Source organism: Girardinichthys multiradiatus, chromosome 24, assembly GCF_021462225.1.
Source record: "Girardinichthys multiradiatus isolate DD_20200921_A chromosome 24, DD_fGirMul_XY1, whole genome shotgun sequence".
Classification (NCBI taxonomy): Eukaryota; Metazoa; Chordata; class Actinopteri; order Cyprinodontiformes; family Goodeidae; genus Girardinichthys; species Girardinichthys multiradiatus.
Window position 1 is genome coordinate 16,131,917 of NC_061816.1, and position 63,718 is coordinate 16,195,634.

Below are 63,718 nucleotides of genomic sequence, written 5' to 3' on the forward strand. Positions count from 1 at the left end.
TGTAACAGAGTGCCAAAAACTGAGATGTGAACATTATGGACAACAAAACAAAATAAATCTGAAGAAAGAACCAGGCTGATTTCTTCATTTGCTCTTGCAGGCGGGCGAAGCTCGGGTTTGTCTCTCGGGTTGCTCCTGCAGCATTTCTTGAAAAAATAAAAAAGAAACCGAGAGAGACAGAAGGAGAGAGGGGGGTGTCAAGGTCTCTCCCTATAATTACAAAGATACCACAGTTGCTCTCCCTCCCTAGCGGAGCCTCCGAGGCGTCACTCCCAGTCCCTTCATGCTGTACAAAGACTGTTCTATCAGCCCTGCAACGGCATCATCGCTTGTAAATTAATTTGGGGTTCCTGTCACCCGGGCCCCTCTCCTTCTCTTATCTGGTGGTGTAATATGGAAGGATGAGAGGCCCACGGAGATGCTGCTGAGAACACTTAAAAGAGCAGAGGTGAAGAAGGAGAGGATGTGGAGGGGGGCATTAAAGAGAAAACGGATAGATAGGAGGTAAGAGAATCACGTGAAAGAGGCGAATTGGGCCCTAACTGGATGTCGGAGAAGGACCTGACTCAGTGATAAGTGAATGTGGTCTGGCATCCTATTTTACACACTCACACACAGGCCATTCGTCATCCAGACTGGACTCCACTCCGAAAGGGGCCTTCACCTATCAGCACTATTTGTCGCCGTGTCACACGCTGCGGATAAATCTTCTCCCAAGGATCCTCGTTTAAATCCGCCCCCCATTACCAAAGGTCCGGCCCCGTCACGATCGCACGAGCTTCATACACACTCACACACCTCTGACCCCTTCAGTTGTTTGTAATTAACCCCTCACCCGCTGTATGTAACCTCAATTCCCTAATGGCAATAAATGAGCCTGAGTACAATCCCATTAGAGGACGGAGTCATGATGGGGAACTAGGATCTGATCTATGGGCAATGAGAGCATTTTGGTATTCTTTTAAGGTGCAGTCTTTGTTAATGCAATACAAGGAGCGCGTCTTCGGCTTATATGCTCACTTTACAGGCGGCTAAATAAGATTTAATAGCTGTGGTAATACTAGCATTAGAGACGAATCTATTTGGGATAAAGATATTTGAGAAGATTAACAATAAAAAAGCTACAAAATAATGGAGCCTTGTTTTTTTATACTGTATCCAATAAGGATAATAATTGATAGGAATTAGTTCTTTCACACTTTGTTTTATTAAGAATTAATTGTGTTTTTTTCTGATGCTAGTTGCCTCCAATAACAAATGAGCTTGAGTATGATCCTGTTAGAGGACACAGTCTTAATGGGGAACTAGGGACACAAAAACACTTGCATACTCCTCCATATAAGCTGGTTTTATACGTAGTACCATAAGAAAAGAGAACTGAGCATTTGAGACAAGTTGTTTGGGTTTAGATGAAGATATTTCATCGGTTTTCTAGGGGACAAGATGAACACAAATACACCTCAAAATTATTGCAGCTGTGTTATCCACCATGTCTTCATAAAAGTGCTTTAATTTGGCTAATTTCAGACTAAAAGACTGTATCCAATTTTGTGCTGCATCCAATAAGCATTATGCCTGATAGGAGTAAACACTCGCCTCAGTATCAGGATAAGAGACAAAGGCTAAACAATGGGTAGCTGCAGCAGCACATTTGACTGAAAAGCAGGTTTTGGCCTACAGCAAAGTGTCCAGAAAATTATTCAAAATATTGGATTCTGATGCTGTAGAAACCCTCACGTTGTTTCATTCAGGTTTTTTCTGCTGACAGTAATTACCTCCACTCTTCTTTCCAAATTGAAAAAAGAATATCTTCTTTTCCATGTGCACAAGCAGAGCTGTTGAAGCGATAAAAGCTTTTCCAAGTCTGTTGTTTCTAGCCTTGTACATCAAAAAACAATGAGAAAAAAGAAAAAAAAAAAAAACAAGCCAGGAATAAGGGGATGTATTCAGCTATATCTTGGCGGAGCTCCAAATGGCAGATAGAAGAAAACAACAGAGGCTATTTAGGCAAATGAACAATAAGACATGAATCATCTATTGTGGCCCATTCTGCAGGACTGGAAGATGAATCCACAAGAAAAACTGGTTTGTGTCCAGACATACGGGAATGTGGAGGTGGACGGGGCTGTAGGAACGATGGTCAAATTCCCGACAATTCGTTTGCACGAAGCACTCTATTTTTAAGGATATTGTGGCCAGTTTGTCATACATTTGTACAAAGGATAAACAGCTCTGAACATTACAGCCAAGAATACAAAACCTCAATACAAACTAAACGGTTTACACATGTAAACAACAATCTAACAAGGTAATTTCTTGTAAATGTTACCTTGTTCTAGCTTCCTTATTATTATTTACTTTTGAAAATACATACAGGTTTTTCTATTTCTGTAAAAATGTTTTATTGACAATCACCTTTTTGTTTTGTTTTGGGGTTTTTGCTTCTGCAGAGCCAGTGGGCTGCATAGCGCCAAAGCAATGCTTTTTTGTTTTTGTTTGTTTTTACTTCTAGGTATCTACTGCCATCTGGTGGCTTCAGATAGAAATACACAAAATGAATGGAAAGAAAGCTAAATCCTTAGGTTGTAGAAATATCAAGATTAAATCTAATTGTTTTTTTCTTAAATTTTAAATAAACGTGTCACTATTGAATTACAGTATATTTTTAGCTATTTGTCTCCTATGAAAGGTAAAACAAGTTGAGTGCACAGCAGATGAAACTAATTAGGGTGATTGGTCTTAATATGATATTTTCCAATCTGAACATAGCTTTCTGGGGTTCACTTGCTGGGTAATGGTGCAATACATACGCAATATTTGTTAGATAGTAATAAATGGTAATTGGAGTATATATATATATATATATATATATATATATATATATATATATATATATATAGCACTTTTCACCCCTAGCTATGTTGGTGAATGGACAATTCTCATAGATTCAGCCTCTTATTGACAATACTTTTATATCAACTTTTATGTTTATTTACCTAATTTTATTAGAAATATCACTAAAATAATTTCTGCAAACAGTCAGTCTAAGACAATAGTAGCAATCCAAGCTATTCCTCATTTAGAGTCGTCTGCAAACAACATGGATGACATCATCTCAGACTTGGGCCAACACACCATTATTTCCCTGATGAGTTCATCACAGAAATAAACTGATTCATCAACAACAACACAGCCGTCCACCATTCAAGTTTGTGATGCAAGGCACAGATTAATCTCCTTGCCTGCAACAGAGAATAAATCACTGGAACATAATTAAACGGGGCGAGGGTATAACTGACACTAGGTTCCATCTAAATTACACAGAGAAATTTGTTCCGTTCATTTTGATCATTTTACGCAGACACGTCTCAGCTTAATCACTCTTGTCACTCATGTGGTCAAAGCAGCTTGACAGACAGCTAATTATGGACACTATGATGCCAGGTTTGTGTGAAATTAGTGTAATTCTTAACAGGGCAACATGTATGTTACAACAGTTACAGTTCTGTGCAAAGATCTAGAACCACATCAGCCACAAACATCAGTGTAATTTATATGATGAACCATTATAAAGTAGTGCAAACTTGGAGAAAGGTGATACATGGTATTTCAATAAAGTAAAATATGCAGAGTGAGGCTTGCTGCAAGGCTATTAGTGGGATGTGTCTCAAACAACGTTTGCACATCTAGAGACTGAGATTTTTGTTCATTCCTCTTTGGGAAATAGCTCCAGCTAAGTCACATTGGATGGAGTATCTCTAAACATCAATTTTCAAGTGTTACCACAGATCTGATTCGGAATTAGGCATGGACTTTAGCATGGCAATTCTAACATATGAATGTGCTTTGTTCTCAAGTTTTTGGCAGCAGATCTTCTTCCAACGTTTCCCTGTGCTTAGCTCCACTCCTCATTCTTTAAATAGGACATTTATCTTCTTTTAAAAAATGCTGTTTTGTTCTTGCCACTCTTCCATAAAGGCCACGTTTCTGGAGTGCAGGCAGTCCTAACAGATGTCCTGTCAACAGATGCTACAACCTGTGTGAATCTCTGCAGCTCCTCCAAAGTTACCACAACCCTCTTAGCTGTTTCTCTGACCAATGCTTCTCCGTGCTCAGCGTTTCATTTTAGGTGGACAGCCATGTCTTAGTCGATTTGCAGTGGTGCCGTGCTCTTTCTGTTTTCAGATGATGGACTGAACAGAGATCTGTGAGAAGCTTGGAATATTGATTTATAACCCAACTTTGCTTTAAAGTTCTCTAAAGAACCTCAGAGGCTTCCACAGAACAGCTGGATTTGTTCTGAGAATCAAACCACATACAGGTGGACTGTATTTACTAATTAGGGGATATCTGAAGATCATTGGTATCCCTGGGGGGGGGGGTCTGAATATAAAAGCAAGCGAAACGTTTTCACATTTTGTTAGTAGAAGGCTGTGAAAAACCATGTAGTATTTTCTTTGAAATAAAAAATTAGGCACGAGGCTGTGCTGGTCTATTACATAAAATTTCAATAAAATTAAGTGAAGGTTGCAGCTGAAGTTCAGCAAAATTAGAAAAGAAAAACAGTTTCAGGTACAATTAAACAGATAAAACAGGTGACTCAAACTCACCATTTTGTGCCATTTCTTCCTCTCTTCACGTCGTCGACGTCCTGTAACATTTCCCTCCACTCGTCGACATGTCATTTTGTTGAAAGGTGGTGTGAGAGGACTCCCAGAGCTGCTAGCTTGTTGCTTACTTCATCGCTAACGCTTAAAAACGAGCTAGCTGAATAACGTTAATTCCTGATTTGTTAAAAATGCGCCCTGTTTTCACAAGTCCTTCTCGAGAAAGCATTTGTTGCAAAGTCCATCAAAATTTTAATAGGCGTCGTCAAAACTACAGTACCTATTTTAACCACAAGGTGTAGGTGTTACGTCTACCTGAAGGTCCAGGTGAGGGGACAGTGGTTCATCTAATTTACGCCGCTATGAAGGAGTTTTCGTTTTTTAATGTTCAGATCCGGACAGGCTCATATCTGGCTCCAATATTCAGACCAAAGTAGTGGTAACAAGACTAATTTATTTATTAATTTTTAAGACGCTTAAGAATCCCTTTAAAATCCAAACGAATTTGTCCAGTTTTCCACAAGCATTTCAATCTCTAAACTTAACTCTACTTGAGCATAACATTTAATTCAAGTATTAAATATATTTTTGTTACTTTTAACTATTTGAACTGAATAATGTTTAGTAAATGGCACAGTTTTTATCTACATAAAATAAATTTGCATTGGAAGAAGTAGTTGTTTACTAGGCCCTGAAATGGCCCAGTGATTTGCAGTAACATTGATTTTGATGCATGAATATATGAATAATGCCTTTGAGCTGGAGAAAAAAAATCATTACCTATTACCAAATAGGCTACTTCAGGACAGCAGTAGTGACATTTTCTCACTAAACCAGACATAAACTGCAGAGGAAAACCATAAACTTTAGTGCAGAAGAATAAACAATATTAGCTTGCTTGGTATTAGTTTCTCTTTTTATTGAATCAGCTCCTGCTTTGCGTTTTCAGTCTTTCCTTCTGTTTTTGCTTCTTTGCCTTTGTTGCTGCCATTTGAGAACTAGCTGTGTTGTGGTGCCGCCCAGTGGCCAAAGCCTCCTGCTGCAGTTTGAGCTGAAGGATATCTGAGAGCAGGGACGCCTCTTGACTCAGACTTCCCAGGATCTGGCCTTCTGCGGTTCTAATTGCAGATTGAACCAACTCCATAATGGTCTACATGAAGGAGCAGAAATAATGCAGAACATTTTATAGGAGGCATTTGCAAAATACTATCACAGTTATTTTCAGAGGATTCCAGTTCTTTTCAGTAAAATAGCACCTCTTTGTTCAGTTCCCCGTCTGATGGGACACTAATGTCCCTTAGAGTGACCCGTGGCCCGGCTCTGAGAGATCTCAGTTTTTCTTCAATCTGCTGCAGGGACGAAGCGAGTCTTGTTTGTTGCTGAGACTGTGCCTCCCACTCCTGGAGATCAGTACCCTGCGACATGTGTGTCTGAATTTATTACAGAGTTAGCATGCTTTACAAAGTATTCTTCTTTTTTACATTTTGTCACATTACCACAAAGGATTTTATTTGATAAACCAACACAAAGTAGAATATAACCAAAACCTGAAAAGTGTTGTTTAAATTTACACTCAGTCCCTCTAAATCGATACTTTTTAGAACTTCCTTTCATTGCAGTTACAACTTCTTTTGAGGCATTCTTCTACCAGCGTTGCACATCACGAGTATGAATTTTTTCCCCATTCTTCTTTGCAAAAAGCTCAAGCTTGGTCATTTTGGATGAAGAATGTCAGTCAACATCAACTTTGAAGTCTTGCCAGATCAGACCTTTTGTTGAATTTGGGTCTGAACGTTAACGGCCACTGCTTTGGCTGAATGTGTACGACCGTCGCCTTAATGGAAGGCGATCCAGGATTTCTTCTAGGATTGTCCTCCTCCCATCTTACCAGGGACACCGACCTCCTTCGCTGTCCATTTCTGTCCCCTCAGCATGATGCGGCCATCATCATGTTTCACAACTACTCTTCCTACTGTGGCTCAGTAGGAAGAGTAGTCGTCTTGCAATCAGAAGGTTGTGGGTTTGATTCCAGCTTCCTCCTGCCATATGTCGATGTGCCCCTGGGCAAGGCACTTAACCTCAAGTTGCCTACCGATCTGCGTATGGGTGTATGAATGTGTGAGTGCGATTGGGTGAATGTGGCTCTAGTGTAAAGCGATTTGAGCGGTCTGTATGACTGGAAAAATGCTATATAAGTTCAGTCCATTTACCATTTACTGTGGGCAGGATGTGTTCATGCTGATCTGCAGTGTTAGTTGCCGCAGTTTTTCGATTTTGTTTTGTTAAAAGTGTTTACCCCGGGTTTTATTAAATCAAAATAAAATGCTATTATGTTTGTGGGTGTAACATGAGAAAAAGGGAAAAAGTACAAGAATGAATACTCTAGATAGATTCTGAAGGAAATAAAATGCTGCCACTGAGTTTCCAATATTCATCTGAAGCCCATTAAACCTAAACTGACCTGTGACAACAGGCATCAGTGGTTATTATAACTACTTAATCAACATAAAAATGTTAAGTGATGATTTCAGTCCATTTTTAAGGTCTAAAATTGTATCAGAGAATCAGAAAATTGAATGAACGGGAAAGCTGTGACTCCATTTTCTCATGAGTGCTCAGTCATTTCCTCTTTAGTTATGACTTTTGACTGTACAACGAGTAGCAACAAGTGTGAAAATTCAGTCCACCTATGTAGCACTCAGATCAGTGACAGAGATGGGCCAAGAATGTTCAAAGGTTTTATTTTTCCATACCTGTGCTAAAGGGCAGGGGGTGGGCGGCAGCTGTACCTCCAGATGTTTCTGAGCTACAGACTCCTCAACCACTCCACCTACCACCACCTGGAACAACCTCCTTCTGGAGATGCAGGTGTCCATCAGGTACTGGGTTAATACATGTCGGTGTACAGGCGTCAGGTTTGGTAAATGCTCACACAGCACACATCTTAGCAGCGACCAGAACTTGGGTATGTCGAAATCTGGTGGATAGAAGAAAAAGACAACAAGAATAGAGGAGCTCAACTATTGAAAATGATTGATTTGAATATAAAAGCAACCCTGAAGCCAAACCAGCCCGAAATGCATATTTCAATGAGAATGACTCACTCTAATTTGAATGCACTGGTGGAAAACATGATCTCTGTTTGGTTATACGGGTCCTTCTCAAAATATTAGCATATTGTGATAAAGTTAATTATTTTCCATAATGTCATGATGAAAATTTAACATTCATATATTTTAGATTCATTGCACACTAACTGAAATATTTCAGGTCTTTTATTGTCTTAATACAGATGATTTTGGCATACAGCTCATGAAAACCCAAAATTCCTATCTCACAAAATTAGCATATCATTAAAAGGGTCTCTAAACGAGCTATGAACCTAATAATCTGAATCAACGAGTTAACTCTAAACACCTGCAAAAGATTCCTGAGGCCTTTAAAACTCCCAGCCTGGTTCATCACTCAAAACCCCAATCATGGGTAAGACTGCCGACCTGACTGCTGTCCAGAAGGCCACTATTGACACCCTCAAGCAAGAGGGTAAGACACAGAAAGAAATTTCTGAACAAATAGGCTGTTCCCAGAGTGCTGTATCAAGGCACCTCAGTGGGAAGTCTGTGGGAAGGAAAAAGTGTGGCAGAAAACGCTGCACAACGAGAAGAGGTGACCGGACCCTGAGGAAGATTGTGGAAAAGGGCCGATTCCAGACCTTGGGGGACCTGCGGAAGCAGTGGACTGAGTCTGGAGTAGAAACATCCAGAGCCACCGTGCACAGGCGTGTGCAGGAAATGGGCTACAGGTGCCGCATTCCCCAGGTCAAGCCACTTTTGAACCAGAAACAGCGGCAGAAGCGCCTGACCTGGGCTACAGAGAAGCAGCACTGGACTGATGCTCAGTGGTCCAAAGTACTTTTTTCGGATGAAAGCAAATTCTGCATGTCATTCGGAAATCAAGGTGCCAGAATCTGGAGGAAGACTGGGGAGAAGGAAATGCCAAAATGCCAGAAGTCCAGTGTCAAGTACCCACAGTCAGTGATGGTCTGGGGTGCCGTGTCAGCTGCTGGTGTTGGTCCACTGTGTTTTATCAAGGGCAGGGTCAATGCAGCTAGCTATCAGGAGATTTTGGAGCACTTCATGCTTTCATCTGCTGAAAAGCTTTATGGAGATGAAGATTTCATTTTTCAGCACGACCTGGTACCTGCTCACAGTGCCAAAACCACTGGTAAATGGTTTACTGACCATGGTATCACTGTGCTCAATTGGCCTGCCAACTCTCCTGACCTGAACCCCATAGAGAATCTGTGGGATATTGTGAAGAGAACGTTGAGAGACTCAAGACCCAACACTCTGGATGAGCTAAAGGCCGCTATCGAAGCATCCTGGGCCTCCATAAGACCTCAGCAGTGCCACAGGCTGATTGCCTCCATGCCACGCCGCATTGAAGCAGTCATTTCTGCAAAAGGATTCCCGACCAAGTATTGAGAGCATAACTGTACATGATTATTTGAAGGTTGACGTTTTTTGTATTAAAAACACGTTTCTTTTATTGGTCGGATGAAATATGCTAATTTTGTGAGATAGGAATTTTGGGTTTTCATGAGCTGTATGCCACAATCATCCGTATTAAGACAATAAAAGACCTGAAATATTTCAGTTAGTGTGCAATGAATCTAAAATATATGAATGTTAAATTTTCATCATGACATTATGGAAAATAATGAACTTTATCACAATATGCTAATTTTTTGAGAAGGACCTGTACACAACAACCTGCATTTGTTTAAGATTTGTACAGCAGACAGCATGATGTGTATTTTTGTAGAAAAGGAGTCACCTCTATGTTACACAGAGGTTTGTTCTTACCATGCAGCTGTGGGAAGATGTCTTTGGCAAGCACAGCTGAGCGGATCACATTGGCCCAGGAGAAGCCTCGCTCTGTGATGAACATAGCAACATCATATACAAACGCCTGATGGAAGGAGAGCCTGTCACCACTAAACTCGAACCACTGGAAGTGATGGCTGAGCCTTCGGATGCCAGCATCCCTCTGGAAACAGGTGATACACATCATCTAAATAAAATACAGTGCAACCAACTGTCGACCAAACAAGAGTCTACCTGTGTGTAATATTATCCAAGTACAAATCAGCTGTTCTGTGAAGGTCTCAGAGGTTTGTTAGAGAACGTTAGTGAACAAGCAGCACCATGAAGACAAAGGAACGCAACAGACAGGTCAGGGAGATAGATCTCGAGAAGCTTAAAGCAGGGTTATGTTAAAACACATTAAAAGAAAAAAATTTCTCCAAGCTTTGAACATCTCATAGAGCTCTGTTCAATCTATCTTCTGAAAATGGAAAGAGTATGGCAAGTCTTATCAAAACATAGCCATGCACCTAAACTGAGAGGTCAGGCAATAAGAGTTTTTTTTTAGAAAGCAGCCATGAGGCCCATGGTAACTTTGGAGAATCTGCAGAGATCCACAGCTCAGGTGGGAGACCCTGTCAACAGGACAACTATTAGCCATGCATTCCACAAATCTCTGCTTTGTGTAAGAGTAGCATAAATAATGCAATTACTGAAAGAAAGCAATGGAAGATCCTGTTTGCACATTAATACAAGCCATGTAGGGGAACATGCGGAAGGTACTCTGGTTGGATGAAACCAACACTGAACTGTTTGCCCTAAATGCAAAACAACCTCTGTGCATCACCCTGAACACAGCATGCCCACTGTGAAACATAGTGGTGGCGGCATCATGCCGTGGGGATGCTTTTCTTCAACAGTGAAGCTGGCCAGATTTAATAGGAATATGGATCGAGCTAAAATAGGGCAGTTCTGGAAGAAAACCTGTTAGAGACTGCAAAAAACTTAAGACGGGGACGGAGATTCACCTTCAAGGAGGACATCAACGCTTCACATACACCCAGAGCTACAATAGAAAGGTTTAGATCCAAGCATATTCATGGTTTATAAATGGTTTAGTCAAAGTCCAGAGCTAACTACAATTGAGAATCTATGAGCCTCTGATTAAGCCCTAACTACTTTGCAAAGAAAAATGCCCAAAGCAGTTAGAAATATACCCCAAAAGACACTGTAATTGCAGTGAAAGGTACTTCTACAAGTATTGACTCAGGGAATTAAATTCAAATTAAATACAAAAAAGACTTCTGATATTTGTGTTTAGACTTCAACTTTACAGTTATGCACTATACTTTGTGTTGATCTATCACATAAATCCCACTGAAATACATTAAATGACGTGGTTGTACTGTGATAAAATGTGGAAAAAGTTCAAGTGGTTTTGCAAAACCCTTAATATTGTGGCTAATTTCCAAATTCTCTGTCAAAATATTGGAAATGTCCCTTTAAAACAAACAGAACTGGAGCCCTTCAAGCTCGAATATTTGTATTTAACAATCACGTCTGAATGCAGCATTGGGATCACATGATTTAAATCAAAGCACCGGTTAATTTCCTCCAACTTCTTACCTGAAGCGTCGCTATCAGCGCGATTTCCCCCTCTGTAAGGGAGTCCATCCTTACAGGCTCGAGGTCACTCGGTTGCCATTAGAGACGAACGCGGAAGTGACGCTGGCGCTGCTGCCGACGTGTTGACGTATGTATATTCGGATACGTTATCAACCTGAATTTCATGCAGTGCGGTTTAATGTATCGAAACCTAGTGGGTAAACTGTGGATTTTATTTTACGGTTTTTAATGGTGGCTTTTTAAATCGATACTGGATGGAATAAATACTTAATCGAACGAGGTTTGTTTTTATCCAGGGCCACAGATTACGGCTCTAATCCTACTTAGCAAAAATACCCCTCCTCTTTCATTGTTTAACCCCCTCTTCTCTTCTATGCTCCTCCTGTACAAATTTAGGGGAGTGTGATATCAAGTTGATGTAAAGCAAATTATTTCCGGCCACTGTTTTCAAAACAAAAGCTTTATTACACGTTTTATTTTTATTTATACAAAATGGGAGGCAATATTCAGGATCAAAGGAGACACATTGGATATGATGTATGGTGTATTTTTAACATATATTGTTCAAATCTTTAACTTAGATAAATTGAACCATCCATATTTACTCTGACACCATCCCACCCAATAGAAAATTACTATTATTATTTTTTTTCTGTTTGTCCCAATCTTTCCCCAGTCTAGTATTTCTGGATATTAAAATCCCGATTAGGTTTCATTATTTGTTTGCCTACAGAACAAGATCACAGCTCGACATCCACCTCAACGGCGTTTGGCACCAAGCGGTAAAAATGTGAGAAAAACACTGAATATATATATGGAGTTGTGTAACTTATTTTCAGCAAATTTCTCTTCATATTCATTGTTGTAAATAATTTGAAAAACATTTTGATATGAATCAAAATTTTAAAAAGTTTATTAACTGTGGAAAAAAAGCCTGGTCTTTGCTTTGAAACTTACTCTTTAGATATGACTGGTCTACTAAAAATAACCTGATCCACTTCAGGATTTTTTAAAACCCCATCCCCCTGTAAGGAAATGTTTTTAAGTATTTATATACCAAAAAGTCTTCAGTACAAAACAATCATTTACAACTGTGTTAAATACACTTTTTACACTTTATACTTAGCTTATGGCTTCCAAGTTTAGACTTGCTAATTATTATTATATTATTTCTTAAATGTTCAGAACCTTTAGCATGCATTAAACAAAACTTGCTTCACAGTGCTATCTGATTTGCAAAAGACGCAGACTACTGTGCACAATTCTCTAGTCTTGCCTCTAAATCCTACTTACAAGCATTCTGATTTCTTATTACCTTTCACAGTTGGCTAGGTTGTTTACCATTGGAACATTCTGTTAAAATTTAATCAAGATGAATGTGATGAATGTTCGTTCGTTCGTTCGTCGTCTTCCGCTTTATCCGGGACCGGGTCACGGGGGCAGCAGACTCAGCAGAGACGCCCAGACGTCCCTCTCTTCAGACACCTCCTCCAGTTCCTCCAGGGGGAGCCCAAGGCGTTCCAAGGCCAGCCGAGAGACATAGTCCCTCCAGCGTGTCCTGGGCCGTCCCCTGGGCCTCCTCCCGGTGGGATGTGCCTGGAACACCTCCCGAGGAAGGCGTCCAGGAGGCATCCGGTATAGATGCCCGAGCCACCTCAACTGGCTCCTCTCGATGTGGAGGAGCAGCGGCTCTACTCCGAGCCCCTCCCGGATGGCCGAGCTCCTCACCCTATCTCTAAGGGAGTGCCCGGCCACCCTACGGAGGAAGCTCATTTCAGCCGCTTGTATCCGGGATCTCGTTCTTTCGGTCATGACCCAAAGTTCATGGCCATAGGTGAGGGTAGGAACGTAGACCGACCAGTAAATTGAGAGCTTTGCTTTTCGGCTCAGCTCTCTCTTCACCACAATGGACCGGCACAGCGCCCCCATTACTGTGGCAGCCGCACCGATCCGTCTGTCGATCTCCCGCTCCATTCTTCCCTCACTCGTGAACAAGACCCCGAGATACTTAAACTCCTCCACTTGAGACAGGAACTCCCCTCCAACCTGAAGAGGACAAGCCACCCTTTTCCGGTCGAGTACCATGGCCTCGGACTTGGAGGAGCTGATCCTCATCCCAGCCGCTTCACACTCGGCTGCGAACCGCCACAGCGCATGCTGTAGGTCTTGGCTAGAGGGGGCCAGCAGGACCACGTCATCCGCAAAAAGAAGAGACGAAATCCACTGGTCCCCAAACCAGACCCCCTCTGGCCCTTGGCTGCGTCTAGAAATCCTGTCCATAAAAGTTATGAACAGGACCGGTGACAAAGGGCAGCCCTGCCGGAGTCCAACATGCACTGGGAACAGGTCCGACTTAGTGCCGGCAATGCGGACCAAACTCCTGCTCCGCTCGTACAGGGACCGGATGGCCCCTAATAAAGGGCCCCCGATTCCATACTCCTGGAGCACCCCCCACAGGGCATCACGAGGGACACAGTCGAATGCCTTCTCCAGGTCCACAAAACACATGTGAACCAGTTGGGCAAACTCCCACGAACACTCGAGCACCCTGTAGAGGGTATAGAGCTGGTCCAGTGTTCCACGGCTGGGACGAAAACCACACTGCTCCTCCTGAAGCCGAGGTTCGACTATCGGTCGGACTCTCCTCTCCAATACCATGGCGTAGGCCTTACCAGGGAGGCTGAGGAGTGTGATCCCCCTGTAGTTGGAACACACCCTCCGGTCCCCCTTCTTATAAAGGGGGACCACCACCCCAGTCTGCCAGTCCAGAGGCACTGTCCCCGACCGCCACGCAATGTTGAAGAGGCGTGTCAACCATGACAGCCCTACAACATCCAGAGACTTGAGGTACTCAGGGCGGATCTCATCCACCCCCGAAGCCTTGCCACCGCGGAGCTTTTTAACCACCTCGGTGACTTCAGCCTGGGTGATGAAAGAGTCCAACCCCGAGTCCCCAGCCTCTGTTTCCACCACGGAATGCGTGATAGCAGGATTGAGGAGATCCTCGAAGTACTCCTTCCACCGCCCGATAATGTCCTCAGTCGAGGTCAGCAGTCTCCCGCCCCCACTATAAACAGTGTTGGCAAAGCACTGCTTCCCCCTCCTGAGGCGCCGGACGGTTTGCCAGAATCGCTTCGAGGATAACCGGTAGTCCTTCTCCATTGCCTCACCGAACTCTTCCCAGGCCCGAGTTTTTGCCTCTGCCACAGCCCGGGCCGCAGCACGCTTGGCCTCACGGTACCCGTCAGCCGCCTCAGGAGTCCCACAAGCCAACCACAGCCGATAGGACTCCTTCTTCAGCTTAACAGCATCCCTTACTGCCGGTGTCCACCACCGGGTTCTGGGATTGGCACCGCAGACCTTACGGCCGCAGCTATGGGCAGCAGCATCGACAATAGATGCGGAGAACATGGTCCACTCGGACTCTATGTCTCCAACATCCCCCGGGATCTGGTCGAAGCTCTCCCGGAGGTGGGAGTTGAATACATCCCTGGCCGAGGGCTCCGCCAGGCGTTCCCAGCAGACCCTCACTATGCGCTTGGGCCTGCCAAGTCTGTCTGGCTTTCTCCTCCTCCAGCGGATCCAACTCACCACCAGGTGATGCTCAGTGGACAGCTCAGCCCCTCTCTTCACCCGAGTGTCCAAAACATGCGGCCGAAGGTCTGATGATACAACAACAAAGTCGATCATCGACCTCCTGCCTAGGGTGTCCTGGTGCCAAGTGCACTGATGGACACCCTTATGTTTGAACATGGTGTTCGTTATGGACAATTCGTGACTAGCACAGAAGTCCAATAACAAAACACCACTCGGATTCAGATCGGGGAGGCCATTCCTCCCAATCACGCCTCTCCAGGTGTCACTGTCGTTCCCCACGTGGGCGTTGAAGTCCCCCAGCAGAATAATGGAGTCCCCAGGAGGGGCACTATCCAGCACCCCCGACAGGGATGCCAAGAAGACTGGGTACTCTGCACTACCATTCGGCCCGTAGGCCGAAATGATAGTCAGAGACCTCTCCCCAACCCGAAGGCGCAGGGATACGACCCTCTCATCCACTGGGGTAAACCCCAACACGAGACGGCTGAGCTGGGGGGCAACAAGCAAACCCACACCAGCCCGCCGCATCTCCCCGTGGGCCACTCCAGAGTAGAAGAGAGTCCAACCCCTCTCAAGGAGATGGGTTCCAGAGCCCACGCTGTGCGTGGAGGCGAGCCCGACTATTTCTAGTCGATATCTCTCGACCTCCCGCACAAGCTCAGGCTCCTCCCCCCCCCAGCGAGGTGACATTCCACATCCCTAGAGCCAGCCTAAGCATCCGGGGATCGGGCCGCCAAGGTCTCCACCTTCGTCCGCCTCCCAATCCTCTTTGCACCGGTCCCTCACGGTTCCCCCTGCAGGTGGTGGGCCCACTGGGGGATGGCCTCGGGTCCCTCGTTCGGGCTTGGCCCGGCCGGGTCCCGCGAGGAGCAACCCGGCCACCAGGCGCTCTCCGACGAGTCCCGACCCCAGGCCTGGCTCCAGGGTGGGACCCCGGCTCCGCCGTACTGGGCGACGTCACGGGCCTCGATATTTTGTTCTTCATGAGCGGTTCTTGAACCATTCTTTGTCTGACCCATCACCTAGAGCCTGTTTGCCATGGGAGACCCTACCAGGGGCATTTAGGCCCCAGACAACATAGCCTCTAGGGTCATTTGAGCACTCAAACCCCTCCACCACGTTAAGGTGATGGTTCAAGGAGGGGTGTGATGAATGTGTGTAAATGAAAGTATAGTTGGTTCATTTGAAAGTATGTGAGAATGCGAAAATGTATGTGTGTATGAACAAATAGGTATGTTTATTGCATAGGTGCAAGCGTGTGATAGAGAAAAGATAAATCCCTGGAAGTCTTTAATAACTGGTGTAACTGAGGGGTGAGGTCTGTTACAATTGTATTGTATTAGTTTATGTTCACTGGTTCTCTTCTCTCATACATTTCCATTAAAAAAAACAAAACAAAAAAAACAGTTAGTTTTGTTTAATATCAACCTGTCAAGGAACTACAGGTGGAAATTAGCATATTTTGCTATAACCTGGCACCATGCATATTTTCTGTTTTTAGGTCAATGTATTGCTGTGCACTGTCTCTGTACAAATAAAGGAAATCATCATCATCATCAAGAATTTCAAGTCCTGGGAAAATGGGTGTGGAGACATCCCTAGTAATAGCCCATCACCACTGGGTAAGACATGTTTGTTGTTTGCTTCTTTTTCCATTTTCCTCTCCTTTTTTCACAATAGTGAAACTGAATCACAACGTCACGCCTTATTTTGAAAGTCAGATTCGCCCCGCTTCCTGTTAGAGGTTGGATTTGAACATGCGCCCCTCCGAGGGAAGCAGAAAGCGGAGCCGCTTCTCCGGCTGTAGGAGCGCGTCACACCTCGGCTCATAGACGCACATAATACTAAAATAGTTTTAGATTTGTTTTATTTGGTCTGATCTGGGATTGTCATCTATAATCATTCCGGCTGTCATAAATCTATTCTGGTGAGATTTTTATTCTTATCACACTTGTTGCTTTCATACTGAGCTTCATGTCTAGTCCAGCAGAAAGTGTGTTTTTTTGTGTTTTGGGGAATCTAATTAAGAGTGATAAGTGTATTACTGAATCCAAAATATTTTCCTTTTGAGATCCAGTTGTGGTGTTGAAGTGAGTCTCTTACCTGCTTATAGGATAAGCGAAGGAGGGAGGAACCTGCCAAACTAGGCCACATATCATATAATCTCTCCGCTGCTTTCTGCTTGTCCTACTGACTAAACTGATTAAGTATCAGCACTTTCAAACCTCCTAAAGAGACCATTTAAAACAAGAATCATGAGCTCCATCATTTAGTATTGTGTATATATTTCTACTTCAATAAAAACTAATGTAACAGTGTTGAATTCCCTGATTTATCCTCCAGGAATACTTTGAAAAGCATCAACACTCTTTTAAAGACAATCTGCCTTAGTCTTGTCATCTCAGGCGCTTCTCATCCCTGACTTCCTGTCTACCCTGAGGTCTCTGAGGCCCACCTACTCTGCCTCTCTTTCATTAAACCTGTGAAGCAGATACAGATTGATAAAATAAAAAAAATAACATTAAAATAGTTACATAAGGCAAGACTTGCACAACAAAAATGTCAGTTCTTACTTCAAGGATTTTTAGAACGTGTGAAAATAAATAACTGCCCTTGGTTTTCACTCGAAAAGATGCAAAAAGATACTGTTTTCTATTAGCTTTGCGTTTTAAAGGCCTTGGGGTATTGTGCTGTTACAGAACTGGAGCTCTTGAGGCATTTCTAATGAAAACCCTCGGAGATGCAAAGATTAAAAACATTTTTTTTTTACTCTGACAACCAATTTATTCCTGAACCCGACTTGAAGAAAAATATTTCCTAAGATTACCTGGATATTTGTTTTAATTGTACATGGACATAATATTTTATTTCATAGCAACTGCCAACAGACTTTGGGTTGTATACAGGTATCAGGACCCGTACTCGTACTCGTCGTCTTCCGCTTTATCCAGGACCGGGTCGCGGGGGCAGCAGACTCAGCAGAGACGCCCAGACGTCCCTCTCTCCAGAAACCTCCTCTAGCTCCGCAGGGGGAGCCCAAGGCGTTCCCAGGCCAACCGAGAGACATAGTCCCTCCAGCGTGTCCTGGGCCGTCCCCTGGGCCTCCAACTGGTGAGATGTGCAGCAAACACCTCCCAAGGAGGCATCCGGTATAGATGCCCGAGCCACCTCAACTGGCTCCTCTCGATGTGGAGGAGCAGCGGCTCTACTCCGAGCCCCTCCCGGATGGCCGAGCTCCTCACCCTATCTCTAAGAGAGTGCCCGGCCACTGAGGAAACTCATTTCAGCCGCTTGTGTCCGGGATCTTGTTCTTTCAGTCATGACCCAAAGTTCATGGGCATAGGTGAGGGTAGGAACGTAGACCAACCGGTAAATCGAGAGCTTCGCTTTTCGGCTCAGCTCTCTCTTCACCACAACGGACCGGCACAGCGCCCCCATTACTGTGGCAGCTGCACTTCTCCGTCTGTCGATCTCCCGCTCCATTCTTCCCTCACTCGTGAACAAGACCCTGAGAACTTAAACTCCTCCACTTGAGGCAGGAACTCCCCTCCAACCTGAAGAGGACAAGCCACCCTTTTCCGGTCGAGAACCATGGCCTCGGACTTGGAGGAGCTGATCTTCATCCCAGCCACTTCACACTCGGCTGCAAACCGCCCCAGCGGTTTTCATGAATTAAGTGAATTATATTATTTTCTTAAACCTTGTTTCCACTAACTGTGGTTCTGCTAATAGCTTGGGGCCAGCAGACTCTTATAAACTGTAACAGATTATGAACCCTTATAAAAACAAAAACCTCATTTTTTTAGAGTCATAAACAAACATTTTTGGTTTGAAATGTCCTGTGGTAGATAGATTCACCAAAAGCACAAAGGTAGGAAATGGTGACAGGGTGAAATGACCAGCACCTCCTTAAAATAAACTATGAGCAGATTATAGAAAATTACTTTAAATCGTTGGTTGTCAAAGCAAGTACGAAACATCTTACCTACCATAAGCAGGTAAGAATTAATGCATGGTCAGCGCTAAATGACCCCTATCAGACAAATCCTTTTGGTACCTAAAACAATCAGGTGAAAAAATCCCAAAACTTCAAAATTACGAAGGAGCGAAGTGGCAAACCCAGCATACCCTGACATTAAATTAGGAGTCAAATAGTGAGGAAAATGACTTTAAATTATGATTTCTCCTGGTTAGCATTAAACATCCTGTTGAAGACAGATCCATCAAAACTACAAAAGTACAAAATTTTAAAGGCGTGAAATTACCGCCACCCCTTTACAGAATACTATTTGTAGATTCCTGAAAACTCTGGTAAATCTTTGGCTGTGAAAGTCCCCTTTTGGATTTTTATTTAGAATACAGTTTTTAAGAGCTTCACCACTGGTCTCACCATTCTTGCTACATTTTCTGAAGTCCCTTTCCCCTTCTGTGGCAAATGCAGTCATCCTTATATAGCACTTTTATACTTCAAATTACTCTACATTTGCTAATATGACTCAAATGTATTTATTTATTTATATATCAGCAAGTTTTAGTTTATGGGCTGTCATGTGACTCCTCACAATTATGACTGCTTATTACCACCCTGTGCTTACTAGCAGCGGCTCTCTTCTACATACACGCACACTCCAACACACAAAGAGATTATTACGCAGGATTTGCTTTCTATCCTTAGCCTCGCTCCTCCTCTCTTCTCCTCATCTTCCCTTCCTTTCCATCCCTACCCCCCTACCCCCGTTACGCCCAGCTGCCATTTTACCTCGAGCCTTCCTTCCTACAGACTGTTGCACGTCTTGGTTTTCGATTCGAGCTGCAGGGAAAACTACAGAACTTGAGAAAAAAAATAACAATTGAAGTGGTACCAGCTTTCTGGTCTGAGCTGACCGGTCAGGCTTCTCATCAATATTCACAAATTTCAGCTGAGTTTATCCACATCTCTTTGGACCATGTTTCCTGATTATGTGAGTAACTTGTTTGGATGTAATCTGTTACAGGATGCTTTTAAGTTTGAAAAAAACCTTATTGTTGAAAAAAAAACCTTAAATCCTCTTAAGTTTAAGAATAGTCTACAATTATGAATACAGGGGTAATTTTTATATTTAATGACTAATTATAAAAGAATGCCCCATCCTCTTCGTTTATTGGAGGGATAGTTGTCAAAATTGTATTAATCAGTTATTAAACGGATATATTGTTATTATTTTAATAGCATGAATGTCAGCCTTTAACTTCTTATGTGTTAAATCATTTTTTGGACAGTACAGTGGATTACTGTTAGGTATGACATGGCTTGGTAAAGATGCATGGCACCTTCATTGCGAGCATACAGTTTCTGACAAAGGCAGTTAAAAGATTTCTTGATTATTTAGGGAAAAGTGTTTTAAATCTTTGGAAGGTAAACCAATGAGAACGCAGAGTTAGCTAATTGGCTAAACCTGAATAGCCTGTTTCTATTCAGGAACAGTTTTAATCCTGAACCTCAGTTCAGCTTAGTTATGGCACGTTTATTTAATGTGGCTTTTATTTTTTTATATTTACCTTAAAATATTTAGGGTTTCAAAGATAAGAACTTTTTTGATACCTAGCTTAGCATCTTCATCATCCGTTAATTACAGTGGCAAAAATAAATAATGCAGGATTACGTTTTTGGCTTATGTAGTTAAAGATAATAAAAATGAGCTTTAAACTGTTTATTTAAATGCAGTCAAATAGTCATTTGTGCTGTGTCCTCAAAGTGAGAGGAAGCAGCAGACATGCGTGCTGAATTAGCTGCAGGATTAAGAAGCATGGTGTCACATTGGGCTTGTGTGCAGCTCAGAGCAGTGATTTGGCCCTGAACCCCAGCCTCATTGGGCTTAAAATCCAGCTAAGCCTGCTGATTACATTCACCTTTTAACACTGGTTATTGAACATTCTTTAGGCTAATGGCTGAATGCTACTCTTTAAGTTTGTACTGAATGTAAAAAGTGATAGTATACTCAGTAACTGTCAGAGGAAATTGTACATATGTTGAAATTCAAGTTTTTCTCCGTTTTTATTTATGTACTTATTTTTCTGTTTTGTTTTAGGGTTCAAACTGTTTAATTATATTTTTAACCTGCAGGACTGTAACATCATACTAACCTGAGAAAACATCAAGGCCTGGGAGGAAAGTTATGTTTTTTTAAAATCTGTTACGACCAGCGCAACTCCAAGCTACAAAACTAACAAAAGTTGCTTAAAGTGTACAATTTTTGTTGCACAAGATAGTTGCAATGGTTTTTTGCAAGCAGGCCAGATACAGTACTTCTTTACTAAATAGGATGTTTGAATATGTGTTAGGCCAAGAAAAAAAAACTGTTTATTAAAAATATATATTAGTATCCATATAATTCAATGGATGTTGTTGGTTCACATTATAAGACTAAAATAGTCAAAACTGAGTAGAGACCTTGTGTTTAAGTTACAGAGAGAATGTTTTCCATAGTAAAAATGGAAGTGTTAGAAATCAGTGCTAAACAGTATTTTTACATCTAAACCACACTGATTGCAGGAAAAGAGCACATTTAGTTTAGTACTAGTATGACAATAACCAATAGGTTAGACGACAAAAGATTTAAATTAGATATAAAAGAGATGTGCCCATCTGTCATCCAGACTTCTTATTCTGAAAGTTTTCCTTTGAGTGGCAGCTCAAATACAGAAAAATTTGATATTTTTTCTTGAATACTCCGAACTTAGGTCAGTTCCAATCTGTTTGCGCAGCATCTACTAGTATGTACTTTGATGCACTTTTTGTAGTCTAATAAAATCAGGTAAAGGTTAGAGATGTATGCTTTGATGCATAAATGGGGATGATGTGTTAATTTCTTCAATTTCTATTGTATTTAAAATTACCTCTATCAAAAACCTGCAGTGCATTTTTGTTCTTTTCTGTGCCAGTTCTTAGAAAAAAAAGAGAATCTGACAAAATCGGATTGAGCACGTCGGACATCAAAGTAAACAGAAAATTGGTATTGGTCAAAAAAGTACTATTTGGTGCATCTAAATGGTCTTGCTATGAACAAATCGACATTGTGCTACACTGTGTCAAATTGTCCTATTAGTGGATGTCCTGAATCCTCAGGTAAATATTCTAATTTGAGTCTTGTTACCTTTAAGAATGGTTAAAAAGCATGTGAAGAAAACACAGACGAAATAAAAAATAAAACCCTGCCATTATGGCTGATTTGTCAATGTCTTTTTGACTCTGCTACATGTTTTGGTTTTGCTCTGCAGGTGTATTTGAGATTAGAGCATGCAGTCAATCCAGACAGGGTTGAGGGACCCCTGCCCCCCATGTAAACATGCCTCGCCCCTACCTGCGCCCCCTCCTTCCAGTTCACGCCATGCCCATGTGACCACAGCCACCCCAGCCAAGAGGATAACATTTTACAAGAGTGGCGACAGCCAGTTTGGGGGTGTCCGGATGGCCATCCACAAGCGCAGCTTCAAATGCTTTGATGCCCTGCTGGACGACCTTTCTCAAAAGGTTAGAGGGATGGCTGTGATGCATGGATCTCTTTTGAAGCTGACTCTACAGATGCACTTTTTGGTCTTTAGTTCAGCGGAAGAATTAGCTTTACAATGTATATATATATATATATATGTGTGTGTGTTTTTCTATGTATAGGTGCCCCTCCCATTTGGAGTGCGGACTGTGACCACTCCCCGAGGCACACACACCATCAAGCACCTGGAGCAGCTCCAAGATGGTGGCTGCTACCTGTGCTCTGACCGGCGTCTGGCAAAGCCTATTAACATGGAGCTGGCCGGCAAACGCCAAGGCATCTGGTACCATCAGAGCCGGAAGCCTCAGCGGCCTGAAACCTCCTCTGGAACCCCTCCTGGGCATTTGCATTTGCTTCACAGGCAGAGGAGGATTTTGCTGGTGAAGAACACTGAGCCGGGGATGAGGAGGAGCATTGTGCTGAGCAGAAGTTCAACTAGAAGCCTAAGAGCTTTCCTAGATGAAGTGTCCGAGGTGATGCAGTTTCACGTTCGCAAGCTCTACACTGCCGAAGGACGCAGGGTGCGAGTGAATTTTAACTCAATGTTTACTTAAAAATTAATGAGATAAAGCACTTACATTATATTATATTATATATTTGCTCCTAGATTGACAGCGTGCAAAGCTTGATGACTTGTCCTGTCGTGTTGGTGTGTGTTGGCCGGGAAGCCTTCAGCCCTATGCTCATAAACTTTATTAGGAAGACTTCAGAGGAAAAGCTACCTGGTCTGGGGAGCAAGTCTCCTGGTCCTGGTCCAAGGATTCCTGGTAACGGTGCCAGATCTCCTGCAACCCAAGGCATAAGGTCCCCACCTCATGGAGCTCAGTCCAGAGCCAGTGAATATGATGAAGGAAATGAAACCAAGAAAAATGGTAAGTTGTTTTGGTAAAAGGTTTGAAGGTTTAGATTTGCACCTCAAATGTGACAAGGCAGAAGTCGGAAGAAAAAGTGATTAACATTAGGGGATGTATAAAAGGTTGAATGTCACCATTAATGTGACACATAACTGCTCCAACTTGATTAAAAAACAGATTTTTTAGGGGGAAAATAAAAATAAAGGGTTCACACCCTTAAACTAATACTTTGTTAAAGCTGATCATATCACAGCACTCAGCTCTTTTGGTTAAGAGTCTACTGTATCTCTGTGGCATATCTTGACTTAGCAATAGTTGCCTACTCCAGGTTTGTCGTTTTGTAGCAGTACCTCCAATGCACAGGATTGGATTCAGGTACAGGCCATTCCTAAACTTTAATCTGCATCTGCTGAACCCGTGCTTAATTAGGCATATGTCTGGGTTATTGTTATTGTCTTCAGCAGCAGAAGACAGGGGTGCCATTATGTGATAACTGTTTATAATGCCCTTGACCAAAGTGATATTTTTAGCTTAAGGAAAATAGTCCTAAAGCATGATACTAACACCACTATGCTTCACTGTAGGCATGGCGTTCTTTTGGTGCAAAGCACAACTTTTGGTATTGTGGACAAAAAAAATGTCAACCCTGATTTCCTTACAACATAAAACTGTTTTCCTGCAAATGTTTTGAGTGACTGCAATTTTTTCTAAGTATAACAGAGAGTGGATGTTGTACCTTTGTAAGAAAAATGCTTCCATCTTGCCACTCTACATTATAACTCAGACATAGAAAAAGTACTAGACAGCCAGTGCTTCCTGCAGCTCCTTCAATGTTGCTGATAGTTTCTTGGAAGCCTTCTTGACCAGTTTTATTCTGCTCTTTTTATCAACTTTAAAGATATATGCAGTTCAGGGTTGTGGCACTTTGACATCATATTCTTTACTGTGCTAATGTCTGTTGATGCATATTCCAAGGATTATGTTGGAAGCACTTTGCCACCATCTAGAGGTCAGAGTTATGCGTAATTTTGCTAAATTACGTAGTTAATACTTAAATGTATATCTGCTCTGTGTTATACTAAAATGAATAGCCTCTACTTAATTTAAAATCTGTTTGAAAGCAACAACACATTTTTTATATAATTGTCAATAAATTCAAACAGTAAGTGGTTAAAGATGGGGGAAAAAAGCTTTAAATTGATTATTTTTGTCTAATTTTGTTTCATCACAAAGACCAGGCATTTTAACTAGGCTAGGCAGACTTATAACAGCCATTGTTATCTCAAAAGTACATTTTCATTTTTACTTTCAGTTAACTTTGGTCTGGAAACCAAGAAGAGCATCATCCACCCTCGATCAGGTTCTTCAAGTCGCTCTGCTCGTTTCTCTTTGTCTTCTGAAAAATCATATGGTGGCTTCTCCCAAACAAGACCGGCTATAACGAATGATGACATTGAAAAGCGTGTTCTTGTCAATAAAGATGGAAGCCTATCAATAGAGATGAGGGTACGTTTTCGTCTCCAAAATGAAGAGACTATTCATTGGTCTACTCAAATAAAAAAATCACCCTCTCTTACCAATGATTGCTGCCCCCTGAGCCAGGCCCAACCACATTACCTGCAGCAAGGTGCCTCAGAAAGCTGTTCTGATCCCGATTCACCATCCTATGAGGGCGTGGATTATTCCAGCCAAGCTCTGCAGTGTGCATTGGAGGGGAACCAATGCACGTGTTGCTATCAGAAACATGAACGGCAGTTTGATTTGTGGGAAAACCCCACACACAAACATCTCCCTGCCCCACCTGCGCATAAATCAAGTCACACTATGGTGAGACATACACACTCATCAAGCTCTTCTTCTTCATGCAATTCCAGAAGGGTGATTCGGTGCCGAGCACAGCTCTCCAGGTCTCCACATGGCTCTGGCTCAGAGCAGAGTCAGTTATTCCAGAAAGAGATGTGTCTGACAGAGCAGGTGGAGGAAAGAGTAGAGGTAGCACAGGACGGGGACACTCAGGTAGAGGTCTGCAAAGTTAGCCGATGCTGCAGTCGGACAGAGGTGGTTTCCATTGATACCAACCTTCGACCACATAGTGAAAAGTCAGTGGAGGGCGAGGTAACGATGGGGGAAGATGAAAACCGACCACTGTCTGCAGTCAGCAGCTCCTCTCACATTCTGCAATCACTGAAAGAGGACCAGGATGATGAGGAGGATGATCTGCCACCCAGTGCTTCCCAGTGCTCCCATAGAATTGAACAATCCCCCACCCCTACCCCAGCAACTCACTTGGGTGAAGAACCTACAAGCAACATCTCAGCCTGTTCAACCCAGTCGTTTGAAGGCAAGGAAAAAGATGAGAACAGAGGAAGCAGGGCTGTGTCTTCAGCCACATCCCATCACTGTGGCGCAACCAACCCTCACTCAACAGGTAAAGCAGAAGAGATGGATCGAGTCCCCAGTTCTATGTCCCAAGAAGCCAAGAACCAAAAATCTGAGGAAGAAGGGACAGCTGCAATTGACAATGAAGAAATCAACAGGTGTCGTAGTGGCTTATCCCATAATACAGGACTTTCAGGGAGTTATCAGAAATCATGGGCATCCAATATTTGCCCAAACTGTGGAGGTTGCAAACGTGCAAACAGTGCAATGTCAGCTCAGACTGACTTGTCTGCTGAGTCCAACAAGTCCAAGTACACTGCTGAAGCTCTATTAATAAAGTCAGCATTGGAAAAAGAGGGACAGAACACTGCAGCAAGAACAGCCAGCTCCTTGTCAAACAAATCTGGTGCCTCAGTCAAGTCCCATAAATCCATCTGTCTGTCAGTTACTAAAGAGGTGTCCTTATCAAACAAAACAGTTGTGGAAGAAGATGACACAGACAAAAGAGCTCACAGTAGCCTCTCTGTTAAGTCAAATGTCACTGACAAGTCCGGAAAGGCCAAAAGTGTCCTGTCGAATAAGTCAGATAAATCAAAGGTTTCAGCAAAATCTGACTTATCTTGCAAGCAATGTGCAAAAGCGCTAACCCCAGATAACAAGGAGGAAGATGAACTTAATGGCATAAGAAAAAAGAGGGAAGGATCTGGAGTGGAGGACAGAACAGCAAGTGCAATGTCAGCAAAATCAAATCTGTCTTCTAAGTCTAACAAGTCCCATAGGTTCACTAAAGCTTCAGAAAAATCAGTTTCTCCCAGGTCAGAAACTGGGGAGGATGCAGAAGAAAGTGCAACCAGTCAAATGTCTTGCAGATTACCTTTTAAGCCAACAAAATCCTGCAAGTGTAATGATAATGGAAAAGCACTGTCTCCAGACTTAAAGGTGGGAGACAATGCAGAGGAATTGCCCAGGCAAGAAATTATAATGGCAGATGATCCAGAATATGACAAGAGGTCAAGCGGTGCCAAGTCCCGTAAATCAGCTTCCTCTGCAAAATCTCACAATGCAACTGAAGAATTTGACAGATCCCCGAGTGTCACTTCAGAAAGATCACACACCTCTGCCAAGTCCACCAAGTTGAAGAGGTCAAACCACCCAGAAGAGTGTCAGAATGACCCTGATCTTACTTTGACTGAAACAAATGGGGAGAATGAATTTGAACATTGTGAGGACCTAGAGAGTGCTAAATCTATAAAATCAAAATCTTCAGTGAAGTCCGGTGCTATTAGCATGACTCCCTTAACTACAAATGCTGTCATCATTAAAACACCAGAAGGAGATGACGAAGATAGAAATGAGGTCAAAGGAGAACCTTGCTCTGATATCCTTTGTATTGAAACATCACAAGCCTGTGAAGAGGTGGATAATTATATAATAAGAGGTACATTTTCTATAGACCCTCATGGCCAAACACTCTCACCAAAAAGAAAACCTTCATCCCGCTCACATTCTGCCTCCTCAAGAGATTCTCAGTCCCCTGTGCAAAAGGTTTTGCCTAGCTCCGGTGCTGGTGAGCAAAGAGGGCCCAGTTCCTTGTCTGTTCACTCCAAAACCTCTTGTAAAGTAAGCAGATCCAGGTGTTGTTTTAGAACAGCCTCAGCACTTGAGATGGAAAATAAAGAAGAAGACAGGAAAAGTGAGGAAGCTCTGTCTTGCTCAATAAAAAGACAGAGGAAAGAATCGGGATGCATGGATCAACCTTTGAGTCGTAACTCATCGGGATCGATATCTTTAGGGCTGCCAGAGGATCAGGAAACTGCTGAATCAGACAGTGGCAAATCTAGTGTCTCTTTTTGCAACACTAAGAGGAAAAGTCCTTTCCTCCCCAATTCTCCTGTGGTTGATATCCCAACTATCGAAACCCCCAGAGGAGGTGAAGAAGACAACAAAGAGAGTGGGGAACAACCCACAGAAAGAGCAGCCAGCACAATGACAGTCAAAATCAGCGGGTCTCATACATCCTGTTGTAACTGTAGTGTCAAATCGGCAGCTCAGTCTAAAGAGAAAAGCGCCAGTTCTTATCCCACAAAAGTAGATGATACAGAAAGCGTGAAGTCTGCTGAAACAACAAATGCTAGCAAAATGGACACCCCAAACAGTAGGAGCTCATCTGCAATGTCAGGCCCGAAAGTTCGTGCAAAGTCCCCTTCTGGTTTTTCTTCAAATACTGATGCTGAAAATCACAATACCAGTAGACCACAAAGCAAGACCAAAGAAAAGGAATACATCATAAGTGTCCACTCCAAAAGTCCCTGTGATCTTAGGCCCGAGTCAACAGCTTCGGTGCAATCAGACACACAAAAAGCTTCAGATGAGAGAATAGTAGCTATGGATTCAGTCAAATCAGGAGTTCACAAGTCCCACACAGGGAGCGAGTATGGCAGGGCCAAAGTTTCCAGTTCTGGGCAAAAAGAAACCTCTGTCAAATCATCAAGTCCTTGTTCCTTACACGGCCCCAGACCGGCTAGTAAAGTTGAGCCAGGTAGCGAAAGCACCCTGTCCCACTCTCTGTCTGCTGCTGATCTACTAAAGGAAACCTTGGCTGCTGCACGCCAGCAGAGCTGCCAGTCAAAAGCCAGTAAAACCAGTAACAAGCCCCACAGCGAGAAAAGTGGGGGGTCTCAAAGAAACAGAAATCGTAAGGATCGGGAAAACGTGGTCGAACTGACACCTGAGTGTTTGCCCAATGCATCTGCCAATGAGCTTGTTAGTGACTGGCTGAGGAGCATTCCTGCTAATAGTAGCATGCTCACAGTTGGTAATGAGCTAAATGAGGGAGAAACTGAACAGGAGGCAAAGGAGATGGCAGAGACACCAACAGAGGAGACAGGGACAAAGGAGATGAGTCCTGAGGCCGAGAAGGTGGAAATAGGGGAGAAAATCGAACCACAAGAGGAAGAAAAAAAGGAAGAAGCTAAAGGTGATGGAGCCGGCCCAAGGTTAGGTGATACAACAGAGAGTTCTTCTCGTTCCAGGAACTGGCATTCTTCTGCAGCAGTGATGAAAGTCCTTTTAAGCTCTTCTCTGGGTCGATGTTGGAGCATGCCTGAGGTAAGGCAGGACCACTGACAAAACATGAAAGTCTACCAAAGAAAAGCTGAATTAAAAGTGGATTCTAAGTAATGCTTTGGGCCATTCTGATCCTATTTTTATTTGTATTATTTAATATCTCTGTTTAATAACTAAGCATCTATTAAGATCCTTAGTTATTTTGCAGCAGAAAAATATAGTATTTTGCTAAATCCAACTGTTGATTTAAGTAGATTTGTTAGGGTGATAAAAAATTAGGGGTGATTAAGAAATTATTGTTCTTAACAAATTTACCAGTGGCACAGTTATTGGTAGCCCTTACAATCACTTTAAAGTAAATATAACTGGTGCTTTTTTGACCTCATATTTTGTGTTGTAGTTGGTCAGAGTATGTAAGAACTTTGAAATCACAAAGCCGTGTGAGATTATTGCGTCATTGTTCCTCTTTAATAAATCTCTCTACCATTAAGAGACTAGCATTAACTTTTCACTGTACTGTGAAAAGTGTTTGCACCCTTACAGATCTCTTCTATTTTGCTTTTTTGTCACACTGACATGTTTCAGATCATTATTAGCAAATTGTATTATTGGATAACCTGAATAATACAAAAAGCTGTTTTTTAAATATTTGGGGGAGAAAAGTTATCAAACCAGCCTGGTCCAATATAAAAAAGTAATTGCCCCTAAACCTAAAAACTAATTGTATTAGCCTTAGTAGCACCAAATGTTTGTGATAATTGACATTGGGTCTTTTACATGACTTTAGAGGAATTAATTCAGCCCCATTGTTTATGAGCATGAATAACTGGCTTTAAATCATGCCACAGCATCTCAATAGGATTTAGGTCCAGACTTTGACTAGGCCACTTCAAAACCTCCATATTCTGTTTTATGAACCAGTCAGAAGTGGTGTCGCTGGTGTGCTTTGGATCTTTGGCTTGCGGCATGAGTGTTTTTTTTTCTTTTAGTTTGCTTAGTTTTTAAATTGCAGACGCCTTTTATTATGAACTACTGTCATTTAAATAAATGTGCCAAAGATTTCAGTATATTCCACCCTCTACACATTTGCTGTCTTGTGTAGGTGTCTCCAGTTTATGGCCGCAGACTGAGCACATCAGCCAGGGGGCTTTTGGACTGTTTGGCCCAGCTCCAGCTCATTGAGCCTGCAATCAGCAGTCATGAACAGAAGGACCGCAAGCAGCAGTATGATGAGATAATGGCCATTCTTCAGTCCCTGTGGCTCACTGAACCACGGGACATTGAGGTCAAGGAGACTAAAGACAGTGGCACAGAGCAGGTGACACCACCAAGGTCCTCATCTGGGGTGGGTATGAGCAGCGGCTCAGGTGGATCAGGGAAGAGCAATGGGAACCAAGATGAACCACCAGTAAAAGAAACAGAATCCCTACATGAGGAAGAGACAGTGGGAAAGGTTGTTGATGAAGAGCATGGAAATGCAGCAGCCAGAGATACAGAAGTTGAGACAGATGTTGAGGAGACAAACAAAACCGAATCAGCAGAGGAACCGATGAAGAGTGAAGAGCAAAGTACTCTTCCTCTCGACAGCTCAAAAGCCACTGACAACCCTTCATCATCAGAAAAGAGCTCTGGCAACAACAGCTCTAAATCGCCCACAGATAACGAAAGAGATACACAAGAGGACTCTAGCTCAGGCACCCCTCCCACTGCTACGCGACCGCTCTTATCCAAAAGATTATCCCAAGACCCTGATCCGCTGTGGGTACTACACCTTCTGAAGAAGCTAGAGAAACAGTTCATTAGCCACTACATTGAGGCCATGGCAGAGTTTAAAGTTCGCTGGGACCTGGACGACAGCCTCATCCTGGACAAAATGATTTCTGAGCTGAGGGAGGAGGTGAGCCGACGCATCCAGAATAGCATCGAGCGGGAGATGAGGAAGATTCAAAGTCGAGCTGGGAAAGTGGGGCGGTCACCTCGGCCACCACAGTTAGCAAACATGTCTCGGGATTCTACCATGACTGAGAAGAGGCGTCGAATACTGAAGGTAAATACAACACAGATCCAACACAAAGAAGCACATTATAGTGAAGTGAAAGGAAAAGGGCACACGGTTTTCAAAAACTCTTTTAAATTGCAGTCAAGAAAGTATTGTGTGCATTAGTTTTCTGCCCCCATAAGTATGAAACCCCTAAACCGATTGACAACCTTTGCTGCATGCCTTCCCCCTTCTCTCTCTGCCCATTTTCTATCTGACAAACTGTGACCTTTAGCTAAGAAAGCTAAGAAAGGATATCCTGATTTGAGTTTGCCAGCAGCCTTGTTGGGGACCCAGCAAGCATGTGGGAAAAGGTGCCCTAGTCCAGTGAGACCAAAAATGTACTTTTAGGCCTATATGCATTAGGCTCTGTGTGGCAGAAAACCAACACTGAGCACTGCTTGTGGTTGTAACATGACAAAATGTGGAAAGGTTTAAGTGATAATAATACATTTAAATAGCCCTGTCAAGACAGAACAAGGAAACTCATGAATCATGACCAATTTCTGTTTTAGGTGATGAAGAACCAATCAATAAAAACCGGCGACTCTCTCACCGACGAGGAAATGACAGGTGATTTCAGTGACCAGCGAAGCGACGATGAGTACTGCCCCTGCGAGACTTGTGTCCGCAAGAAAATGGCAGCTCAACCTTTTAAGAAGAATCTGCTGGCAGCCGAAGCTCCCATAATGATGGAATTTGACCTCCTTAAGATACTTCAGCTCAAGAAATGCCCATTGCCTCCTCCTACTGTGCCACAACCTGCTGAGGAAAGGACAGCTGCAGATGAAGAAGAGAGAAATTTAGAGGTAGTCAAAGAAGAAGAGGAAGAAGAAACCAAAGAGGATATCAAAGCTGATGTTGTTTTAGAGGAGACTATTCCAGAGGAAGATGAGGAGGAAGACCAGGAAAAAGAGAGAGGAAAAATAGAACAGGAAAAAGAGAAGATTAGTATTGAAGAAGAGGATCTGGAAGCAGGAGAAACAAGTGGAGATGTCACTGAGCAAGATGAGACATCTGACAATGGCGATGAGGAGGATAAAGAACAATCCACTTGTCAGTCTGAGAGCAACAACGAAGAAGAGGGCAAGGCAGAGGAAACGAGCAGCTGCACGGATGATGAAGGAGAGACAGAAGAAGATGAGAAGGGGCAACATGAAGAGACAGGAACAGGAGAAGAGGAGGAGGAGGAGGAGGAAGAGAGTGACACAACAGTGAAGGAGGCAACAACAGGTGAGGAGGAGAAAGAATCGGAGGATGACACATCTGTGACAAAAGAAGAAGTGACACTGGTGGAGGAGCTGATGGAGGGAAACATTAGCGCATCGGCAGAGGAGGAAGATGACGGCACAGGAGAGGAGGAGCCACAGGAAGAGGAAAAACAGGGAGAGAGTGAGAAGCAGGAAGGAGAGGCCTCTGAGGAGAGAGCTTCACCACAGGTAAAATATTTACTAATTTGTGTGTTGTTCATACAAGAATCAGTCTGAGTAAAACAAAAAACCAACGAGAGTTTCTTCATTTAAAATGAACTCATGTCTTTAAATAGAGATAATACACCTAATATGTACATCCAATCCTAAACAAATGTGCTTTAAATGTGATACATTTTTATAGTAATAGGACATGGGAATGTTACCAGAATCAAAGCATAAAAAGGCTTTAAAATGTTAGAATTTTAAATCAAAATGTTCCTACAGTTTAAAGTCTATTTTTGTGTGGAGGTGTGAAAAGAAACACTGCAATGTTTCTGATGGTAAAACAAATGTTGATATCAGAAAACCCTCAGGAAATACAAGAAGGATTTTTTAAATGATCATTTCATTTATTGAGCGTTAAAAGGAGATTTGGTCCACTCTTCTTTGCAGAATTGTTTGGATTCATCCACATTTGAGGGTTTTTGAGCATAAACATTATGTTTAAGGTTGTGGTACAGTATCTCAATCAGATTTCAATCTGGACTTTGACTAGGTCACTCTATAACTCTAAACCTGGTGGTGTTCTTCAGATATAGTTTCTGGTTGTCATGGTGCCCTCCATCAAACTAAACCCCAGCTTCCCAAGCCTAGAAGTTGCTCGTAGCTAAACCAGATACTATGGTGGAATTACAACTGTTTTTATTATATGTGCTGTTTGGAAAGTTTGCATGAGGCATTGGCCTCATTTGCTGAAGAGGAACTCTATTTAAAAACAACACTAAGTCTCTGAACATGTTCCTGGGTTAAAATCTGACCCACTGTAGCCTCACAGCTAATTCTAAGCCTGTGGGAAAAGCTAATCTCAGCATCCAATTAGGCAGCCTGAACAAATCCGTTTTGTTTTGCAGGCACACTGAAGCCTCTGCTATTACTGTCGGTCAGCAACCACTGCACAAATAAAAAAGGTTTTCCATCTTAAGTCAGTGCTTGTGGCAGGGTATTTCACTATAATCTTACATTTATAATGACAAAGTAAAGAGAGTCCATAATTAACACTCACCTTTCCTGTTAATAAATCAGTGTAGTTTAATATGACTGATCAGAGTTAATTCCTGCTTTATTCAACGCTCAGAGCCAAGATGCGATTACCGCTGTATGTGTGACGGAGGGAGAAGAAGCGGATGCAGAAGATTCAGACGACAGCAAACGTCACAGCGACACCAGTGCTGAAGAATCTGCACCAGAGGAGGCTGGTGGCACTGGGGAAGAGGAGGTGAAAGGCAGCAGAGAAGATGGAGAGGAAGATGCAGTGGAGGAATTTAAGCCTGAGCAAGAGAGCAAAGAGCAGGAGGCTGCCGAGAGCAAAAACGAGGATGGGACTCTTCTCCACCAGTTCACCAGGACCTCGGTGGAGTCCCAGCCTGGCTCGATGGAAGAGGTTGAAATGGATTTACCTTCAAATTCTTAGGATTAGAGAAGCTCCTAAAGTGTTTGACACCGCTAGGGTCAAACAGCCAAAAAACCAAGGAGAGTGATAAGGAACTGGATGAAGACTCAGAGAGCAGAATGACAACTGGCTCTTTCAGGAACTACACTGGTTCATTGCTCAAACATTTGGTTTTAAGACTCCCTTGAGCACTTGAAGCACTTTAGAAGTCATCACAGTGACTTGCCAAAGTATTCATACCCCTTGAAGTTTTTCACATGATGTCACCTTAGTGTGTCTTATTGGGGTTTAATATGAGAGATCAACACAAAATGGTGCATAATTTTCAAATGATGGAAAAGAAAAAATGGGTTTTAATTTAATTTGTTTTACAAATAAAATGAAAAGTGTGGTCCATACTACGTAGAAAAATCTGGAATTAATCATCCAGGATTAAATACAGATTCTTCAAACCAGTTTGGAAATTAATTTCCCGAAATTCCCCCTTAAAAAAGGAATTTCTATGCTTTATTTGGCATCCAAACCAAACCAAGTTAAATAAATTTGGGTCCACTTTTAAACCCAGAAGCAAAGGGATCTAAATGCTAAGAAATCGTTAAATGGCCTTTTTTTTTAAGAGTGTGTTGTCTTTTAGTGAAACAAAATGAAAACGATCAATAAGTTTGAAAAAAAAAGTCAAGTTATGATTTGCCAACTCGTAACAATTGAGGGTCATCCTAATATATATCAATGTAAAATTCCATTTAGTTTTCCATGTATTAATTTTTTTTCCTGAAAAAGTTATTACTTTTTTATAAGACATTTTCATCCGTTTTTCATAGTTTGACATTTTTACAAACAAATATTGAAAGCTATGTATTATTTTCCTTGCACTACACAATTATTTGCAACGTTGTGTTGTTCTATCTTACAAAATCCTAATAAAACACACAGAATTTTGTGGCTGTAAGATGAGAAAATGTGAAAAGGTTTAAGAGGAAGTTTTTTGCAGCACACTGTATGCACCATGATTGTGAGACCTAAAAACTTGAACTTAAAGAACTTTTCTTTCAGGAACCATGTAACTTATATTTGTAACTAGTATTAATATACACTACAATGCCAAAAGTATTTGTCAATCTACTTTTAGGCGTTCAAAAAGGTTGAGGGCAGGACTCTGTACAAACCAGCCCAGTTTCTCCACACCTGCACCCATGGAAGTGATTGGAAATCCAGAATCCATTGAGTTGGTGGTTTGACATAATACTTTTGGCAATATAGTGTATTTTCAATGTTAAGTTTCAATGGTAAGTATTAAGAAACATGTTGAAAATAGTATTGATATTTGAATTAGGCTATGTGTTCAGTGAGCCACAGGTTCAATGTGTATCATGTAGCCAAACCTGTTCTAAGTACCTCAGATATGTTTTTTCATAACCTTTTTTAGTGGAGCTTGACAAAACCATTTCCATTTTGGTTTCTCTGTGTTGAGTTGTGTTTTTTGTCCTGTCTCATGAAGTACATGCTGTATTTTCAGGGGTTCAGACAGCCGGCTTGCTTTAGACAGATCATCTCCTAGCTATTACTTAACTCCCTAAATCTGTACCCTGCTGGGAAGTCAGCTGTTTAAATCTACAGCAACTATGTGATGTAAGTTGGTTACCTAAACGAAATTGTTATTTTGGGAACATTGTTCTCTAGTTTCTGATGTGCATGACATCAGTATGAAGATCTTTAAATGCATTTGATGTCACAGAAACCTGAGACGCTGTGACTGATCGAAGCCCTTCTACAAAATTTTTAAAAGTTGTGCTTTTAGGGTATTTCCTTTTATTCAACTTATCCCAGCCTGGGATTCAGGCTTGCTCTTTAGGATTTAAGGCAGAAGTTCTGCATGTTTTCTAGACAGTGAGATTTTACTGCGTGGTTTGACGAAAAGCCTCTTATTTTATGGATTAGGTGAATGGGGGTGTGTGCCTATGCTGCTATTGGCTCTAATGGCTGTCCATTAATCTGAGTCACCACTAATAAAACTAAACATTGCGTACTTAAGAGTACACTGATAAACAGTATGATTGTAATGATAATGACCTTAATAAAAATAAATAAACAAATTAAACATATTTTGATATTTTGTTGCTGCTTTTGCAATGCTGTTTAGCTTTAGGCCAGCCTCGCTGTGTACTAAAAATGTTAAGTTGAACTGAGATTTTCACAGCGCCATTGAAAAGCATTGACCCCCTTACAGATTTCTTATCTTTTTGCTTTTTTGTCACCCTTAATAGTTTTAGATCATCAAATAAATTTGATTATCAGACAAAGACATCCACAGTAAATACAAAAGGCAGCTTTCAAGAGATGACTAATTTTTTTTAAGGGAAAATAGCTATTCAATTAAACATGCCTCTACAGGTCCTTCTCAAAATATTAGCATATTGTGATAAAGTTCATTATTTTCCATAATGTCATGATGAAAATTTAACATTCATATATTTTAGATTCATTGCACACTAACTGAAATATTTCAGGTCTTTTATTGTCTTAATACGGATGATTTTGGCATACAGCTCATGAAAACCCAAAATTCCTATCTCACAAAATTAGCATATTTCATCCGACCAATAAAAGAAACGTGTTTTTAATACAAAAAACGTCAACCTTCAAATAATCATGTACAGTTATGCACTCAATACTTGGTCGGGAATCCTTTTGCAGAAATGACTGCTTCAATGCGGCGTGGCATGGAGGCAATCAGCCTGTGGCACTGCTGAGGTCTTATGGAGGCCCAGGATGCTTCGATAGCGGCCTTTAGCTCATCCAGAGTGTTGGGTCTTGAGTCTCTCAACGTTCTCTTCACAATATCCCACAGATTCTCTATGGGGTTCAGGTCAGGAGAGTTGGCAGGCCAATTGAGCACAGTGATACCATGGTCAGTAAACCATTTACCAGTGGTTTTGGCACTGTGAGCAGGTGCCAGGTCGTGCTGAAAAATGAAATCTTCATCTCCATAAAGCTTTTCAGCAGATGGAAGCATGAACTGCTCCAAAATCTCCTGATAGCTAGCTGCATTGACCCTGCCCTTGATAAAACAGAGTGGACCAACACCAGCAGCTGACACGGCACCCCAGACCATCACTGACTGTGGGTACTTGGCACTGGACTTCTGGCATTTTGGCATTTCCTTCTCCCCGGTCTTTCTCCAGACTCTGGCACCTTGATTTCCGAATGACATGCAGAATTTGCTTTCATTCGAAAAAAATACTTTGGACCACTGAGCAACAGTCCAGTGCTGCTTCTCTGTAGCCCAGGTCTGGGGAATGCGGCACCTGTAGCCCATTTCCTGCACACGCCTGTGCACGGTGGCTCTGGATGTTTCTACTCCAGACTCAGTCCACTGCTTCCGCAGGTCCTCCAAGGTCTGGAATCGGCCCTTCTCCACAATCTTCCTCAGGGTCCGGTCACCTCTTCTCGTTGTGCAGCGTTTTCTGCCACACTTTTCCTTCCCACAGACTTCCCACTGAGGTGCCTTGATACAGCACTCTGGGAACAGCCTATTTGTTCAGAAATTTCTTTCTGTGTCTTACCCTCTTGCTTGAGGGTGTCAATAGTGGCCTTCTGGACAGCAGTCAGGTCGGCAGTCTTACCCATGATTGGGGTTTTGAGTGATGAACCAGGCTGGGAGTTTTACAGGCCCCAGGAATCTTTTGCAGGTGTTTAGAGTTAACTCGTTGATTCAGATGATTAGGTTCATAGCTCGTTTAGAGACCCTTTTAATGATATGCTAATTTTGTAAGATAGGAATTTTGGGTTTTCATGAGCTGTATGCCAAAATCATCTGTATTAAGACAATAAAAGACCTGAAATATTTCAGTTAGTGTGCCATGAATCTAAAATATATGAATGTTAAGTTTTCATCATGACATTATGGAAAATAATAAACTTTATCACAATATGCTAATATTTTGAGAAGGACCTGTATGTGAGAATGTAATTTGCCCCCCAGTAAAATTATGAACCCTTACATTTTTTGAGTTCAGTTTCATTAGCCACATCCAGGGCTGACTCCTAATAGATCCGTAGAATCAAGAAATCACCTAAACAGAACTTTTCTGACAACATGATGTAGGCTAAAATCTCTCACAAAAACACACATCATTAAATAGAGAAATCATCAAACAACCTGCTATAGTCACACTTAGGATGGTTTTCCTCTCATTTTTACGTGTGACTAATGTTAACGTTATGCAACCAACTGGTGTAGCACTGGTATTTCAGAAAGCATAAAGATGTAGTGTTTTTTAGAAACTGAAGAAAAAATATGAGGCTAAAACTCAGCCTTTTCACTGACATGTTTATATGTATGACACACTCACTGACAGAAAGAAATAATTTAAAAACATAATATTTTCAGTTCAATTAACATTCTGAAATATCTGCTTGATCCTATTTTTTTAGGTAAATAAAAATACTTGAGTTACTTTAACGTATCTGTTGCCTGTTAGCCTGTTTTAGCATGTAGCGTTCTAAAATTGCTAGCTTAGCTAATCTTTTACTAGCACCTCCAGTGTCCCAGCCTGCTTGTTCTGATCTGATCACTGAATGCCTCAGGGTCAGTAACAAATCCATCTTTATTCAAAATAGTTTACAGTTCATTTGATCATTTTTGTGTAAATTTGAGCAAATGAGATATAAACACTAAAACAAATTGCTGCAAAAAATTATGTGACAGTGTTTTCTGATCAAAACCTGAGTTACTTTTGACCTTTCTGAGGCTGCTCACGCTCTGTTCCTTCCTACAGCGTTTGGCTCTGCACTCTTGGTGCTTCCAAAGCTGTTCAAGCACTTTTAAAACACACACGCACTAATACAGTACCTGTGTTTGTGTCTGCGCGTGTGTCGAGGTACTGATGGGACTTACATCATGCAATATAGCCTCGACATGCAGTTATGGAAAAGCAAGTAAAAGATCATCAGTAAAATATTACCCGAGTAGTGACTTTCAGATTTCAGATGTCATATTTAAATAACAGTGTACTTTGTGCAAGATGGTAAAATGTCAGGTTTTTTGCTTCATTTTAAAACTTCTTCCACCTTTTATGTAACATATAACCTGTACAGTTAGATTGAAAAATTGGCAAATTTATAAGAGTAAGAAAATCCAAAAGCTGAAATAACCTGGTTGCATAGGTGTGGAAGTAGTTTTTTGATCAAATTTTCAACCATCTGTGGTAAGAGTCTTTCAGGATACCACATCTTGACTTGGTAATATTTGCCTACCCCAGCATGCAGACATTCTCCACATCTGTAGAACTGTGAGCACCTCTCTTACCCATGGTCCTACTCCAGTGACTCTGCAGATTTTTCTGGTCAGATTTTGTTCTGAACTGGATAGTTTTTCACCAACTAAACCATTCTTCTGTTGCTTTTGACTCATGGTTTAATTCTTCATCTTCAGCTTTCTGCCTCACTGGTATTTGGAACAGTTTATAACTTTGTTTACCTTGAAAACCCTTAGTTCCATCTAAATCTGAAGAAAAGTAATCCCAAAGCAATATGCTGCCGCCACCATGTTGAGCTGTGGATATGGTGTTCTTTTGGTGATGCTCAGGGCTGCTTTGTGCCAAACATAGCTTTTGGAATTGTGGGTCCAACTTTACTTTTTTTCTTTGAAAAAACTAAGATTTCTCTCTTTAACTCCACTTTTTTGTCCAAACATACAAAGAACACAGGGGATTTTTCTCACACGTAGAACATGACCATTACTTGTTGGAAAATCCTGCAGCACCTTCACTGATAACCTCTTGGCAGCCTCCCTGAGCGGTTTCTACGGTATCTTTTGAATCATTTTGGAGAAATGTCCAGTTTTTGTACACTGTGCTCTCATGTTTTCCCCAATTACTGATAACTGTTTTCACTGCGATATCAATTTGTGAGCAGGTTCCTTCAGAGCTTAAATGCAGAAAATACAAAGAAATGCATTGTTATTGGCTTGTATTACTTAAATTTGTAATAAACGTGCAGCCAAAACAATTGTTTTGTTGTGCGGTGTGCACAACAAAACAATTTTTCTTTCCGAGTGATCCTAATTTCTGCAAAAGGTATATTTGATGAGCAGAAAAGCAATTTTTTAAAACAATGGATGGTAATTTTTGGACTGTGTTGTGTCTCTGTAAAATCAAGATTATATCAGTTTAGCAGCTAGTGCTCTTTATCTTGTTTTTGGTACAGAACAATTTTAGACTCTTTGTAAGATTTGATAAAAGGACCAAAAATGTTTAACCAATCCACCTATATTAGATAATTGTATGGGGAAAAAAAACTAGTTTGAGATATTTTGGGATTACTGAGACATTTTAGAAAAAAGCAGCAGTGAACATTGTTGGACTGCAGTGTCCAGTTATGGATTTAAAAATATTAAACCAATCACAGCTGGATTTTTTTTTCAACAGTTTCGTTCTGTTCTGATAGTACAAAGGGCTAAGTATCCTTAAAAGTTCTTTTAGAGACACATAGTTATAATTCATTTAGAAAAAAAAGTTCTAATATGTTTTTGGGACAAACTGGGAACTGAGTAATGCTCCAAGTCTGGGGTACATTTTCTTTCCTGATAATACAAAAAAGTTTACAGTAAAAAAAAAAAAAAGGGTTTCTTTGATAATTTGGTTACATAAAAATGCAGCATTTCATTTTTTCTATGATTTTAGTTGAATCTGCTTCTTGAAACAATGAGTGACAGCAAATGAAGGTGACTCATAATGATTCGTAGGTTTAAGCTGAAACCTTGCTCACAGCAACATGCAACTCTTTCTCTCAACTGAGACAATTATATTGAAGAAAATCCTCAGCCAATCATCGTTTCCTTCGGCGGTTTGAACAACAGACCATCTTTGTTAGCACATGGCTCTTCTGAACTACCATGTATTAATTTGTTAGAAAATTTATTTGCTCGCTGTAACTCAAAATTGCTGTTATTAAAAAACAGCTTCAACCAGAATGCTGGAGTTTGTGGTTTTTGCCAAGAAAACTTATATTTGTTTTGGAAAAAATAAAAACAGAAAACATTAGAAGAAAATAGGATTTGCAGACAAAATAATACAATTCACATTTATTTAATGCATATCAGTTTATTTACATTTATTGTGTAACTATACTTTTTTTATTAATTTGTGCAATTTAAGTCTTAAACGATTTTGCATGATAAAGAAATTCAGATCACTTCATATTAAATATTAATTCTTTATAAATTATACTTATTTGACAGTACAAGTACTGGATGTTTTCGGTATCAGTCCCAACATTTCCTTTTATAATTATTATGCCCCTACATCGGTCACAGCTATGCAGCAAGATTCACTGCTTCTTGTTCACCCAGTATGAGCCTCCCCAGTGTGCCTAATGTGTGTTTTTCTGTATTTTCAGCTATAATCTATCAGCAAAGATAATTATTTTATGATTAGAGCTAGCCTGAAAATAAGGTCTGTTCCCGCAAGCACGCCTCCACGGCCTCTCTGACGATTGGCTTCTGCTCCAAATGAGACCGTGCCTCCTTTATAGAGTAGCCAGTCAGCAAGCAGACCAAAGCCAAAGGGACAACCTGAAGAATAGAGACAGATAGACCCTTCAGGACAACCAACATTCATTTATAGGTGCATTTCTACATCTGACTCAGATCTTTCTGTAGTTCAACACCACCGTACCTTCTTAACCTTTCTGGCAGTGTGTGTATGTGTAATCAAGTTGCAGGTCATTATGTCCTCTGTGAGCTTGTCCACTTGGTAAATTGCCTTCAATAGGGCTTCCTCACACAGTGACTTCGGATGACCAGACAGCCTCTAAAATGAAACAGCTTCAATGTATTTATAAATGTTGTTTTTTTTTTTTTTGTTTGTTCCCTTTTGTTGTGAGTGTTATTATTTAGTTAATATTTTACATTTACAATGCTGTGAAAAGTATTTGCACCCTTACAGATTTTTTGGTCTTTTTGTCATACTTAAATGTTCCAGATCATGAAACACATTTTGATATCAGATGAATATAACCAGAGTGACAAAAATCTGTTTTCAAATCATAAGCTAATTTTGTAAGAGGAAAATCCTATCCAAATCAATCTAACCCTATGTGTGGAAAAGTAATTGCTCCTCTTGTTAGATTATGCATGAATCAACCCAACATTGTTTTGGTCCAACAACACTAGCCCTAGCCAGGCCTAATTACTGCCTGGAGGAATGCCTGTTGAATAAACAAATCAGTGGAAATGAACTTGTCTAACAACATAAAGTAGGCTACGAGATCTCAACAAGCAACAGATTATGACCGGTTTCTTGCGCAGAGGGTCATAAACTCTTTGAAATACCAGGAAATCAGCACAGAAATGGTTCATCAGACGAAACAATTAACCATCCTCCATGGCAATCTCAGTCCCTTGACCTAAATCCTCTAGAAAACCTGTGGTCTGAGTTGAAGGGTAGACTATATAAGACACCAGAGAGATCCAGTTGTGTATTTGTTTCTACCTGGAGTAAACGTGCGGCTCTGCAGTAGAGCTTGCTGTTGGTGACTTGCAGATCAATCATGTAGTTCTGGTAAACCTTTCCCTTTAAGATGTGAGCTCCAGTGCTCACTGCGTTCAAAACCAGCTTAGTGGAGAGCTCCCACTGCCGGGAGAAGTGCGAACTGATCAGTTTTCTCAAACATAACTTAGTTTAAGGGAATCACAAGAAAGACTCAATCTTTCCAGTATGCTTGTTTCTTCATTTGAGGTGATCCCAAAAGGATTGATGTACATGAGGCAATACGATTGCTTTAGTGAGTTACTAAATTGTCTGTATGTGTATACCTACCATATGTTGCAACCCCATTGAAGCAGGTGTTGCTTGGGGCCATATGAAGTTGAGGGTGGATGAACACAGCTTATTTATTTCACCCTACAATAAAAAGGACAGCTAGATTGGACAGATTGGGTTATAGACAATATACATATTATACATTAGATTATATATACAAACATTTACATTCAAAGGATTCATGCACCTTGACCTTTTTCACATTTTGTCATGTTAAAACCACAAGCTTCTTCATATTTTATTAGTACTTTATATGACAGATGAACACAAAGCCTTCATTACTCTGAGACTCCTAAATAAAATCCAGTACAATCAATTTATCTGTAAAGGAAAACAACATGTCTATACTTGATTACCTCACTGAGTACCTTCCAATTTATCATTAAAAATTAACATTGCATGGCACAGCTGTAAACCTGCCAGCACTCTGATAGCATGAGACCAGATTTAAACGTTTGTCCTACATGCAAAATGCTATGGAAAACTAACACTGCAAATCCCTCTGAAGATACAATACCCACAGCGAAACATGATTGTGGCAGGATCATGATGTGGGGATGCCTTTCTTCAGTAGGGACAGCTAAACTGATCAGAGTTGATGAGAGTCTGGGAGCAAATTATAGGATAATCCTGAAAGAAACATGCTAGACATTCAATCCAACAGGAAAAAAATTCCTAAACCCTAATTATAAGACAGTTCCCATAAAATCTAATATATATTGTGGTTGCAACATGGCAAAATAACAAAGTTCAAGACGTATGAATACTTTAGCAAGGCACGGAAGACAAATAGACAGATACTTGCTGTGCAGCTGTGTCTCCATCAGTCTGATGATAAACAGCATGCATGTTGGATGTCTTTTCTTTCACTCTGCGTGCCATCTTTGCCACCTCGTCTACATCATCTGTGAGGAGAGGCCGTTAATACTCATGCTGACTCAATTTGGAGAGAATCCAAACATGAGAGCATACTTGTCTGACCAGAGTGAGAGTAGAGAAGCAGAACAGTATCCTTGTCAGTGAGACTGGGCAGGACGTTATGGAGAAAGTCAATATGTGCAATGCCAAACTCAGCACCCTAAAGGCAGAAATGGAGAAACTTGTGTTTATTAAGAATTGTGGCTTGTTTAAAAGAAAGTCTATGTATCTAGCACTTTGGAAACTGGTGTTTTCATGTGAAAAAAATAGGACTTGATGGAGGCTAAATTGATGTTTGTATGAATACAAATAAAAGTTATTGTCATTTCTCATATAATACACCATCATCTGCACAGCTCAAAAAGCTCCCATGAGAAAAACACTAAATAACGAGACCAATAGTAGAGCAAAGGTAATGCAGAGTCAACACATGAAATACAAAAATGATCTTACGATGATTTTTACCTTAAAGGAGAACAACGACCCTAAGAGCTTGTCTATCTTAGAAAATCCTAATAAAATACATTGAAGTTTGGGGTTGTAACGTGACAAACTATAGAACAGTCAAACCGGTATGACGGCTTTTCTAAGCACCATTTGTAGAGCTGTACATGCAGCTTAAAGTTATTTCTGCTTCAAAGATATGTTAAATCTGTTCAGTTTATTGTTAAGACGGTGCATTGTTAAAACCCAAACTGTTTGATGAATTAATTGCCAATTAATTGGTTCCAATGGCCCTTGTTTGTTTAAGCCAATTTTAATATACTATCAACGTCTACATACCATTAAGTTCAAATCACCCTCTTTGTTACCGAGTTCTTTGCAGCCTCCGCCAACAAAGCCTTGAATGTCTTTATAGTCTAAGAGACACACAAATGCACACATTTACAAAATATCAAAGCATCAATTATTTTCTGGGCTGTTTCTGACTAATCTTACCTGCTCCGAATGTGGGCTTACACTCACTGGCGTCAATGAGGCCCAGCAAACCGAGGAAGCCCCAGCTCAGGTAACACAACCCCCTCCCACACTGCAAACTGAAGCATAAATTCAACCTCCACAATTAGTTACAGGCGCTATTGTTGTTGTAATTATCCATTTGTGATAACTGTCATATAACAGCTGGCTTTTTTCCTTCACTTTCTCTAATTCCTCCATTCTGACTCAGTTTGATCCTGCCGTATTAATATTTAAGGGTCTGACCTGCGTCCAGCGGCCTCCATCACAGCAGCTATCCCCTCTGTTTGTGAGTACGTGATGTCCAGAACTTTTCCATAAGATCTCATGTGCTGCAGAATCCCACTATGTGAAGCAGACAGTACGATAAGATATCAGTGTCAGCATTTTACATTTAAAATATCTAAATAACTGAGATTTACATGTATTTTCAATGGCCATCGTAACCCCTAGGGGTCAGCAGCAACTTGCCAAACATAAGAAAGTGCTTCTTCAGGCTTCTTCGACCAAACCTACTGCTTACAAGGCTTCAGAGAGGCTCACAACTGTCTGGTTGTGTGAACTTAATTAACACTGAAAGAAATACAACTAACTTTCTGCTTTTTTATTTATTTCTGTTGCATAAAGTGCGGTGGCAGAGGCTTAAAAGAGACATGAGATGACAAATTGGCTGAACAGATCCCCACTAATGTGTAAAACATGTCCTGGTTTTTCAGGTGGATGGTTTGATGGACATGACTGCAAGCTCTCCCGTGCGAACACAAAAAGGCACTTAGAGAGTGGCGGGCTGCTCCTCTGGGTGCAGAAAAGAGGACTCAAGGTGCTATAAAGTCATATCAGGACGGCTAGTAGTAGCAGTGTTATCTGATGAAATAATTGATGAAAAACTACAGCCATTAACTGTTTGTTTACAGGCCTGTGTTTGCCTACACTCCTTAAATCTAAAAATCTAAAATACCTTAGCTGTTCAAACCTGCATTGGATGATTTTCCACTAAATATAAATTCTTTAATCTTGAGATTAATGAAACCTTTATTCTATCTGCAAGGGGGAAAAATATACAAAACGAGATGAAAAAGAACATTTTCAATGCTTTTTGATATTAAGACAATCGTAGACTGAGACACTTTGAATTGAAACACCAGTGAAAACCAAGAGGCTGGTCAAACCTGAACCGAATTATTCCACAATCATCACGGCTAGAGCAAAGGGGTACAGAAGCAGGGAGTCGCAGAGGGTGGCATTTAAATCCAGACAAGAGAAATGTAAGTATTTGAAAATAATATTGCAACAAATACACTCCTCCATTAGTTTGTTTAGTGCTAGTGTAAACTATTGTTAGTATGAAAGGCTAACATAGAATACTTTCATGCAGTTTAATCCAAGCTCAATTTAGTGTAATTTGTCTCAAAATTTTCTTTCACATTAATTTCATAGTACTATAAAGCTATATGATTCTGAATGCCATATCCTGAGTGGAAGACTGGGTGGACTGCTGTCAGAGATCTTACTCCACCGCTGAATATACACACATCACAAACATGGATGCTGTATTGATTTGGAATTTTAATGACGCATTTGTATTGTTCTTTTTTCAAGGTGAAATTATCGTGCAACAAACAACTTTAATTAAATACAAAACAAGAATTGAGCGCACGAGTTTGAATCCATGTTGCTTTGTCTGTTAACTGCATGGAGTCAACATTACAAATTCAAATAAATACATACATCCCCACTAATATTTGGGTAAATGCCATGAAAAACTGAACCTTAACCAAAGACACTCAAGAATACATTTTATTCGGTTATTTCTTGCCACAGGCCTGGTTTTTAAACACAGTGCACATTTTTCATACGGGGTTAAGGTCAGAACCTTTCCAGAATCTTAACCTGCTTTATCTCCTAGTTTTGATAGATAGTTTTTCTTATTTAATGCCCCAGTACCACTGGTCACAAAACAGCACCACAGCATGATACTACCACTACCACTACCACTTGACCGTTAGTACTGATTTCTTGGCTTGACAATGTAACCAGGTAGATCAGTCTTTGTCTACTCAACCCTAAAGCTTTTGTCCACAGGGCATGTGGCCTGTCTGTCTGGGTAAGCCTCATGCCCTGTAGCGTAAAGGTGTTCATTTTAGACCAGCGGCTTATTTCATGGTTAGCATCTTTTCAGTTTAGGCTGTGGCAGGGTTGAGTGTTTGTGGTTCCTGGGTGGTTCTTGAGCATCCTAACATATTTCCTTTCTTCTGAAGGAGACAGTTTGGATCGGGTTGCCAGAATATGGTTGAGCCTGAAATCTCAAAAGGACTTTTAAGCACACATTAATGTGCGAATATATGTGTGTTTGTACCTGTATGTATTATTTAAAATTAGAATTAGAGAAGATTGGTGCATCCAATCCTAGTTTTAGATGTTCTCACCAGCCACTGCAGCTGCTGCTATACACACACCAAAATTTATTGAAATCTCCATATCTCAGGAAATTATATCAGACTGAAATATAAAGATGCCTGTAGGCTTTTTACATCTGCAGCCACACTTTATCACTTAACGGTTGGAAGAAGTACATTTGACTAAAAGTCTGACAGCAGAGCTTCAACTTTAGCTGCAGGAAACTAAAATATCACTTCCCACTCAAGCAGCTGCACATGAAGTCCTTTGGACAGTTCCTCTATATTCCCATTATGCATACTTGTATGTGATGGGTGTTCTTGAGAAATTGGCAGCATGAGCGGCAGAAAAGACGACCTCCAGTAGAATCTTAGTGGCGCTGCCTCCCTTCATCCTTGAGGAACCGCTGATGGCTTCCGGCTGAGTGGACAGAAGTATTCACACACAATCTGAGTCACTCCAGGACATTTGAGTGATTTGACACAAATGCAACCTGAACAGTTGGTGGAAGAAAAGGAATTATGAGTGCTGGAGAAGGAGTACCCCAAGCACTGGGTTGATGAGGAAAGCCTTTTGCATTTTGGCGAGCTCTCGCATCTTCGTCACCACACTGTGAAACGTGAATGTGCAGCCAGGTATGGGCTCATTCCTACATAATGAAACACATTCTTTTCATGTTATACAGTAAGGATGACTTTTACCAGTCTTTACATGCAATATTAGTATAATTATGAATAGGCAGATGTGTTCATAGACCTTAAACTATTTCACATTTTGTCACTTTACAACTACAAAGTTAAGTGTATTTTATTGAGATTTGATGTAATAGACCAACACCAGCATAGCACATGCTTGTGAAGTAGAAGGTTGTAATTTTTGTGGTTAGATGAGAGCAAAATTTTACTTTTTCGCCTCAGACTAAATGCTATCTGTGGCAGAAAATGAACACTGTTCCACCCTGAACATGACATCCTCATGATGATGTAAGGTACTGGATGCATCATGGTGAGAGGATGCATTTCTTTACAAAATAGAGCTAACTTCAGGGCAGTCCTGAAAAAAAGATGCTGTAAAATAAATGAGATTGGGGAAGACGGTGACCTTTCAGCAGGACTCTTAACAAACAGGCAAAACTGCAAAGGATGATTTAGCTCAAAATATAATCTTGTGTTGTGATGGTCCAGTGAAAGTCCAGACCTAATTCAGATTACAAAAATCTGCCTTGTTTGAGGTTTGTGGTTGCAATGTGACAATAATATGAACAGGTTATAGATTAATATAGATGCTCACCTGGCCTGATGTGGAGGATTGAAGCCTACTAGTACAGGGGTGTAGACATCAGGATGTTGGAGGCAGAAATCCAACTGACCAGCCACAAAGGGAGCCTGTAGGATCAGAATATAAACACCCGTTAGCATAATTTCTTCTGAAGAATTAACCTATTGAAATACAAATATGACTTACAGATAATCCACAGGAGATGCCAATGAACAAGACTCTCTTCTTTCCCTCAGATACCTGAAGAGAACCAGAAAAAAGTGGCACATTTATTTATCCTGTTTCCATTCAGACACCTGATCCACACTTAGACACGTGGTTGCTGACCTTTTTCAGACTGAGCGCACCCGATATAGGGTCATCCTCTGGAGCCTCCTGGGAGGAAAACAGAGCTCTACAGAAAATGGAGCACGGAATAAAAATTATGAATATTGGGGGTTTATATAGGGGGTTTAATGCAGTGGTTTGAGACCACTGGAATCAGGGTAGCAACCACAGTGAGTGAAATGCACCTGTCTCCCCCTGCAATGATGTAAGAACAGACCGCACTGTGGTTCAGCCGCCTCAGCTCTCTGTTAAATCCTGACTAACAACACAAACACACATGATTTTAAAAAGATCTAAGATAGTTGTTTGTGCTGCTTATCCTGCTTTGTCAGAGCACTCATGAAAATAACTATTACCGTAATGAAGAATGCAAGTCGCCCAGAAGTCCCACAGCCACTCAGTACGATGAGGCTGTCCTGAGGATTCTGTTAAACAAAAACTAGAGATAGTTTTGAATCTAAACCATGTTAACAAGCTGAAACATTCCCAAATAAGATACCTTGAGAATGAGCTGCACCCTCTTAGCCACCTCCATTAAAGATTTCGCCACTTGGTCGCTCAAAAGTCTCTAGAGAGAAAATTCAGTTTCATTACTTTGATTTTTCCAACAGAGGACACCAAATACCTGAATGTCTGTACCTCATAGGCTGCTCCTGACTTTTCCTGAAACATCTGAAAGTCGCAGGCCTGTAACATCTTCACAATGCTGCTGGCTGGAGCCCTATCTATGTTATGAGTTAGGGGGTTGGACATCTCTGACACAGGAAGGGTTGGCTCATAATCTGCGGACTGGGAATGAAGTAATTATGCGTTAAAGCTTGTTCACACCAATAAGGTCCTGTTTGAGACTTGAATGATGTTTCCACAGTCATTATGGGGTCGAACTATGAAGCTGTAACAAGGGCTTGGTTTTATCATTCCTTGGTCCAAAATTGCTCTTGAATTTTATTAATACGATATGATGAATCTCTATCTCTGTCTGATTCAGCTACACATTTGGCTAATTTTTTTGTATACAGTTTCCAACACTAGAGAAGAAAACAAAAAATAGGGACAGTTTTTACATATAAGCAGAAGTAATTAAAAAATGTTATTTTTCCTATTATGTCAGTGATAATTTAGATTATCATAAGGTTTATTTTCAGCTGAGGTACATACTTAAAGGTAAAAAGACTCCTTCAAATTATCCAAGTATAAATGGTCAGATTTTCATAATAATGTTCAGAATATTTGTTTAGTTTCATTTGCTGTTTTGCTTCTTTCTTTCACTTTGAGGGGCTGCAGCCCTCAATACTTCCCTTACCTTGTATACAGGTTTGTAAAAATGCTAAAAATCAGTTTTACAGCAGGTAATAGCCTGCTTAGACATATTATATATATTTCATATTTGCAATGTACCTATAAAATCTTAAAGCTATCCAAAGCAAGCAAGCTTCCTGCTTTAGCCACAAGTATATTTAGCCCACAAAACAGTAACTATTTCCATTTCCTCTAACTTTCTGTCACAGTTAACACAGGATTAGTCCTCAGACAATCTTTTAGACTTACTTCCCAATCATGAGTTGCAGAAAAGGCCTTAATCCCTTCTGTTTTTGCCACAGTAGCCATGTCTGTCCTTTTTCTGCTAAAATCAGCACCTCACAAAAGCTGTCTACCAGTTTCAGTTTGTTTCGGTGCAGGGTTTAAAGCGAAAGCCACAAAGAGTCCTTCTCTGTCTGAGGTAACAAGGTTCACTAATGGACCTTTGAGACACAGGAGGAAAGTAACACACACATTAACAGAAGGACTTAGAGAGTTACTCAGTTTTATGGCATCTGAACATTCTTTTATATGGAAAAGAGTACAGCTGGCTTTAAAGATATTTAAAATTAAATATATATTTTATAGCAGCAGCACAGACAATAAATAGAACAATTTACTCTTTATTTTGAGTATTTTTATTTAGTGAGGAAAAATTACCTCCTTAGGAAAACAAAAATAACTGATTTGAACCAAATCGCCAGTGCCACAAACAGAGGAACACCCATGTCAAATAATGTGCCTGAAACATTTTCTGATAGATAATTTACTTTTTAAGTCATTAAAATTGTCAAGCAGCTTTTTTTCTGATGACTTAAAGGATTTTGAGTTCAGTTGCCCGTTTTTTACTGCGTTATTTTGTATTACAGTAAATTTGAATGTTTTGCATTCCTACTTGCGGTAGTGTTTAGTCATGTTATGTCATATATTACCCAGACATATGTTTTATTTTGCATTTACAACCCAAAATTACAATGAAGTGGGACATTGTGTAAAACTTAAATAAAAACAGAATACAATGATTTGCAATTCCTGTTCAACCTATATGACATTAAATACACAACAAAGACAAGATATTTAATGTTCAAACGGATAAACTTTATTGTTTTTTGCAAATATTCACTCATTTTGAATTTGATGCCTGCAACACGTTCCAAAGAAGTTGGGAAAGGGGCAACAAAAGACTGGGAAAGTTGAGGAATGCTCAAAAAACACCTGTTTGGAATATTCCACAGGTGAACAGGTTAATTGGAAACAGGATGACTGGGTATGAAAGGAACTTATATCAACAACACCCAGAAATGCCTCTGACAGCTCTGGGTCGGAGGTCATCTGAGATGGACTGACGCAAAATGGAAAAGTGTGCTGTGGTCTAATAAGTCAACATTTCAAACTGTTTTCGGAAATCATTGATGTGGTGTCTTCCAGGCCAAAGAGGAAAAGGATTATCTGGATTGTTATCAGCGCAAAATTCAAAAGCCAGCATCTGCGATGGTATGGAAGTGTGTTAGTGCTCATGGCTGTGGTGGGTAATTTACACATCTGTGAAGGCACCATTAATGATGAAAGTTACATGCAGGTTATGGAGCAACATATACTGCCATCTAAGCAACATCTTTATCCGGGCCTTCCCTGCTTTTTTCAGCAAGACAATACCAACCCACATTCTGCACGTGTTACAACAGCGTGGCTTCGTAGTAAAAGAGTGTGGGTACTAGACTGGCCTGCCTGCAGTCCAGACCTGCCTCCCACTGAACACGTGTGGCACATTATGAAGGAATTCCACCGATAAAGCTTCAACAATTAGTGAGTGTTGTTAAATGGAAAGGTGATGTAACACAGTAGTAACCATGCCCCTGTCCCAGCTTTATTGGAATGTGTTGCAAGCATCAAATTAAAAATGTGTGAACATTTGCAAAAACAATTAAGTTTATCAGTTTGAACATTAAAAACGTAGTCTTTGTAGTAGATTCAATTTTATATATGTTGAACAGGATTTGTACATCATTGTATCCTGTTTTTTCTTCTGTTTTACACAACATCCCAACTTCACTGGAATAGGGGTGTTATTTATTGTAGTTTTCAGATTCCCTTTTCACCTTGTATGTCTTCTGGTCCCTACACAGCTGTTCAGTTCATCAGGCTCTCCTATTCTTCATTCCAGAAATCATCCTCTCAACATTTAGGCTCCCTGTTTTTAACCACTCCTTGCTAGATTTTCCTGTTAACCTCCATGTTTATCATTGGGGCTTTTTTTCCTGTTGTGGTTTCCTCCAGTTTTCTAAAGTTAAGCCGATAAATATTCGTACCCCTGGAAGATTTAGGATTGAAATTATTTTTTATCACCCAAGAACTTTGTCTCTTATAGAAAATGAGAAGGGCACATGTCAAAAGAAAATAAGACAATATGAAAGGTGTATCAGTTAAAAAATGTGTTTTTATTTACATTTTGTTTATAAAATGTTGGTATTGTTGGTATTACATCAATCAAATTGCCCTTATAATTGCTGAGCAGTGTTTTGCAATTTTCCACTGGTCTTGTGGTCTTATAAGGCCTCCTTGCCATCACCCTAATCTTTCAGATTGAATCTCCAGGACTGAAGTTAGAACTCTGGCTGGGTCACTCCAAACCATTAATGTCCCTTCCAGTAAGAAGAAAAAATGTTGGTAAAATTAAAAGATTTCTTTAAACCTCAATCTGCCAGGTATATGAATAATTTTGGGCTTAACTAAGTTTGCCCCCTCCTTGAACCGCCACCTTAACGTGGTGGAGGGGTTTGAGTGCTCGAATGATCCTAGAGGCTATGATGTCTGGGGCTTAAATGCCCCTGGTAGGGTCTCCCATGGCAAACAGGCTCTAGGTGACGGGTCAGACAAAGAACGGTTCGAGAATCCCTCATGATGACTACAGAATTGAGGCACGTGACGTCGCCCGGTACGGCAGAGCCGGGGTCCCACCCTGGAGCCAGGCCTGGGGTCGGGACTCGTCGGAGAGCGCCTGGTGGCCGGGTTGCTCCTTGCGGGACCCGGCCGGGCCAAGCCCGAACGAGAGACGCGAGACCATCCCCCAGTGGGCCCACCACCTGCTGGGGGAACCGTGAGGGACCGGTGCAAAGAGGATTGGGCGGCGGATGAAGGTGGAGACCTTGGCGGCCCGATCCCCGGATGCTTAGGCTGGCTCTAGGGACATGGAATGTCACCTCGCTGGGGGGGGAAGGAGCCTCCACGCACAGCGTGGGCTCTGGAACCCATTTCCTTGAGAGGGGCTGGACTCTCTTCTACTCTGGAGTGGCCCGCGGGGAGATGCAGTGGGCTGGTGTGGGTTTGCTTGTCGCCCCCCAGCTCAGCCATCTCCTGTTGGGGTTTACCCCAGTGGATGAGAGGGTCGCATCTCTGCGCCTTCGGATTGGGGAGAGGTCTCTGACTATCATTTCGGCCTACGGGCCGAGTGGTAGTGCGGAGTACCCGGCCTTCTTGGCGTCCCTGTCGGGGGTGCTGGGTAGTGCCTCTACTGGGGACTCCATTATTCTGCTGGGGGACTTCAACGCCCACGTGGGAAACGACAGTGACACCTGGAGAGACGTAATTGGGAGGAATGAGCTGAATCCAAGCGGTGTTTTGTTATTGGATTTCTGTGCTAGTCATGGATTGTCCATAATGAACACCATGTTCAAACATAAGGTTGTCCATCAGTGCACTTGGCACCAGGATACGCTAGGCAGGAAGTCGATGATCGACTTTGTTGTCGTATCATCAGACCTTCGGCCGCATGTTTTGGACACTCGAGTGAAGAGAGGGGCTGAGCTGTCCACTGATCACCACCTGGTGGTGAGTTAGATCCGCTGGAGGAGGAGAAAGCCGGACAGACTTGGCAGGCCCAAGCGCATAGTGAGGGTCTGCTGGGAACGTCTAGCAGAGCCCTCGGCCAGGGATGTATTCAACTCTCACCTCCGGGAGACCTTTGACCAGATTCCGAGGGATGTTGGAGACATAGAGTCCGAATGGACCATGTTCTCCACATCTATTGTCGATGCTGCTGCCCGTAGCTGCGGCCGTAAGGTCTGCGGTGCCTGTCGCGGCGGCAATCCCCGAACGCGGTGGTGGACACCGGCAGTAATGGACGCTGTCAAGCTGAAGAAGGAGTCCTTTTGGCTGTGGTTGGCTTGTGGGACTCCTGAGGCGGCTGATGGCTACCGTGGGGCCAAGTGTACCGCGGCCCGGGCGGTGGCAGAGGCAAAAACTCGGACCTGGGAGGAGTTTGGTGAGGCCATGGAGAAGGACTACCGGTTGGCCCCGAAGCGATTCTGGCAAACCGTCTGGCGCCTCAGGAGGGGGAAGCAATGCTTCGCCAACACTGTTTACAGTGGGGGTGGGGAGCTGCTGACCTCGACTGGGGACATTATCAGCCGGTGGAAGGAGTACTTCAAGGATCTCCTCAATCCTGCCATCACGCATTCCGTGGTGGAAACAGAGGCTGGGGACTCGGGGTTGGACTCTTTCATCACCCAGGCTGAAGTGAACCCAGGTGGTTAAAAAGCTCCGCGGTGGCAAGGCTTCGGGGTTGGATGAGATCCGCCCTGAGTACCTCAAGTCTTTGGATGTTGTGGGGCTGTCATGGTTGACACGCCTCTTCAACATTGCGTGGCGGACAGGGACAGTGCCTTTGGATTGGCAGACTGGGGTGGTGGTCCCCTTTCATAAGAAGGGTGACCGGAGGGTGTGCTCCAACTACAGGGGGATCACACTCCTCAGCCTGGCTGGTAAGGCCTACGCCAGGGTATTGGAGAGGAGAGTCCGGCCGATAGTCGAACCCTGGCTTCAGGAGGAGCAGTGTGGTTTTCGTCCCGGCCGTGGGACACTGGACCAGTTCTATACCCTCTACAGGGTACTCGAGGGTTCATGGGAGTTTGCCCAACCGGTCCACATGTGTTTTGTGGACCTGGAGAAAGCATTCGACTGTGTCCCTCGTGATGCCCTGTGGGGGGTGCTCCAGGAGTATGGAACCGGGGGCCCTTTACTAGGGGCCATCCGGTCTCTGTACAAGCGGAGCAGGAGTTTGGTTCGCATTGCCGGCACTAAGTCGGACCTGTTCCCGGTGCCTGTTGGACTCCGGCAGGGCTGCCCTTTGTCACCGGTCCTGTTCATAACTTTTATGGACAGGGTTTCTAGACGCAGCCAAGGACCGGAGGGGGTCTGGTTTGGGGACCTGCTGGCCCCATCTAGCCAAGACCTACAGCATGCACTGGGGCGGTTCGCAGCCGAGTGTGAAGCGGCTGGGATGAAGATCAGCTCCTCCAAGTCCGAGGCCATGGTTCTCGACCGGAAAAGGGTGGCTTGTCCTCTTCAGGATGGAGGGGAGTTCCTGCCTCAAGTGGAGGAGTTTAGGTATCTTGGGGTCTTGTTCACGAGTGAGGGAAGAATGGAGCGGGAGATCGACAGACAGATCGGTGCGGCTGCCACAGTAATGGGTCCTTGTGCCGGTCCGTTGTGGTGAAGAGAGAGCTGAGCCGAAAAGCGAAGCTCTCGATTTACCGGTCGGTCTACGTTCCTACCCTCACCTATGGCCATGAACTTTGGGTCATGACTGAAAGAACGAGATCCCGGATACAAGTGGCTGAAATGAGCTTCCTCCGTAGGGTGGCCGGGCACTCCCTTAGAGATAGGGCGAGGAGCTCCGCCATCCGGGAGGGGCTCGGAGTAGAGCCGCTGCTTCTCCATATCGAGAGGAGCCAGTTGAAGTGGCTCGGGCATCTATACCGGATGCCTCCTGGACGCCTTCCTCGGGAGGTGTTCCAGGCACGTCCCACCGGGAGGAGGCCCAGGGGTCGGCCCAGGACACGCTGGAGGGACTATGTCTCGGCTGGCCTGGGAACGCCTTGGACTCCCCCCGGAGAAGCTGGAAGAGGTGTCTGGGGAGAGGGATGTCTGGGCGTCTCTGCTGAGTCTGCTGCCCCCGCGACCCGGTCCCGGATAAAGCGGAAGACGACGAATACGAGTACGAGAACTAAGTTTGCTTTTCATTAAATCCACTTTATATGATTCTTCCTGACTCCTGACTGCATTTGGGTCCTTCAAAACTACAAATCACCTTCTGTTTTTTTTGAGGTATAAATATGACAAGCAGTACTTTTCTCCTAGTCACTCTTCAAAATGGGAAAAGAAAACAGGAGAACATGCCATTCAAGTGTTGAGATGTATGCTGATGTTGGAAAGTTGGCAAATGGCAACAGCTGGTCACTTGAACTTGCTCATAACTACAGTCAGAGCAATAATTAAAATGTTTAAAATGACTGGAACTGTGACAAACAAGGTTGGATGAGGACCCATCTATCTCTCTTGCTCCACAGACAGTGAGGAGGAGATGAAAAATCTCTAAAGCTAAAATTGGAGAACTGCAACTGCAATAAAAGATGACTTTATTTTCATTTTTACACGTCTTTTCCAGGAGCATCAATACATGTGAATGAGGCTGTACGTGAAATAAAAACCCTGACAGTTAAATTCCTTTCAACCAAGCTGCTCAACCTTGGGAGCAGCACAGACCCAACTGATTCCCGGCAATGAGAAAATATTTACACCACAGCAGATTGTGGAGTCTGATACATTTCATCACTCCCCCGAACTCCCACCAGCGTCTCTCAAAGCTGCTGGCTAATCGCTGTCAGAGACACGACAGCGAGGGTATTTTTCACATCTTGTTCCAACAAGAAAGAAAAGACCGGCAATATTTATTTTATGCTCCCACAACATGTGCCACCTTTTTCAATAATTTTAACTCCTCGGTGACTCTTTGGTGATGTATAAGCATTACTCATTACTAGCTAACACTGATTATTAATGATATTTGATATCTGAAGAACACTTTGGTGTTAACCTTTCTGAGTCAGTCTGACACCAGAGCTGTGTGTGTGGGTTGTATGATAAACCTAAGTCAGGACTTTTTTTCCAAAATTGTTTCTTCTTTGCTTGAACACAGATTAATTTATTTTATAAAGCCTGTAAAAAACTTATTCTAGGGATATTTTTTATTGTAAAAAAAAAGTTGTTTTTAGAAAGTTGGACACAGGAGTTTTGATTATTAAATAATTTGTTTATGTAGAAAGATGTCCAGAAATGCAGAAGCACAGCCAAATGGACCGAATGGCATTTAAACAGAAGTAACTAGTGAAGAACAAAGAGAATGGGGTAGAGAAATGAGAGGCAAACCAGAAAAGCCAATCAGAGGAAACGCGGAGCAGCTGAGACAGAAGAAAAGAGCAGAGCAGAGAAAGGGAGAAAAGACAAATTAACAAGAATGGAACTGAATAAGAAACCCTAGGGAAAATGCCAGTGACCTCACAGGAAACAATTTAATGTCAAAGGATCACCGGACCTGCACGGCTGGCGCAGTTGGTAGCACTGTTGCCTTGCAGCAAGAAGGTCCTGGTTTCAATTCCCTGCTGGGGGTCTTTCTGCATGGAGTTTGCATGTTTTCCCTGTGCATGTGTCGGTTCACACTGGGTACTCCAGCTTCCTCCCACAGTCCAAAGACATGCCTGTTAGGTTAATTGGTCACTCTAAATTGCCCTTAGGTGTATGAATGAGTATGTGCTTGGTTGTTTGTGTGTTGCCCTGTGATGGACTGGTGACCTGTCCAGGGTGTACCCTGCCTCTTGCCTGTGGACTGCTGGAGATAGACACCAGCTTCCCTGTGACCCACTAAGGAAGAAGTGGTAGAGACTGACTGATTAGTTTTGGTTCTATCACACATTCATTTAGTTTTATGTCTTGAGAGGATCTGCTCAAAGGGCTCTGTTTAGTTTCCTTGTGTAGTTATTCTGTGTTTATTCAAGCCATTTTACATCACTTACATACATATATACACATACAGACTTACATTATACTCTGCATGTTTCCTCTACAGATGACATTAATTCTGCCAGTTAGAGCCATATGTATTCACTCTGGCAATTAACCTCCCCGGTATTTAAGTCTCTTGGTCTCTGTCATTTTCAGCTGCTCACATTCTGGTTCCCCTCATTAATTTGCACAGTTTCTGACTATTAATATTAAGATTTCATTCACCTTTAGGTAAACAACCCAATCAATGACATATTCTTTGCAAAATAGCTTAAGCTTGGTCATATTGTATGGGAAGTGGCCAGGAACAATAATTTTCGAGACTTAGAGCATATATTTTCAATTAACTTTAGAGCTGAACTTTGACTGGACCATTCTAACACACATATGCTTCAACATAAACTATTTCATTGTAGCTTTGGCTGCATGTTTAGGGTTGTTGCCCTGCTGGAACCTGAACCTCCACTCCAGTGTCAGGCCTCTAACATTTTTAGCATATTTGTAGTCCATACTGTGAATTTTCTGATGATGAATTTTAATTATTCGTTATATTTAAAACCCACTGATTACTTAAACCGGACCACAGTCTCTTTCTTCTTTTGTATCCTCTCTACGTTCTGCCTGCCTGGCTTCATTTTTCAGAAACTAAACACAGCGCTCCCCCTAAATGATGCAGCAACGGACTCCATGACCAGCAGAGAACAATGTCTGAGCTGAAGCATAATAGAGACAGAATAGCTCAGGCAGAAGGGTCCTTCTCTTTGTGCCTCAACCAGGAGCACACTTTCTTACATTAGTTTGTTTATTCTGTGTCACAACAAGATTAATTTAAAATCTATATGATTAATTTAAAATCTATATGTAACACTCAAAAAAGCCCCTCCAATCTTAATAATTAATACTCCCTCCTCTGGCTTTCTCTTGATAATCTTTGTGTTCCTAAGTAAAAGTTGCTGCAGTGCCACGATGAACATTGATCTTGACCATTCATGCAAAGTTCTTCGATTGCAAAGAAATTTTAAGATCTCTTCTCAATGGAAATTATCTTAACAAATTCCCCAAAAATTTAATAAACAATCACAAAATGGTAGATTACATCCAATTTCATCTATTCAGTGTACTGAGGAAAAGGTTAACGTTACAGATATTATTACTTAATTTGACAAGTTGAGTAGTTCTCAAAATACACATTAGATGTCTGCCAAATTTGCACATTTCTTTTACCAAGAATCCACTTTGCGTCATTCATAAAAGGCTGGAAAGGGTGTTTCTGCATGTGCATTGATGTTTTTACTGACGTTAAAATATACAAGAGCAGTCTGCCATCTTGGATTAAAAATGGCCACCAAGTAACTCCTGTTCTGTATGTCATAAAATGGAGAGAAGGGTGTCTGTACATGAGCATTTATGGTCTCACATTTTGGGTTTAAAATTGGCCAAAATTTTAAACTCTGCGTTAGAATTATGGCTAAAGGCTTTGGCAGTGGCACAATTGTATTTTGCAAACTTTGTAACTGCAGTTTTTTATTTAGAATACTGTGCAGAGTGATGATGAGAGTGATTATCATCCTAAAAGCTTTACTTTCTGTAACTAAAATGTTTTCACAGCATGTTTGCCACAGCAGAAAATGATGATTGTCATTTTATCAGCCAGACAACGGGAGCTATTATTAAAAATGGGCATAATTTGTGTTCATACTCGTACTCGTACTCGTCATCTTCCGCTTTATCCGGGACCGGGACGCGGGGGCAGCAGACTCAGCAGAGACACCCAGACGTCCCTCTCTCCAGACACCTCCTCCAGCTCCTCCGGAGGGAGCCCAAGGCGTTCCAAGGCCAGCCGAGAGACATTGTCCCTCCAGCGTGTCCTGGGCCGTCCCCTGGGCCTCCTCCCGGTGGGATGCGCCTGGAACACCTCCCGAGGAAGGCGTCCAGGAGGCATCTGGTATAGATGCCCGAGCCACCTCAACTGGCTCCTCTCGATATGGAGGAGTATCGGCTCTACTCCGAGCCCCTCCCGGATGGCCGAGTTCCTCACCCTATCTCTAAGGGAGTGCCCGGCCACCCTACGGAGGAAGCTCATTTCAGCCGCTTGTATCCGGGATCTCGTTCTTTCGGTCATGACCCAAAGTTCATGGCCATAGGTGAGGGGAGGAATGTAGACCGACCAGTAAATCGAGAGCTTCACTTTTCGGCCCAGCTCTCTCTTCACCACAACGGACCGGCACAGCGCCCCCATTACTGTGGCAGCCGCACCGATCCGTCTGTCGATCTCCCGCTCCATTCTTCCCTCACTCGTGAACAAGACCCCGAGATACTTAAACTCCTCCACTTGAGGCAGGAACTCCCCTCCAACCTGAAGAGGACAAGCCACCCTTTTCCGGTCGAGAACCATGGCCTCGGACTTGGAGGAGCTGATCTTCATCCCAGCCACTTCACACTCGGCTGTGAATCGCCTCAGTGCATGCTGTAGGTCTTGGGTAGAGGGGGCTAGCAGGACTACGTCATCTGCAAAAAGAAGAGATTAAATCCTCTGGTCCCCAAACCAGACCCCCTCCGGCCCTTGGCTGCGCCTAGAAATCCTGTCCATAAAAGTTATGAACAGGACCGGTGACAAAGGGCAGCCATGCCGGAGTCCAACAGGCACCGGGAACAGGTCCGACTTAGTGCCGGCAATGCGAACCAAACTCTTGCTCTGCTTGTACAGAGACCGGATGGCCCCTAGTAAAGGGCCCCCGATTCCTTACTCCTGGAGCAACCCCCACAGGGCATCACGAGGGACACAGTCGAATGCTTTCTCCAGGTCCATAAAACACCTGTGGACCGGTTGGGCAAACTCCCATGAACCCTCGAGTACCTTGTAGAGGGTATAGAGCTGGTCCAGTGTTCCACGGCCGGGCCGAAAACCACACTGCTCCTCCTGAAGCCGGGGTTCGACTATCGGCCGGACTCTCCTCTCCAATACCCTGGCGTAGGCCTTACCAGGGAGGCTGAGGAGTGTGATCCCCCTGTAGTTGGAACACACCCTCCGGTCACCCTTCTTATGTAGGGGGACCACCACCCCAGTCTGCCAATCCAAAGGCACTGTCCCCATCCGCCACGCAATGTTGAAGAGGCGTGTCAACCATGACAGCCTCACAACATCCAAAGACTTGAGGTACTCAGGGCGGATCTCATCCAACCCCGAAGCCCTGCCACCGCGGAGCTTTTTAACCACCTCGGTGACTTTAGCCCGGGTGATGAAAGAGTCCAACTCTGAGTCCCCAGCCTCTGTTTCCACCAGGGAATGCATGATGGCAGGATTGAGGAGATCCTCGAAGTACTCCTTCCACCGCCCGATAATGTCCCCAGTCGAGGTCAGCAGCTCCCCACCCCCACTGTAAACAGTGTTGGCGAAGCACTGCTTCCCCCTCCCGAGGCGCCAGACGGTTGCCAGAATTGCTTCGGGGCCAACCGGTAGTCCTTCTCCATGGCCTCACTGAACTCCTCCCAGGTCCGAGTTTTTGCCTCTGCCACCGCCCGGGCCGCGGCATGCTTGGCCCCACGGTAGCCGTCAGCCGCCTCAGGAGTCCCACAAGCCAACCACAGCCGATAAGACTCCTTCTGCAGCTTGACAGCGTCCCTAACTGCCGGTGTCCACCACCGGGTTCGGGGATTGCCGCTGCGACAGGCACCGCAGACCTTACGGCCGTAGCTACGGCCGGCAGCATCGACAATAGATGCGGAGAACATGGTCCACTCGGACTCTATGTCTCCAACATCCCTCAGAATCTGGTCAAAGGTCTCCCGGAGGTGAGAGTTGAATACATCCCTGGCCAAGGGGTCAGCCAGATGTTCCCAGCAGACCCTCACTCTGCGCTTGGGCCTGCCAAGTCTGTCCGGCTTTCTCCACCCCCAGCTGATCCAACTCACCACAAGGTGGTGATCAGTGGACAGCTCAGCCCCTCTCTTCACTCGAGTGTCCAAAACAAGCGGCCGAAGGTCTGATGATACGACAACAAAGTCGATCATAGACCTCCTGCCTAGGGTGTCCTGGTGCCAAGTGCACTGATGGACACCCTTATGTTTGAACATGGTGTTCATTATGGACAATCCGTGACTAGCACAGAAGTCCAATAACAAAACACCACTCGGATTCAGATCGGGGAGGCCATTCCTCCCAATCACGCCTCTCCAGGTGTCACTGTCGTTTCCCACGTGGGCGTTGAAGTCCCCCAGCAGAATAATGGAGTCCCCAGAAGGGGCACTATCCAGCACCCCCGACAGGGATGCCAAGAAGACTGGGTACTCTGCACTACCATTCGGCCCGTAGGCCGAAATGATAGTCAGAGACCTCTCCCCAACCCGAAGGCGCAGGGATGCGACCCTCTCATCCACTGGGGTAAACCCCAACACGAGGCGGCTGAGCTGGGGGGCGACAAGCAAACCCACCCCAGCCCGCTGCCTCTCCCCGTGGGCCACTCCAGAGTAGAAGAGAGTCCAGCCCCTCTCAAGGAGATGGGTTCCAGAGCCCACGCTGTGCGTGGAGGCGAGCCCGACTATTTCTAGTCGATATCTCTCGACCTCCCGCACAAGCTCAGGCTCCTTCCCCCCCAGCGAGGTGACATTCCACGTCCCTAGAGCCAGCCTAAGAATCTGGGGATCGGGCTGCCGAGCACTCTACCTTCGTCCGCCGCCCAATCCTCTTTACACCGGTCCCTCATGGTTCCCCCTGCAGGTGGTGGGCCCACTGGGGGATGGTCTCGCGTCTCTCGTTCGGGCTTGGCCCGGCCGGGTCCCGCGGGTCCCGCGAGGAACAACCCAGCCACCAGGCGCTCTCCGATGAGTCCCGACCCCAGGCGTGGCTCCAGGGTGGGACCCCGGCTCGTCACGTGCCTCGATTTTGTAGTTGTCATGAGGGGTTCTTGAACCGCTCTTTGTCTGACCCGTCACCTAGAGCCTGTTTGCCATGGGAGACCCTACCAGGGGCATTTAAGCCCCAGACAACATAGCCTCTAGGATCATTCGAGCATTCAAACCCCTCCACCACGTTAAGGTGGCGGTTCATGGAGGCGGTTTCAATATGAATTTGAGTTCATATTGAAATTGAATATGGAGCATGCTGGTTTTGAGGGTTAATTTTCTTGTGACCCATGGGTGTTGTAGTCCTCTTATGTAATGATTCAGCTTCTGCAGGAAAATAACAGTTTTTGTTTTAAAAAAGTTTTTATTTAGCTATTTGATTGCAGGATATTTACTGTTCATTGAGTCACATCAGCTATAACTGGATCTGAACAGTTTTTCCACTGATTTTTACAGGCTCGAAGCTGTCAGCATTCTCCCCTGCCGTTCACCCTACTGTGCTCCCATTATCTTCAACATAGTGAGCCTTATCTACATCCACATAACAACCCAGTTCGCTGTTATTATGCATCCTGTTTATCCAGCAAAGCTGTGCATCATTAGTGCATCTGAAACTCCTCGGCTGTCACATATAGAGCTCAGGTTTTCCACCTGTCAGTAACACTTCCCCACCCCTTAAACACATCTTATATGAGAAGTCTTAAATGCTGAAGTGAAGAGGAAGAAGGATTCTTAATTGGAGCGTCTCTCTACTCTAATTACATCTGAAACCTCATCAAACTCCATCCTCCTCACAGCCTGATTGAAACTCTCATTTGTGTCTTCATGATTCCCATCATTTTAAAGCAAGGTTATCATTTGGACAATATGAGTTTCACTACTGATTTAGCTGCTGCCTTTTCCCCCATGGAAGAGCACAACTAAATATTCAGCATGTTGGATCTCAAGCCCTAAGGCATTTTTAGTAATTCATTTGAAGACATATTGTGAATTGGAGGGTGGGACTGCAGCTGCAACATCAGCTTTGACTAATAAGGCTGCCTTTCTTTACACACTGTTTTTTTTTACTGCTCTCTGGGGGGGTTGAGAAAACTGGTCGGAGTAAGATGAGACCATCTCACTCAGGAAAATTTGTAAACTCGCATAAACTCGGGTCAAAAATCTCTGCTGGGTTTCAGAGTTAATGCTTAAGTCAGGATGTTAGGGACAGAAATCCCATACTAGAAGCTCACAGATGTGAAACCATGTACTCCCATGTCTCCCATGTCCTTCAGCCTTACAGCTGTGGTTGTCATGACAACAGGGGCTAATCTCCAGTGGACGGCGAAAAAGTGCAAGAGCTTGCAAGAAAACGTGCTTCTGATTTAAAGAAAAACATGATTAATTTCTAAAGTTCACTTTTGAGTCTCTAAAGGCATTTTGGTTTCTTTTATAATGTGTTTCTGGAAACCCTCCTGGGTCTGGGACTAATATATTTAATTCCCATCTTCTGCGCTTCATCATCCATAAGGAAAACCCTGATTTATATTTTTAGCTTTCTTTTTCACTTTTTTTTTAAGTCAAAAGTGGTCTTTCCCCTGACTCTATCGCTGCAAAACCCACCATTTTCCCTGATT

The 63,718-nt window shown here is 42.7% G+C and overlaps 3 protein-coding genes across 4 annotated transcripts; 1 reads left to right on the forward strand and 2 right to left on the reverse strand.

Annotated features, from left to right (window-relative positions):
- Positions 1-5,505: 5,505 nt before the first annotated feature.
- On the reverse strand, positions 5,506-11,247 carry c24h8orf74 (chromosome 24 C8orf74 homolog). Its single transcript, XM_047355725.1, has 5 exons — positions 11,099-11,247; positions 9,473-9,656; positions 7,361-7,584; positions 5,864-6,022; positions 5,506-5,757 (listed from the first exon to the last, which is right to left on the reverse strand). Exons 1-5 carry the CDS (start codon positions 11,144-11,146, stop codon positions 5,533-5,535), a joined length of 840 nt encoding a protein of 279 aa, XP_047211681.1. The 5' UTR covers positions 11,147-11,247; the 3' UTR covers positions 5,506-5,532.
- Positions 11,248-19,497: 8,250 nt separating this feature from the next.
- rp1l1a (rp1 like 1a) lies at positions 19,498-35,525 on the forward strand. The gene is made up of 8 exons (XM_047354743.1): positions 19,498-19,656; positions 21,953-22,205; positions 22,347-22,745; positions 22,832-23,096; positions 24,391-28,565; positions 29,626-30,570; positions 31,077-32,000; positions 33,109-35,525. Exons 2-8 carry the CDS (start codon positions 21,972-21,974, stop codon positions 33,442-33,444), a joined length of 7,278 nt encoding a protein of 2,425 aa, XP_047210699.1. The 5' UTR covers positions 19,498-19,656; positions 21,953-21,971; the 3' UTR covers positions 33,445-35,525.
- A 4,967-nt stretch (positions 35,526-40,492) lies between these two features.
- Positions 40,493-49,825, reverse strand: gckr (glucokinase (hexokinase 4) regulator). Of its 2 annotated transcripts, XM_047354769.1 has the most exons (19): positions 49,671-49,825; positions 48,762-48,911; positions 48,622-48,690; positions 48,479-48,547; positions 48,308-48,381; positions 48,123-48,189; positions 47,982-48,035; positions 47,808-47,902; positions 47,061-47,166; positions 46,819-46,937; positions 44,367-44,465; positions 44,103-44,200; positions 43,947-44,023; positions 43,227-43,323; positions 43,047-43,150; positions 42,243-42,326; positions 41,916-42,056; positions 41,100-41,234; positions 40,493-40,996 (listed from the first exon to the last, which is right to left on the reverse strand). In XM_047354769.1, the coding sequence occupies exons 1-19, from the start codon at positions 49,728-49,730 to the stop codon at positions 40,862-40,864; spliced, it is 1,833 nt and encodes a 610-aa protein (XP_047210725.1). In that variant the 5' UTR covers positions 49,731-49,825; the 3' UTR covers positions 40,493-40,861. The 2 variants fall into 2 exon arrangements, with proteins under 2 accessions (XP_047210725.1, XP_047210726.1); XM_047354770.1 differs by lacking the exon at positions 41,916-42,056.
- Positions 49,826-63,718: the final 13,893 nt, after the last annotated feature.

Coding starts and splice junctions, on each gene's coding strand:
- rp1l1a (XM_047354743.1), top strand. CDS start 21,972: ATGCAGTCAATCCAGACAGGGTTGAGGGACCCCTGCCCCCCATGTAAA. Junction 22,746..22,831: donor ACACTGCCGAAGGACGCAGG/GTGCGAGTGAAT, acceptor ATTTGCTCCTAG/ATTGACAGCGTGCAAAGCTT. Junction 30,571..31,076: donor AGAGGCGTCGAATACTGAAG/GTAAATACAACA, acceptor TTTCTGTTTTAG/GTGATGAAGAACCAATCAAT.
- gckr (XM_047354769.1), bottom strand. CDS start 49,730: ATGGCTACTGTGGCAAAAACAGAAGGGATTAAGGCCTTTTCTGCAACT. Junction 47,167..47,807: donor AATCCTCCACATCAGGCCAG/GTGAGCATCTAT, acceptor TTCATTATGTAG/GAATGAGCCCATACCTGGCT. Junction 43,324..43,946: donor AGGGTGATTTGAACTTAATG/GTATGTAGACGT, acceptor TTCTGCCTTTAG/GGTGCTGAGTTTGGCATTGC.
- c24h8orf74 (XM_047355725.1), bottom strand. CDS start 11,146: ATGGACTCCCTTACAGAGGGGGAAATCGCGCTGATAGCGACGCTTCAG. Junction 6,023..7,360: donor CCCCCTGCCCTTTAGCACAG/GTATGGAAAAAT, acceptor CACATGTCGCAG/GGTACTGATCTCCAGGAGTG. Junction 5,758..5,863: donor ACGGGGAACTGAACAAAGAG/GTGCTATTTTAC, acceptor TCCTTCATGTAG/ACCATTATGGAGTTGGTTCA.